This window comes from Heloderma suspectum, chromosome 2 (genome assembly GCF_057233095.1).
Source record: "Heloderma suspectum isolate Gila_16-S chromosome 2, 16-S_ref, whole genome shotgun sequence".
Taxonomy (NCBI): Eukaryota; Metazoa; Chordata; class Lepidosauria; order Squamata; family Helodermatidae; genus Heloderma; species Heloderma suspectum.
In genome coordinates, this window is record NC_139459.1 from 336,350,987 (window position 1) to 336,422,783 (window position 71,797).

At 45.6% G+C, this 71,797-nt stretch overlaps 2 protein-coding genes across 2 annotated transcripts in view; one reads left to right on the plus strand and one right to left on the minus strand.

Moving 5' to 3' along the window:
• The window catches only part of LOC146355070 (monoacylglycerol lipase ABHD6-like), an 18,866-nt gene extending 6,520 nt beyond the window's left edge, over positions 1-12,346 (plus strand). Inside the window, exons 4-8 of the mRNA XM_084829838.1 lie at positions 328-460; positions 1,266-1,384; positions 3,454-3,508; positions 4,242-4,342; positions 12,170-12,346. Coding sequence (XP_084685964.1) covers positions 328-460; positions 1,266-1,384; positions 3,454-3,508; positions 4,242-4,342; positions 12,170-12,346 — 585 coding nt within the window. The remainder of the gene's footprint in view (positions 1-327; positions 461-1,265; positions 1,385-3,453; positions 3,509-4,241; positions 4,343-12,169) is intronic.
• Positions 12,347-25,213: 12,867 nt separating this feature from the next.
• Positions 25,214-47,211, minus strand: LOC146355071 (monoacylglycerol lipase ABHD6-like). The gene is made up of 8 exons (XM_084832514.1): positions 47,090-47,211; positions 41,848-42,004; positions 36,681-36,794; positions 34,602-34,734; positions 33,263-33,423; positions 31,755-31,809; positions 27,570-27,670; positions 25,214-26,065 (listed from the first exon to the last, which is right to left on the minus strand). The coding sequence occupies exons 1-8, from the start codon at positions 47,209-47,211 to the stop codon at positions 25,892-25,894; spliced, it is 1,017 nt and encodes a 338-aa protein (XP_084688640.1). The 3' UTR covers positions 25,214-25,891.
• Between the last annotated feature and the right edge of the window lie 24,586 nt (positions 47,212-71,797).

Here is a 71,797-nt window from a genome sequence, read left to right on the forward strand (position 1 = left end):
GCCTCCCTTTCCCTTCTGCATTTCTCCCCGGCCATGTCTCGGCATGGGATATATTGGGACAGGCAGGTCTTCTGAGAGTCATCTAGGAGGAAGGAGTGTGCAGTGGCCCTTTGGCTGCCACCATGTCCATTCAGCCTGGGGCTTCCTGGACCAAGTAGTAGAGGCAGTAGTGGGTCTTTCTGCATGCCCTTCTCCCTCCTTTTTCTAACTCATCTCATGTCACCCAGAAATGATTGCAGACACCCAGGATGCTCTTGGACAATACTATCAATGAGTACTTAAGAGCTGAACTATACAACGCACATATCTTTTTCATTCATGCTTCAGTTTGCTGAGTGTGTTGGTCTGAACAGAAAGCCTTTCCACCTGGTAGGCACCTCCACGGGTGGAATGGTCGCTGCGGTTTATGCTGGTCTCTACCCTTCTGAGGTCTGCTGCTTGTCCCTCCTTTGCCCAGCTGGTGAGTGTCCACATTCAGTACTTTCAAGGTGACTCCTAAAGATGCTTAAGGGGACAATGCTGGCTGGGGAATGCTGGGAGTTGTAAGGCTTTTTTCTGTCTAAAGATGCATAGGATTGGACCCTAAGTGAATGAAGTAATGCCTGGTCCAGTTTCCGGGTCATAGGAACATAATAACTAAGCATGGGACTGGGATGAACAGGAAAGGGGGTGGTTATGCTATATTAAGCTATAATTTTATAGTACTTTTCAAGATGTGCATTAAAGGGAATGAAGGCTGATGCATGATTGCAAAGAAAGATCTTGAACTGGCTCTAACTCTGCCAGTTCCCAGCCCCTTATGCCACCCAATCCTGCAAGCTGTGGCCAGCCTCCTTTTCTCCCCTGCCCGCCCCCAGTCCCAACTTTGCTCTAGCATTGCCACTTCTCCTGGGGTGTGTCCAGATGTGCAGCTCCTAATGCTACCAGTCAAAATCGTTGCACAGCTACTCTATCATTTCCTCCTTAACAGGTCTTTGGGGTAAGAAAAACAAGGCAAAAGTGGTGGGAAATCACAGGAGGGTTACTAATGGAAGATGGCATTATTTGGATGCCCTGTAAAATTATATGTCTGAGACAGGATGATTTCATCGTAAAAGCTGTGTCTGGAAGAAGCCCTGGATCTCTCCTTTGCCTGCACCCAGTATGCATAACTTCTCCACTGCCCCGGCAACAAACATATTTGAGAAGCAGATCTGAATCCCATATTCTGGAATTGGTTTGCCACCATCTTTCTTTTCAGCCATGCATTCTGTCCCAACTCCTAGGTCTGAGGTATCCAATAGATCATCACATAACCAAGCGCTTGAAGAAGTGGCAGCAATCTGCAAACTCACATGACTTCCTCAAATATGGTTTATACCACCCCAGCCGGACAAATATGCAGGTGAAGACACACCACTCCAAAAATTGTAGTGCTTTGATCATAGCATCTCACATCTTTCCAAGACTCTCTCTGTCTCCACTCCCCTCTCTCTTTCTATGTATGTGGGTGTGCACCGAACTCTTGCTTGCAGGTATAGGCAAGAGAGGCACAGAATGATACTTGAGGAGGTGGTTTAGGTAATAGACCATGTACTGTATGTATGGGGATTTATTTATTTATGAAGCACCTACATTTGCTAGTGAGTTGCAGAATTAGAAACAATACAGTCCTTGCCCTTAAGACAGGACCTGTCCTCCCATGAAGCAGGCTGAGGCATCCACATCAGGCAGTGGAGTGGGAGAAGTGGCAAACTGTGCTGCTCCCACCCTCGCCCGTCCCTGCCAGGAGGGTTCGCCACCGCTCCTGCCCCTCCTTCTCCGGCAGGGGCTTTGGAGAGGCCCGCCAGCTGCTCTCACACCATGGCATTTGCTGCAGTGAGAGAGCAGCCTTTGGGGCTCTCTGGAGCAGCCGTTCACCCGTTGTTTCCCTCGGCGCATGCCCCCACTTCTCCTTCCAATTCCCACCACATCATCTCTGTGGAGAGTCATGCGGCTTGAAGAAATGGTTGTGCGGCTCTTGCAAAAGCTTGCAAGTCTTCCATTGCTGCTCCCCAGCAACTGGTTCCTTGAGGCATACTGCGTCTGAAACTGGAAGTCACTTTACTCTTTAGAGTAGCATAGTAATCAGGAATACTCAGGTAGCGAGAACCCAAAATAAAGCCACACAAGATGGACTTTTTAAAAAGATAAACTTTTACTGAGTACACGCTTCTAACAAAAACGAGAAGATCAGTAAAAGGACCAGACTAAGGCATTTTGTGACCTGAGTGAATGAAAATTATTCACCTGCCTCCAGTCCACAATACAGAATCCAACCAGACTGGCAGTTGAATCTTATTTCAACACTGATGACAGGATTGCATCCTCCACTGTATCTGAGGGCAGCAGTTTAGTTTAGTGGGCTCAGGACAGCCTGACTGACACGCACAGACTTGTCCTCCCAACCCCCAGCCTGAGCTGGCCACCTCACTTTTCCCAATGGTCAGGCTGGGCTTGATTTTAGTAACAGAGCAGAGAGCAGAGAAGGGATGCACCCTTTTCCCCCAGCCACCCACATGAGGAATAAGGTGATTTGGTATGATCCCTTGTGTGAATAAATATGTAGGATTTTTTTCTTTATTGTTTCTCTTCTTCTTTTTGCCACCTTTGTTGGGCTTCCAATCTATTTATTTAATTTTAGGAACCTTTCTGCCTGTGAGGGGTTAATATTCTTCTTTCATTTTACTCATTTAGCATAAAGCTTCGTACTGGTATCATTTTGCCTTATTAGTAGCACCTGATCACATTGGCAATTGGTTCTAATTGATATACAACATTTCATTTTAGATCAGGGATGAGCAGCCATTTTTCTGCTGAGGCCGCATTCCCTTGTGGGTACTCTGCCAGGGAGTGCATGTTGGCAGTGGGTGGGGCCAAAGCCAGCTATGAGTAGGGCCAGAGCCAAACGCGAGTGAGTCTCTTTCTGCCATTCCCTTTTCTCTCCCCTGCCCCCCCTTCCTCCCCATGCAGCAGGCTCCCAGGGAAGGGACAGATCTCTCTTGCCAGAGGTCTGAACTCATCATGGGCAGGGGGCTCTTGAAATCAGGCTGCATGCTGCAACTTGCCCAACCTGGTTTTAGATGCTTCTTGACTGGAGTTACTATAGTGTCTCTTGTATTTGGGAATAGCTGCTAGAAATGTTTAGTTCACTTTTTTGGTTTGTATGTTGGCATTTAGACATCTTGGTATAGATGGATTCCCAACTCATACTGGAAGAAAGCCAGATTAGAAGTCTTCTATTAAGTTACCATTTGTTCACTGGGCAATTGTGTTTTTATTGCACAGAACAAGAAATAAGGTAGAAGTGGGAATATCTAATATATTCCACTTACTGCCTTCAGAAAGGAACACTTTTGTATACACCTGCATGGCAGATGCCTAACTGCCTTGTACTTCCTGCAACTCTGACCCATCTTTGTTTTTCCACCCTAGCACTTAAAGGGATATCTTGAAGATCTAAGACCACATCAGTATTTCTTTGTAAAATGTAAGTGCAATAATAAGACTAGCATATGTGTCCGTTGCCATTTCACAGGAGCATACTCAGGTTTACCATCAAGTTTACATTGAACAGGGAGCTGCAGCCAGACACAGCTTTCTGACAAGTCACTTCACACATTAAAGCTTTAGGTGTACAACAGAAAATTACAATATCCTTTTTTTGAAGTGCAATGACCAGAACTGCATGCAGTATTCCAAGTGTGGTCGCATTATAGATTTGTATAAGGAAAGTATGATCTCGGCAGTTTTATTCTCAATTCCTTTCCTAATTATGCCTAAAACGGAATTTGCCTTTTTCACAGCAACTGCACACTGGGTTGACTTTTTCCACAATCTCATGATCCCTTTCCTAATCAGTCACTGCTAGCTCAGATCCCACCAGTGTATATGAGAAGTTGTTGTTTTGCCCGAGTGTGCATTGCTTTACATTTGCTTATATTGAAAAGCATTTGCCATTTTGATGACCATTTCCCCAGTTTGGAGAGGTCCTTTTGGAGCTCTTTGGTGTCCCTTTTTGTGTTAACCACCCTAAATAATTTGGTGTCATCTGCAAAGTTGGCCAGCTCATTGCTATTCCCTAACTTCAAATAATTTATGAACAAATTAAAAAGCACTGGTTATAATACAGATCTTTGGAGGACCCCATGGTTTACAGTCCTTGTGAGAATTGACCATCTGAATCTACTCTCTGCTTTCTGTTCTGTTTCTTTATTGGAAAGACTTTTTAGACATCTCCAGTCAAAAGTCCAGGTACAGCCTTCATGACAACATGAGCAAGATCAAAGCTCCCACACAGATCATTTGGGGGAAGTATGACAAGGTAAATTGTTCATGCTACATATTTTATAATTTCATAATTATAGAAACATAGCAAAAAAAGGAACCACTTGTAAATGGGAGCTGTTTGGGTTCAGTGGCATTTCATTTCCAGAGGCTGCTACTGCTGGGAAGTAAGACAGTGAAACTGCTGGCTCAGAATACACTCCCTGCTAGTTCTTGGAAGGCAGTATCATCAGCTATAAGAAAGAAATATCTGGAAACATACATCTGTTTCATTTATAGATTTGCAAGCTTAATTCAGCTATGAATTCTGTTGTTATACTTGCTAATCTTTAAATACAGGTGCAATTGTACACATGCCAACTATTGACAATGTATCCAATATATAATTCCATAAAATGTTGGTTTATAACTTAACATCACTCTCATCTTGAACCTGAAATGTAAGGAACTGTATTTCCAACATCCTGGTCTGGTCTAATAGAACATGAGATATGGCTGCAATTGGTTGACCACTGTGTGAACAGAATGCTGGACTACATGGACCTTTGGTCTGATCCAGAATGGCTCTTCTTATGTTCTTAGGCTCTCTTCATACCTGAGTTTTTTAGCAGGATCATTCTTCTTTAATCACTGGTTTTCATGGGAGCTTTAGATAACACTGCTGCTCTCCTGCTGCTATCTCACCATTTCCTTCCCTCTTCCCGTGTTATCTGAGAACGGGAAAACCCGGCATTTTCTGTGTTTGCAATTGAAATCGTTGTTTCCCCCCCGGTGTATTTCCCCTCCAGTGCTTTGTCCCACTTTGTGTGGGCGTGTACTAGGGGGTGTTGCTGGGCGATGTTGAACAACATTGTCATGACAACAAATTGGTGAGAAGTGGGGGGCAGGACACTGACCGCTTCCAGTGACCGTTTCTGCCTCTCTCCCATTCCACTATGGGCCCCGAGATCCCCTTGAACACAACAGTGCTTACATCTGAGTAAACCCATTGGCTGTAAAGCTTTCCTTTCCTGGGAGTAAGTGCCATTGAAATTTGTGTGGCTTGCTTCTGAGTAGGCATGCATAGGAGTGCACTGTAAGTCTACTTAGAGTAGCAGTCTTAAGGTCTCCTATTCTCTTCAGTGCATTTACTTTGAGCCTCCCCTTCCCATTGACTTCACTGACTGCTTCTTCTCCCTTTTGCTCACCAGATTGATGGGCTTTTTTCCTCTCAGGGTGGATGGGGGAGTCTCCCTTCTCAGCCACGTAGGAGATAGGCTTGACAGTTAGGATTTCAATGGGTATTAAAAGTACCTTTTCTCCTCCCCTGAATAAATTCATCATGCAGAGCTTGGAATGGTAATTTTAATAGTTTCCTTCTTGGGTGTGAAGTCCCACCTAGCCAGCCACTCTCTCTTCTCCTAGCCCACTTTGCAGGGTCGTTGGGAAGCCAGACTAAGGGGGAACAGCAACAACAGTGCCAGCGGGGGAGCCAGCTGGGTCTAATGAAGAAGGTGTCCCCCGTGAAGCGGTCACCTGGGGGGGAGGGCTGCTAGGGGTAGTTTGGTGCATTGACTGTATACAAGTCAATTTGAGAATTTCATACTTCTGTAGTTGGGAACCCAGAAATCGGTATACCCTTCAAACTCAGTAGTGCAAGCAATATACTGCATTTAATTCCATCACACACTGACATATTTAGCAGAGAAGGACTAGCAGCACCAGCAACCTCGGGGTAAGCCACCGAGAAGACTCCCTCTCCCTCGGAGGAAGGAGGGGACCAGCTCCCTCAGCCCCCTATTCAGGCCACTAGAAGGGCTTCCGACTTCCCTCCTGCTGCGGAGGAGTGGAGGGAAGGGGCAGAGCCATCAATCATGTTACAGGAACCAAAGATCAGGGGAGGGGAGGGGGCATGGAGCCAGCAGCCCCCTTCTGTTCTGATTGTTCCATGCAGCTCGGCCCAGCCATGAAAAGATATAATGCAGAGGGACGCACTATGAGAGATGCCTGTATACAGGGCCAGTCTAAATCCCGGAAAGGATCCAGAATCAAAAGGAATGGTTTGTAGTGGGATAAAATGCAAGGTGTGAAGAGAGCCTTAATGTGGAACAACTATCACTTCCTATTGAAGGATTGGTGTGGCACAATGCATTTATTATTTATTTAAATTATTTCTACTCTGCTTTTCAAACAAATTTTCCAAAGCAGCTTATATTATGAATATATATATATATATATATATCACATTAAAAACTAACTTTCCCATGAGAGTTCAGTTTTAAGAAGAGGCATGCAAGACAGGATGAATACCACTCTACGTATTCTGAGAATGATCTGGTTAAGTACTAATGGTAAATATAAATTTATAGTCCACCCAAAGAGCTGAGGATTCTTCTTTGTGATCTCTGTGCATCACACATATGGGCTCTGTGCCTGCACGGAGCCTCAATTTGGGCAACTTCTGTAGCTGAGGAGTTTTGGCAGGAGCCCTTCCCGCACTGTCCCAGTGTTCATATCCCAAGCGGGTTCCTGCTTATTCCCTCAGTTCTCTTTCGACTGCCATTGTGATAGCCTTGTGAGTGAACTTCTCTTGCATTCAGTTCATTCTGAAAGAGTTTCAAAACCTGATGTTTTATTCTATCTTTCTTCTTGTCTTTCTATCTCACCCTTGTGCATTTTTTAAATTTGTTTCTTTCGCTATCAAGTGATCACCCTTATGGTCATACAGCCCTTGAAGTGCCATTTAGAAAGTGTGTCCATTGTGGGGGAAGTCATGACAACCGACGGACATTCTCTTTGCCTCCTTTGCCTTGGAGAAGGCCATGTTGTCAAGCCTTTTCCTCATTGCCGAGCCTTTTCAAAGCAGGCAAGGTGAAATTATTATGAACATATGACAGCTGCTGTTCAGAAACAAGCGTTGGAAGCAGTGGAGAAGCCTAAGGGTATGGCAGAGAAGCAAACAGCTGAATCCAGCATCCAGACTTAGTGACTCTGCCTGACAGCAAGGAAGATTGGGTGACAGAGACCAAACTGATTCTGGTATCAATACAAAAGGTCCTCAATGCCGTGCATAAGCCTTCTATGCAGCATTCCTATGCAAGGAAATGGACTGCTTTTTCCTCTTTTGCTCACAATCAAGGTTTTCACCCAGTTCAATGTTCCTTGCATCAAATCCTCCAGTCTCTTCAGTCCCTTTTTGAGAAAGGACTCAAACTGTCTTCTTTAAGAGTTTATCTGTCTGCTGTCTCTGCTTTTCACCCTCCTGCTGAGGGCTTTTCAGTATTGTTGCATCCAACAACAAAGAGATTTGTAAAGGGCATCGGGAACCTGGTGCTGCCAGTCCGTTCTACTGTGCTGAGCTGGATCCTGTTGGCAGTACTTGAAGGCACTTTCATCCAAGCCCTTCAAGCCACTGGCAACTACAGACTTGGGCCTTCTCTCTTGGAAGGTGGCATTTTTGGTGGCTATTTTCAGCATGCCATGCCAGTGAACTCTGTATACTTAGAGTAGACCAGCCTTATCACACCTTTCATTGGAATAAAGTGATGCTCGGACCTGAACCTGTGTTCTTGCTGAACGTTGTGTCGAATTTCCATCTGAATCAGGACATTGTTTTCCCTGCTTTCTTTGCTTCTCCATCAACAGCATTGGAGTCAACGTTGCCCATGCTCTACATTCAACGTGCATTGGCCTTTTACAGGTTGAGGACTGAACAGTTTCAACGTTCACCTCGTCTCTTTCTGTGCTATGGTGGAAAGCACAAAGGCCAGACTCTGTGGACTCAGTGCTTTGTCTCCTGGGTCATCAAGACTATCAAGCTATCATATGAGCTGACTGGATTCAAACTGAATACCCCAGTCAGAGCTCACTCTATTCATGTGGTAGCAACATCAGTTGCATTAGACAGAGGGGTTGCCATTCCTGATGTGCCATGCGATACCTGGTCATAGAATCATAGAACAGTGGGGTCAGAAGGGGCCTATAAGACCATCGAGTCCAACCCTCTGCTCAATGCAGGAATCCAAGTCAAAGCATCCCTGACAGATGGCTGTCCAGCCTCATCTTGAATGCATCCAGTGTGGGAGAGCCCACCACCTCCCTAGGTAATTGGTTCCATTGTCGTATTGCTTTAACAGTCAGAAAGTTTTTCCTGATGTTCAGCCGGAGTCTGGCTTCCTGTCACTTGAGCCCATTATTCTGTGTCCTGCATTCTGGGATGATCGAGAAGAGATCCTGGCCTTCCTCTCTGTGACAACCTTTCAAGGACTTGAACAGTGCTATCACAGCTCCCCTCAGTCTTCTCTTCTCAAGGCTAGACATACCCAGTTCTTGAAACATTGGCAATTTGCTTTTCAAAAGTTTCATCCTCGTCTTCTCCTTGCCTGGGTGGCCACTGGCCAGTAGTAGACTCTGACCACCATGTTCCTTTTATTCTTTGCTCCATTTATTCTAACCCAGATGCTCTCGATGGGGCTACCAAGCTCATCTTCCTGTATTTCTGTGCAGAGATATGTATTTTTCAGATATAGTGCAACCCCACCTCCCCTTCTGTTCCTCCTGTTCTTTTTGAACAAGTTATATCCTTCAATTGCTGTATTCCAGTCATGAAAGTCATCTCACCAAGTCTCAGTTACACCTATCAAGTCATTTCCCTCCTGTATTAAGAGTTCAAGTTCATTCTGTTTGTTTCCCATACTCCGGGCATTAGTATATAGACATTGAAGACCATGTGCTTCATAGTCTGGCTTTATTCCTACATGTTATGAAGACTATTATTCAAATAGTCTATTCGAGTTGTTCTCTCCATTGCATGAGAAGGTGTTACTCCCAACTTTACATCTCCCTCTCCTGTAGTTTAAAGCCCTGCTGATGAAGTTCTTCATGCTGTGGCCAAACACATTCTTCCCAGCCCTTGTGAGGTGCAGCCCATCCCTTGCCAACAGCCCATCTTCCAGGAAGTATAGCCCGTGGTCCCAGAATCCAAATCTCTCATGTCAGCACTACCACCCGGAGTATTTTTCTTTCCCTTTCTATCCCTCTTCTAACTACTGGGAGGATGAGAAAACTACCTGGACCCCAGTGCTTGAGTTTCCTTCCCAAAGCTTCGAAGTCTGATGTGATTTCTTCGTAGCTCTGCTTGGAGGTATCATTTGTTCCCACATGGATGAGAAGAAAGGGATACCTGTCAGTGGGCTTTATGAGTGCAGGCAACCCTTCAGTCATGTCTCTAATCTGTCCTCCTGGGAGACAGCATACCTGGCGAGTCCACAGGTCTTCGTGGATGGTTGATGCCATCCACGTTCATTCGATATTACAGACTGGATCTCCGGGTTATAGCTGACTCTACTTTTGGTCATGCTGTCCTTTCTTCTGTGTTGTAATTAGGGATGTCAGAGAATTCCGCCACAGATCCCAGTGAGGCCGAATGCACTGGCATTTGGCCCCCTGAAATCCGTGGTGGAACAAAGCCCCCCGCCCCCCCCGCGAAATGGGCCCGGAACAGACCACCTACCTGCTGCCGTCCGCGCTGCATTACAAATGGCGGCCGCATCTGCGGCCGCCATTTGCTTCTTCCATATAGCTATGATAGGCTACATAAATACTTACGTAGCCTATCACGGCAAAGCTAAGGGAACGCAAATGGCGGCAGCTACGGCGGCCGCCATTTGCGTCCCTGTGAAGCCTGCCCAGCGGCCGGATGTCTGCTGAAGCGGCCGGATGTCTGCTTTTCATACCAGAAAAGTATGCTGACTGCTGGCAAATAACCAAAATAGCAATAGAAGCAAGAGGGGCAATTATCTATCCATGTTTTCACTCGGGTTGAACCACATGTGCAACTTCCTTGCTATATCTTGTATCACCGTGTGCTACTTCTTTGCAAAATGGTATTGGGAAGGAGTGATTATTGAATGAAGAAGGTGTTGACCTTTTCCCTCCTATGGGACATTCCCCCCCCCCCATTTTGCCCTGGGTAGAATTCCCTATCCATGTTTCACATGCACAAGAGAAGCAGCAGGATTTCAAGACACACAACCAAGGCAGAAAATTAGAGCTGTGCAGGGACCCCCTGACCAGCCATGGAGGCCATTTCAGGGCTTCCGAGGTGGACCCAACCCACTTTGGGCCACTTTGGGTTCAACCCAACCCACTTCAGGCTCCAGGGCCAAAGTGGGATTCGGGTGGCTGAAGCAGGCTATCCCCCCACTGCACCACGCAAGCCCCCGACGCCTTGCCTGGACCTTCAGGATGCATTTTGCCTGTACTATTGCTTAGATGTTGGCCTTACAGCTGCCATTTGCACAGGATTCATTTTCCAGAAATAGAGGAAGTTGCAATGGTGACTCCCTCGAAGAGGCCAACGGCTGCCAATGCACATCCTGAGGATCCAGGTAAGGCATGGGGGGCTGGAGCACCTGGGCCTCCAGATCATTCTGAAGCATGCTGAAGCACTTCAGAGTGACCCGACCCACTCAGGCCAATCCCGACCTGCTTCAGGTGAGACCTGAAGTGGCCCAAAGCATTCCACTTCAGCTTGGAATTTGGCTCCAGAGCCAAAGCGATGCACAGCCCTACAGAAAATGTCCCTGAAGAGGACAAGGCAAGACCAAAACCGAGAAAAAACGTAGCTGTTTTCAATTATAGGTAACTATTCATCCGGGACACACTTCCTGTCAGAATAGCTGAGCAGTGGAGCACGATGCCTATAGCGAGGCTGTATGAAGACTTCCTTGGGAAATTTCAAAGACATTTTGGATTGGGAAGATGTAAGAATTGGATATCCTGTGCTGCAACAGGGAATCTGAACAGATTGTTCTCTTCCAATTCTGAGTGTGCATCACTGAATGACTTCCAAGGGAGTGGCAAGCCAAAAAGATAACCAAGGAATAAAAAAGAGACGTCGTCGGTGAAAGACAAAACATTTTAGATTTCCTGTTATATAAAAATGAGTGTGGACCCACTCACATTCCTTAGCTCTATGCCCCATTTCCCTCCCATGACCCAACTTGCTTGCAGTCAGGGCTTGTCTTCAGTCCCTCCACTGAATGATGCTGAGGCCTCTGTCTGAACAGCAGACGTACATCAATTTAAGCATTCCATTGCTCCGGGGACTCCTGGGAACTCTAGTTGTGAGGAAGGGGAGCTAAGGATCGCTAAGAAAATAGCGGGCATGTAAAAATCCCCAGTTCCCGAGATTCTTTGGCGGGAAAGTCATGATTATTAACACTGTTATAAAAGAGACGTAACTTCAGAGTGTGGATATGCTCTCTATCCCTCAGTCCAGCTTTTCTAAATCTGCCCTGTCATTTGCCAAAGCACTGTCCACTACAGGAAGATTCCTCTCGATCCATCTGATACTACATTCATAGGGAAAGGGAAATTACAGCTGCTCAGTTAATAGGGTGGAAGAAATGTGTGCATTTTCAGGTGCATCTCTTTTCGTACCTGAAGTTTGGTAACGTGGATCTTGGGGCAGGGGAAAGGAACAGAGGAAGCTCTCTCAGTCCAAGTCAGACCATTGCACCACCTAGCTGAGTTTTGTCTGTTCTAGACTTCTCTAACATGGTGCTCTCCAGTATCCCCAGCCAGCACAGCCAATGGTCCTGCTAGCTGGGGATGATGGGAGTTGTAGCCCAACACATCTGGAGGGCACAAGGTTAGGGAAGGGTGATCAATTCCATATTGACTAGCAGCAGTTCTCCAGGGATTTAGACAATCCCCTGCAGATGTTGGGGATTCCCTCATCCCTGTTCTAACAGAACTGAGGTCTTTCACCCGAAAGTTTGTGTTCTTCTTGTTTCCAGTTCTCAGCACCCTCTTGGTTTTTCCATATTTCCTTAAAATATGTGGGCATCAGTGGGGAAAAAACTAATTCTTTTTTGTTCAGGTGATCGACCCTTCAGGAGCAGAAATTTTGGCAGACAGCATTCCTAACTCCCAAGTGCATATACTGGAAAGATGTGGACACTTCATAGCACTAGATAGGCCCAGAAAAGCCGCAAAACTTCTCTTGGAATTTTACACTTCGGTCTGTGGCACGGTGGAAAATAAGATGAGAGCATAAGCATCACTAAAGAATCAAGGAGTTGGGACTATTCTAGACACTTTTCTACTTTGAAAAGAAAAATATAGGGATGGTATTGTGGACATCTGTGCTGATTTCCCTCCTTTGTTACAAGTTTATTTTTAAAAGCTAGTCTTCCCTGCCGCTCATCCTCAAAACCTCAGATTGTATTTGGGATGTTTACGGTCAAGCTGATTTCTTTCTACTGCATATTTTAATTTGTAATTTGGCTGCATTGATGAAATTACCTATGAATTCAGGATTTAAGAAATATTAGTATTGTGATGAATAGCTAAGTGGATGACTTGGTGCTTTTATCCATTAGAAGAATATAACCTTGGAGCAATTAACTCATTCAAGCAAAGCATTATTTTAGTATGATCATTTCAAATTTGATACAAAACTACATAACTTTATGGATGCCCAGCATCAGCAGATGGCATTTTTAAAAATTTATTAATGGTATTTATATAGTGCTTAATATTAAACATCTCACATTTAAATACAGCATTCAAACACTATTAAAAACCATTTCAACTACAACAACAAAATATATTTAAAATACACTATTGAAAATAATTTAAAAACTACAATAACAATACAAAACAATACAAAAAGCATAAGATGGAGCAGTATATGATCAACTGCAGTTATTTACACAGCAGAGAAGACCTCGGTGAACCAGTGCATTTTCAGGAGGCGTTTGAAACGTACCACATTTTCTGCATCCTGAGCTGCACGAGGGACGGTTTTCCAGAGAGTGGGTGCCGCCACCGAGAAGGCCCACCTTAGAAATATTACATGACAACATTCTGTCAGTTGTGGACAAACCAGCAAGGCCTCCTCTGGAAAGCTTAACAGTCAGTCGGCTGGGTATATATAGGGGGATGCAGTGGCGGCTGGTGCCCACTGTGTCTGGTGGGGCAGATAGTGGGGCAATAGAGGCAGAGCCAAGAGGGTCACACAGCTGAGGATGCTTTGTTCCTGATGAATGTTATGATGGCTGACGGTTTGAGTGGGGGGAGGGAATGCAAGCTAGGGCTGGGAAAGGGGGGATGGAATGTATTATTCTTGGCAAGGGCCCACTTTTCCAAGATTAAAAACAAAGGGGGGAAAAGACTCATGCACAAACCCATTCCACATAGAGGCACACTGAGGCCAAGAGGCAAGTCACTGGACAAACACTGCAATTGCAAACGAGAGCTTGGGTCTGATCCCCACAATAACACAGTCATGCAGTGCTTTGAGCCCACATCTCTCTGCTCCACAGTAGGAACCCATTTCAAAGAAAGAGGAAAATAAGGACAGTTAACTGTAAAATAAAGGCTGAACAGCAATGTGTGTGTGGGGTGTGTGTAAGGGGGAGAAGCATACATCCACACAGTAACATAAAGAACCAGCCTTTTTAATCCATAGCAGCCAACAATGCTTTTATATTTTATATTGTTTTACTGTGTGGTTTTTGATTTTAATTTTTGTGAACTGCCCAGACAGCTTCAGCTATTGGGTGGTATAGAAACAAACAAACAAACTTCTAGATCACGCCTGCCCAAGCTATTACAACAGATGTTTAAATGACAACCAAAAAAGAAAAGAAAAAAACATTTTGGGAAATTACTAAAAAAATTAGACCAGAGTCCCCAATCTTTTTGAGCCCATGGGCACATTTGGAAATTTGGGGAACTTATGGGCACCACCACAAAATGGCAGCCATGGCTGGGTACAAAATGACTGCCATGTGGGGGGTGACTAATCGAAGGACAAATGACATACTGAAGAAATCAAGTACAATGCTGCAACAATTCTATGCATAGTTACAATTGAATACATCTCATTGAATTCAGTAGGATTTCTGAGTAGACCTACCTAAGATTACCTGGCATATCCTATCCACCTCTCCTCTCTCTCTCTCTCTCTCACTAGAGTAGCGAAATGCTAAAGGGGAGAGACAAGGTTCCTGCATATTTCATAGTTGTGTAGAAGAGGGGGTTTCAGCAGGTGTACCTTACATGACAAGCTACACCTGCTAAAATTCTTTCTTCTGCACAATTGCAGGAACCGTGTCCTCTTTTGCATCTGGCCACCATCTCACACACCCCGTCCCCTGCTTCCTGCCTTCATCTGTCCTGCTCCTTAAGACTTTACTCTTATGCATGCTTACATGGCAATAAGTCCCACTGACCTCAGTGAGACTTACTTCTGAGTAGACCTACATAGGATTGCTTTGCATATTCCATCAAACCTCTCCCTTCCCCTCTGCCTCCCCCCTCCTCCTAATCTCACTATACCTGCTGGGCAGTGAGGGAGAGAAAGGGAAGAAAAGGGGGGAGGGGGGACACAGGAGAATGAATGAAGACTAAATGGAGGGGGGAAATAGACAGAAAATAAATACAAAAATGGGTATCAGGAAGCAATTAAAAGGGGCATTGGACCAAAGGAAAGAAGAGAAATAGAAAGAAATAAGGAACTCTCCCAATGAAAACGTGATAGAGCAAAACAGGGAAAGGAAGGTGCTGCACACAAAAGAAAAGCCTCCCTCATGCTTCTACTTAGGATGAGGCCTGCAAAACCCACAACATTCTGATGCTGGTTCTGGGCCATAGTTAACATTCGCAAAAAAACAGCCCGAAACAACAACTTCCAAGTGAGCCAACACAACCAAATTCACCAGTCACACATAACTACATGGGAAGCATGCAGTGACCCACAAAATGTCCACAGAACCCAGATTTGGACTCCAGTTCCGGGCAATAGCCCATATCCTCGAAAAACAGCCTGGAACGGCCACTTCCAAGTGAGCCGAATCACCCGAATTCACTTTATGACTGTATGGGAGGGATACAATGAGCCACAGAACTACCACAAAAACCACATTCTGATATCCATTCCAGGCAATAGTCCACATTTTTGAAAAAGTCCCAGAATGGCACCTTCCACATGAGCCAAAGCAACCAAATTCACCCACCACACATAACTGGATGGGGATGACATGATGAGCCATAAACCTCCACAAAAACAATGTTCCAGTGACCAGACTTACAGTCTAGTCTTTTACTTTTATGGGGGATTTGTGCAAATGTGCATTTGCACCTGTGTGCATGCATGCGCACTACTGTGCAATTGTAAATGAATGACATTCTTGTAGAAAAGATCCAGTTCCATCAATGAGTAGACAACAAAACAAAGGATGCCTGATGAGCCGCAAAACACAGACAGAATGGATTAAGAAAATTCATGCATCCCTACCCATGCCTAGTGATGGATGGGCTCACCACAGTCTGACCTCCCTGACGCTCACCAAACCACTGCCATCTGCCCTGGCAAGTGCCCAGCAAGTGCGCAGCGGCTGCCCGTCCCCTGTAATGTTGTGTAAATGGCCCCTTTACAGCCACCATTTACACAACATAGCTTCCACAGAAAAACCTGAGCCAACATTTTTTCGCAACATGGCAGCTTGGCGAGGGGATGGGCAGGTGCTTGCAGACTGCACGGTGCTCGATGAACAGGCCCCGCAAGCGCGTGGTGGCTCAGCATGCGGGGTCCAGGATGCCAAGTGGGGGAGAGTCCACTGGACTCCACCCCCGCTCCCAGACTCCCTCGACATCCCTACCCATGCCTCCCATTTACATTGCCACAAGGGCATGCAGTTGCAATATAAATTGCACACATAGGGAATAGGGTTAATGCTCCTATCCACCGGTCTAGGGTCCTGATCCATATGAGGTCCCATGAGCTTACTTTTGAGTAAAAAAAGAAAAGAAAACCTAGCTACATCTTTACAGTAACACAGAGTTTGACCCTCAGATAATTTGGGCAGGGTGGGGATGGAATGCACAGATGGGGAAAGCAGAAGGATCAGTACCCCACACCACCTTTCTGAAAGCAGGAATGCAGTACAAGGCCCCCATCCTTGCTCTTACTTTCTGTGTGGTGGGGAAAGGACATGCAAGGATTGTATCTCACGCTCATGCATTCACACTCTATGTACGCCCATTTCACTTCACTTCGTGCACCCACACTTTTCCTTGGTCAGCAAAGTTGCCCCATCTTCTCCTGGTCCTATATTGCTTTATGAAGCCTCTAGCGTTACTGCTAGGAGAGGTCTCCCTCTCATGGTTTAACCCATCCTGCCAGCTACTGATGTAACTAACAAACAGGCCTGGCTCAGCTCACAGCAGGATTCCTTTAGCAACAGAGTGAGGCTCAGCTGCTTCATACGGTCTTCACCTGACTGGTGCCTACATTATGGACTTTCCAGCACGTCAGCTGAAGACCTCTTTATTCTCCCAGGCCTTTTAAGGATGTTTTAAGCACTTTTAGTATTTAATTCTCCTGCTAGTTTTAATTTGGTTTCATGTGCTGAGATGGTTTTATTATTTGCTGCTGGTTTGATCTTAGTCTTATTCTTGGCTGTTTTTTTTTTAATGTCTGTATTTTATGTCTGCCTGTTACTCCATAACACAAATGTTAGTTTTTCAATAGCCATTCAGGAATGTAATACATCCTTATGACCACTCAGAAGGAAATGATTCTTTGCCGTTGTCATTAAGGGCACAGTCCTATGGCTGCTAGACGACCATACAATTTTTCATTTTCTGGGAACCGACCTTGGAGCCAGTGCTCCTGTTGCAGAACTCAGAGTCAGAGAGACCACGGAGTGAAGGAAAAAGAGATTCTTTATTTAACACGCGGGCTTAAGGCTGGAATCATTTCCAAAGAGCCAAAAGCCCCGATTTACATTAGCACATTGTTTTTATAGATATTGTGACACATAGGAAACGGCTCCTCCTCTCTCTCCCATGTGGGGTTGCAGTCCTCAACATTTCTTCTCCTAGCACCATTGTTTATAATACAAGAACTGGGTTATAGGGCAGCCGTGATAAGCAGAGAACAGAAGAGAACAGCAGAGAACAAGATATACAATTGTATGACCTTTGACAAGATAAGGAATTCCTGTGTCTCGTCAGCTTGCAACAATATATTTAAGGGAGAAAGAGCTCAGCAAGAACATGAAGCATGAGACTGCATGAGGCTACTTAGTCTGACCCCCGATATGGGTGCTACACTCCAAGGTCAGTTCCCAGAAAACCGCCTCCCTGCCCCCTCCCCGCCACCTTGTAGGCAGCACGGTTCATCCCCAGCTCTGCGCTTGGAAGAGCAGCATGGAACGGGGGGGGGGGGGAAGGGGGCATTCCTGGGGTCAGGGAAGGGACAGCAGAAGTGCCGTTATGATGCTGGCCTCTGCGCTCCGAGGCACCCCGGCTAGACAGCCAAAATCAGCCGTCTAGTCACAAATGCAGGGCAGCTGGAACATGGAGGAGATCCCCTATGCACTCCACCCACCCTGCATTGGATAGCTGGTTGCCTCTGAGCTCGGAGGCAGCCAACTATCCTATAGGACTGCGCCCTTACTATCATTTGTTTTAGTATGTCTCAGGGGTTCTTTTGTTTGGTAATCTTCTTCCACCTAATTAGAGGCTGTGGGGTTTAATTTCGCCTGTTTGGACAACGTGCCCTCTCCATCTGTATCTGAAAAAACACCCTCCTTCCTATGATCTGGCAACATTTCAAGGGAATCGTGAAACACAACTAGAGGCTCCAGGTGACCAATAAGATACGTCCTTCCCACTTCTCCAAGCGGTGATACATTCCAGGCACTGTGCTTACCTGAGTTTGGGTTCCTCTGGAAGAAATTATCACTGGAGAATTAAAATGTTTTGTAATATTTGGGTTTATTTGCAAATATACAAGTTGAGTGGAGGCAGGGGCACAACAACCTAAGCCATCCTAAACCAGCAAATCCACTGTCCCACATCAGGCCCTATGAGAAAGCTGCCTGTATCCCCGGAGGTGCCTACAGCTCTCAGCTCAGCTCTATATGTCTGTGTCTCCTTGTCTGTTCCAAAATACTTTGGCCACACAGTTCCCAAGATCCACCCTTAGCTGTGGTGGGTGGAGAGACAGAAGGAGTGAGCTACCTGTTCCAAAATAACAGTTCCCAGGGGGGTAGCCGTGGTGGTCTGTTTTCGCAAAAGCAACAAAGTGTCTTGTGTCAGCTTAAAACACATGTATTCTAGCATAAGCTTCCACGGACACTATCCACTTCATCAGATGCAATCAGATTCATCCAATGAAGTGGACACGGTTTGAAGTCTTCTCTGTACACATCTCCTATTGAGGGGGAGATCTTCAGCCATTAGCAAACATCACCAATAATTCTGGGTCATTACACTCTTTTGTTCATACCACAGAGTTATTCACAGGAAGCAGACAGCAAACGCAGAACAAGCTTGGCTGTGTGAGAGATACTCATTATTACAAGTATTTGCCCTAGAAGTCTTTTACACTCTAGTATGGGCACCTTGCGAGACTCTTGGACTCACCTGCATAATCTTTTAATATTCACCCTAAAACAATGAAGTTATTGGTCTCTACATCTCTCATAAGCTACAGCTTTCATTAAAAAGCAGATGATTAAAATATATTATTATATAAAGTTTGAATAAGTATGATTCTTACAAAGGCATTTATGCTGATATGTGGTGACTTTTCACTGACCTCTGAACCTGTCATTGTTAAAGTAAGATGGGAAAAACAAGGTGGAACCATTTTCCCATCTGAAGTCAGGAAAAGCTACATGTGTCTCAGATATGACGTTTGAAGGAAGCTTACTAGCGCTGTGCACTGCTCTGGTATGAATCCGAAGCAGGTTGGAGAGATCTGAAGCGCTTTGGATCATTTTGGACAATTTTGAAGCCCACACAGCCAGTCTGAGCAAATGTAACAACTTGCCAGAGAAGACAGGGGGAGGAGTTGGGAGGCAGGAACCGAGCCTTGGAAAGTGATATCTCTAGGTGCTAACAGGGCTGAACATTTAACTCAGCAGTTTGTTTCCTTGCTTTGTACTGTTTGTTCTTTGGCTCCCTGCCCTTCTCAATTACTATTCGTTCCCTTCCCATTTTTCAACTCTCTATATTCTTATAAAAAAACAAAGAATACCAAAAAAAACCCAACAACAACCCCTTTTCTCTTCTGTTAGGCTTTAGTGTTATTTCCCCTCCCCTCCCCCCTTAGCTTGTCCATAGTTTCTTTCTTTCTTTCTTTCTTTCTTTCTTTCTTTCTTTCTGTATCTGCTTTTCTTTTGGTTGTGTGTGCGCACGCTGTGTGAGTGCACCATACACATTACTGGGCACAAGCAAACAGCGTGTGGCCAAAGCAGTACCAATATATACTGTGGAGCAAAGCAGTACACAATACGCATAATACGAAACATCATCACTTTTGCTGATTTTCCAAGACACTTTGCCTGTCGCTTGTTTCCCCTTGTGTACATCAAACGACCATAAGAAGAATATGATCAGGCTAGGCGCTATGTACTTTTTAAAATGTTTGCTTCATCTTACCCTTACTGCAGAAAGAGCTGCTAAAATGTCCAAGGTGCTGGAACAACTCCTCTATAAAAGGCTTCAGTTTAGACAAAAGCGAATAAGGGGGAGATTTATAGAATTATATGGAGAAGAGAAAGTGCAGCAGTGTAATTAATAAATAAGCCCCAGTGACTTATTTAATCAGTGTGACTTTCCAGGTAATGTGTATTGTAATTTGCAGCCAAAGAGATGTTTAACTGTTCTTTCTTCCCTTAATGAGAGCCTTAGGTCAGTGGCAGATTCAGGTACCAACAAAAGGAAAATACTTCTGCACTTCAAAAGAACCTACACCAGAGATTACAGATAGTGGCCTCCTAACTGTCACCTTAAACACCTTTTGACTAGGATCTCTAATCCCCTGTGTGGCTGACAGTTTTTTACCTTTTGTTTTAGTTTCTGAGAAAAGGAAATTTTATGCATAGCTAATGCAAAAACTGCTGGGCCAAACTGTCTAAAGTTTGGCAGGTTCAGTCAACTCCATTGGGTGTGCCAGGTGCCCAAATTTCATGCACTTCTGCGGACACACTGAAGAATTATGAAGCTCTTTGTTTTGAGAGATTTCCTTGAAAAAAGCACATATCATATCATATCATATCATAGAATCATAGAATAGTAGGGTTGGAAGGGGCCTACAAGGCCATCGAGTCCAACCCCCTGCTCAATGCAGGAATCCAAGTCAGAGCATCCCTGACAAATGGCTGTCCAGCCTCGTCTTGAAGGCCTCCAGTGTGGGAGAGCCCACCACCTCCCCAGGTAATTGGTTCCATTGTCGTATTGCTCTGACACTCAGGAAGTTTTTCCTGATGTTCAGTCGGAATCTGCCTTCCTGTAACTTGAGCCCATTATTCCGTGTCCTGCACTCTGGGATGATCAAGAACAGATCCTGGCCTTCTTCTCTGTGACAACCTTTCAAGTACTTGAGGAGTGCTATCATATCTCCCCTCAGTATTCTCTTCTCAAGGCTAAACATGCCCAGTTCTTTCAGTCTCTCTTCATAGGGCTTTGTTTCCGGTCCCCTGATCATCTTTGTTGCCCTCCTCTGAACCCTCTCCAGGTTGTCTGCATCCTTCTTAAAGTGTGGTGCCCAGAACTGGACACAGTACTCCAGATGAGGCCTAACCAGTGCTGAGTAGAGGGGAACTAGTACTTCCCGGGATTTGGAAGCGATGCTTCTATGAATGCAGCCCAAAATAGCATTTGCCTTTTTTGCAGCCACATCACATTGTTGGCTCATATTCAGCTTGTGATCAACAATTCCAAGATCCTTCTCGCTTGTAGTGTGGTTGAGCCACATATCCCCCATCTTGTAACTGTGCATTTGGTTTCTTTTTCCTAGGTGCAGAACTTGGCATTTATCCCTAGTAAATGACATTCTGTTGTTTTCTGCCCAGCGCTCCAGTCTATCCAGATCACTTTGAATTTGGTTTCTGTCTTCCAAAGTATTAGCTATCCCACCCAATTTGGTGTCATCTGCAAATTGGATCAGCATTCCCTGCACCTCCTCCTCCAAGTCATTCATACAAATGTTGAAGAGCACTGGGCCCAGGACTGAGCCCTGCGGTACCCCACTCTTTACCTCTCCCCAGTTTGAGAAGGTCTCATTGATAAGCACTCTTTGAGTCCGATTCTGTAGCCAACTGTGGCTCCACCGTATCGTTGTTTCATCTAGCCCACTTTGAGCTAGTTTGCTCATCAGGAGATCATGGGGCACTTTGTCGAAAGCTTTGCTGAAGTCGAGGTATATGATGTCTACAGCATTCCCACGGTCTACAAGGGAGGTTACTTGATCAAAAAAAGAGATCAGATTTGTCTGGCAGGACTTGTTTTTGACAAATCCATGTTGGCTTCGAGTAATCACGGCATTGTTGTCAAGGTGCTTCCAGATGGATTCCTTTATCATCTGCTCCAGAATTTTCCCAGGGATTGATGTCAGACTGACTGGTCTGTAGTTCCCAGGTTCCTCCTTTTTGCCCTTTTTGAAGATAGGGACAACATTAGCCCTCCTCCAGTCATCTGGCACTTCCCCCGTCCTCCATGATTTCTCAAAGAGAATAGACAGCGGTTCTGAGAGTTCTTCTGCCAGTTCCTTTAGGACTCTAGGATGCAGTTCATCTGGCCCTGGAGATCTGAACTCATTCAAAGTAATTAGGTGTTCCTTGACCATATGCCTATCGATCTCAAGCTGCAATCCTGCCCCTTCAGCCTGTACTTCGCCTTTGCCAGGGGGGTCATAGACCCTCTTTTGGGAGAAGACTGAGCCAAAGTAGGAATTGAGCACCTCTGCCTTTTCTTTGTCATCTGTTATCATTTTGCCATCCTTATTTAATAGCTGAACAACCATTTCTTTCCTCTGTCTTTTACTATGCACGTAGCTGAAGAAAGCCTTTTTGTTGTTTTTAGCATCCCTTGCTAACCTCAGCTCATTCTCAGCTTTAGCCTTGCTGACACCATCCCTGCAATTCTGTGCTACCTGCCTGTACTCTTCCTTTGTTACTTGGCCTTCTTTCCACTTCCTATATGTGTCCTTTTTTGTTTTCATTTCATCGCTAAGCTTTTTGTGAAGCCACATTGGCTTCTTCTGTTGTCTTCCACCTTTTCTTCTTGTTGGAATTGTTTGTGATTGTGCCTTGAGAATTTCCTTTTTTAAAAGCTCCCACCCATCTTGGACTCCTTTTCTCATTAGCGTCGCTTGCCATGGGACCTTACTGATCATTGTTCTGAGTTTATTAAAATCAGCTTTCCTAAAATCCAGGGTACACGTTTGACTACACTCTGGTTTTGCTTCCCTTAGAACCAAGAACTCAAGTACAACATGGTCGCTTTCCCCCAGAGTTCATGTAACTGCTACTTTATCCACTAAGTCATACTTTATCCACTACATTTTACCTGCACCTAGCACATAAACTACTGGGACATACTGTCTGAAGTTTGGCAGGTACAGTCATCTTTACTGGGGCTGCCAGATGCCCAAAAGTCATGCACTTCTGTGGAAGCACTGAAGAATTATAGCTCTTTGCTTTGAGAGATTTCTTTGAAAAAAGCAAATGTTACCTGTACCTAGCACAAAATCTACTGGACCAAACTGTCTGAAATTCGCCAGGTTCAGTCACTTCCACTGGGGCTTCCAGTTCCCCAAATTTCATTATTTATCATAAAGGCTGAAAAAGTTGTGATCATTTCTATTTTCCAATGCAAGTCAATGAGAAAACATAGCATCCAAATAATTCAGATATCCGAATCTTGATTCAGATCCGAATCTGAAGTGAATTGGATCCGAATCAGTCCAAAGAGAATCAGTGTTGATTCAGAAGATCCGAATCAGCCTCTGAAGTGAAGGGGGGTGCGTGCACAGCCTACTGCTTACACATAGTATTTTTCTTCTGTTCTGCTTATTACACAAATGAGTAAAGAGGACATGAGATATTTTGGGAAGTAAATACAACTGAAAAACACTTCAGATTTGAGGTAGGAAGACAACAGAGCTGCAGAAAAATCATAGCTGGGAATTTCAGAAAGAATAATAACTATTCGTTAAGGAGTGCTGAGCTAAAGTTCTGTTCTGGGTAGAAACACCATAAGCAGTTCATACTCAATCATATAAATAGGAGAGACAGAGCTGAGGCAAGTGAGGACAAAGCACCTGTCCTGATTGGTAGGACAAAACAGCTGTCCACATCTTGACTCTCTACTTCTTTTGCTACAGCTCAGAAACATCAGGTGAGTACGATACGTCACTTTTTAAAGAAAGGCATGCTCCTGAGACAATTCTGTGAACGCTTTTTGAAATATGTTTGCTCATAACAACCAGTTTGTATTTTTTGAATGTGGCTTGTGCTCTTATATCATATTTTGACAAATGTGAAGATTGCATAAGATTTTAAAGTAAAATATAAAAAGAGACAACTGATCTCAGAGTCCTGCATAAGAGAATCTGTGTTTATACCAGAAGTCAGTAAAGCTGCATTCCTGGTGACATTTTGTTCTTGGGAAATGGACTGAGAAGGTGTATGCCCTGACGGTGGGCTGCCAAGGTTTGGAGGTGCCACGGAAGTGATAAGCCAGATCCAGGTTTACTTAAAAGGATACTTTTTTGAGTACTTACAGCACACAGGCGTACCCATTATAGGGATGGACGAAAGTCCCTTACCTGGTCCTGCAGCTTGCTTCTCGGTGGGGGGGAGGCGCTCCGTTCCTCCCCCCGAAATTCTGGGCGGGGGGGAGGCGCCCCATCCCTCCCCGCCGAAATTCTGGCCGGGGGGGAAGCGCCTCGTCCCTCCGGCCATGAATCCTCTGGTCCTGCCGGGTCGCAAATGGCGGCAGCCGTAGCCGCCGCCGTTTGCATCCCTGCAGTCAGCCGTGATAGGCTACGTAAATGTTTACGTAGCCTATCATGGCTGACTTTGGGGGGGGGGAAAGTGCGTACGCAAATGGCGGCGCCCATGGGCACCGCCATTTGCATTCCTTATTTGGGCACATGTAGTCTACGTAGACATTTACGTAGACTATGGCGAAAATAAGAAACGCAAATGGCGGCGCCCATAGGAGCCGCCATTTGCGTACGCGCTTCCCCCCCCAAAAAAAAAGTCAGCTGTGATAGGCTACGTAAACATTTACATAGCCTATCACAGTGTTTTTTGAAAATCTAGCCATGATAGGCTATGTAAATCTTTACGTTGCCTATCACGTTTGTTGTTGTTTTTTTACACTTGGAAATGGCAGCGGCAGCTGGTCAGAAAACCGGCTGCCGCCGCCGCCACACCACCGCCGCACCACCGCCGCCAGGGACATTCGACCAAGGTAAGTCCCATCCCGGCGGGGTGGCGGACCGTTTCTCCACCAATTTCGGGGGGCCGAATGCGTTGGCATTCCGACTCCCGGAGATTCGTGGAGAAATTCTCCGACATCCCTAGTACCCAATGGTTGGATCAGACAGCTTCTCTTAACCCAGAGCCAAGGGCTAAAATGGATCTTATACCGTACATGTTAGCAGTGTGGCAGCATGAGAGAAGCAAGCATTAAGTGGCGTTCATCTGCAACTTTCCCAGCACAGACTAACAGTGCTTGTTCAGAAGGAAAACAATCCAAACTTTCCCATCACAGACACATGTAAACACAGCCTCACTTCTCAGGTGCTTCCCAGGCCCTGATAAGATAAATGATTCAGAGCTTGTTAGCATGGAATGTGCTGAGGCGGTGATATCGACCTTTGAGTCATCCCACAAGCTCAGAGGCCCACTAGCAAGGAAATTTCACTTAACAATGAACCAAAGCAAAGAGTATTATGGATCTCTAGGCCCCTCTAAAACCACTGGTGACTTGGTTACAGTCCTGGGGCCATCACAGAGGGGCACCTGCTGGTTCAGGACCTGCTAAATACTGAACTCTCATCTCATAAAATTGCTAGAGAAGGACAAATTCATCACATCATAATACCAAGTGTAGGTTTTTCCACTTTTATCCATTTAGAAACAGGTTTTAATTATAAGGGCAGGAATAGAGAGACCCCAAGGAACTTGGTTTTTCAACCAATGTTAAACAGATAGACCAGAATATGACTTGGATTCCTGTAAAGCAGGGGTGAAAGGCAATTCTATAGTGGGGATGGCTTCAAACTGCCTTCCTCCAGGCCCTCCATCAGCCAGATGATGTCTTGTTTTAATCAAAAATCACCACTTTTGTTGCTGCCACAGTGGCAAACAGGGGGACAAGGGTGGGAGGCACAAAACCAGCCAAGTGGGTATAAAAGAAACCCCTGCTGATCTACAGTCTACATGAATGTACTGTTTTATATGTAACGGTTCAAGATCAAGTGAATATAAAAACTGCCCATTAATGTAAATGGTAAATCGCAGGAAGTTGCTGCTGTTGTTGTGTTTGTTGTTCCATTACAGGAATAAGATCTTGGACCAACCTCACCAGAAGAGTAGTCAGTTACCAGCATGGCCTAATTATTACACGTTATGATGTAGCGAAAGCAAGAAATCAGGCTGAACATAAACATCTATGCAGGGAAACGTGATTACTTCTTGAGCAAACCATTGCAGGCATGCACAACGCCATTTCCAGTCTTCTTCTCTTCTGATTAGATGTTCAGTATGCAAATGACTTGATTCTTGACTTAAGCCAGTTTCTTATTCTTCATGTAACAAACTGAATTGTAGAAGTCCAAGAGGAGCTCTGTGGTTTTCAAGGGCCAATCCAAGGGTATGAAGTGTCCACATTTCTCCAGCATGTGTACTTGGGAATTCGGAATACCTTTGGCTAAAAGTTCTGCCCCAGATGGATCCAACACCTGAACAGCAAAGAATGGAAATAAGTTTCTGGCTTCTACAACCTTTTAAAGGCTGTAGAAAGGGCACAGAGTGTGCTGAAGAGCAAGAACAAGGAATCAAAGAGTGGAATGCAAGCCTTCTGGCGAAAGATGTCTAGATCAAAGTTCAATCTGAAGAGTGGAAGGAGTGTGTTTTGTTTTACTTGCAATTATAAACTCAGCCAGAAGGCTGAAGTCACTCACATATTCTTGGTAAGAGATTTACACATCTGTAATTCCATACATTCTGGTACTGAAATCTATGCTTCAGCAAAACGACTGACTGCAAATGCAAAGCCTTAATTGTGAATACCTGGAATTTTGAATGGCCATTTCAAAGGTGGGAAATCTGGGAAAATATTTTGTAATTTGTGGGACCTCTGCAGTCTGGCTCCATAGAGGCATAACCAATGGTCTCTGGGGCTCACAGTTGGTACCAACTAGTCCTTTTTAATATTTTGGCCAGCTAATGCAAAGAGAAAACTCCCTGGAAAAGACCCTGATGCTGGGAAAGATTGATGGCAAAAGGAGAAGGGGACTGCAGAGGATGAGATGGCTAGACAGCATCACTGATGCAATGAATATGAATTTGAGCACACTCCGGGAGAGAGCGGAGGACAGGAAGGCCTGGCGGGCTATGGTCCATGGGGTCATGAAGAGCTGGACACGACTTAACGACTGAACAACAACAAGGCCTTTTTAAACTATCATATTTCAGGGGAAACTATAGATACGTGTTCCCCATTTGTTACAGAGTCCAGACAACTTCACAGTTGTGCAAGAAGGCTTCTGCTATGGATTTTAAAATATATTTTATTGTTCTGTTGTTGAACACAGCACTCTTTTGAACTTTGTAAACATTTGTGCTAAAACAATGGAAAACTGTGGTTTAGCCCTTTGTGGTATTTCATTGACAGTTTCTACAGTGAACAGTGCTTTAACTGAAAGTATCACCTTTCTAAATCACCAGTTCACTTTAAGAAAATAACAAAATCTATAAATTGAATTAAAACAATGCAGGACAGAAAAACAGCAAGAAGCATCATGCCACATTAAAGAGAATATTGCATATGGCGGGATATTGGGTGCTTCCAAATGAGGCTTTTATTGCACAGTTGCCCTGCCTCATTCATGCAATTTTACAGGAAGCCCAGTCAACGTGATTGTCTTCTACTTGTAACCCTCCCATGTTTTTCCACTGCTGCTTCAATTTTTTTTTATCACAGATAATCCATTAAGGAAGAACAGAATAGCTGCAGAATGAATAGTTCACACATCATACCAAACCATGTTTAACAAACCATCAGCTGTTGAGAAGATGAGCGGGAGGAAGTATATGTGCTGGTTCCCACCTGACTGATCTCACTGTGATAACCAACCCAGGGACCCTTCATCCCTGGATCATTTATTATGATGCCCAAATCCTGACCTCTGGGTTGTTCATCTGCCGAAACAGCAATCATAACTGTATGAAAAGTATACTTACATTATCATTTTCCCCCCAGATGATCTGTGTGGGAGCTCTGATTTTGCTCATGTTGTCATGAAGCTGATACCTGGACTCCCCACTGAAGAGGTCAAAAAAGCCTTTCCAATGAAAAAAGCAGATTTACAGACACTTTTGGAATTACTATATAAAACCTTCATTCTCAGAGCCAAAAGATGTGCCATATGGCACCTCTCCACCCCAACCTCCTCCCACCCACCCCTGTTTATCACACAAGGGAGCCCCCACTCAACAAGTCTTTGTTTATGTCCCCCTCCCTCATGGTGAGGGGGGGTGTAGTCAGTTTCTGGACCATCCTGTCTACTCCTGCTCCATCACCTCTGATTTATTTATTTAAATATTTATAAACCACTGTTCTGAACTAAGTCCACCCAATGGACTTTTCTCTCCCCCCATCCCCCCTCACTCACACACACTGCTCTTCCTGCAAAAAAACTGGGTGGCAAACAGATGGGTCCCAGGTAGGGATGGACAAATCTGTCCATTTTGGTTTTTCCCAGATTCTCATTTTCCCAGCTTTATTTTATCCCACCTCCACATCAGTTTGTGATATTAAAAAAATACAATACTCCTATAAAAACAGTTGCATAAAATTCCATGTGCGTTTCTCATATTCAGCAAAACTGCATGTGCTAAAGGATGGTGCTGGGCGGTGTTGAGTAACATTGTCATGACAACAAATTGGCAGGGGGAGGTCACGGACCGTGCTTCCAGTGACCATTAAGTCTCATTGACATCAGTAGGGCTTACTTTTGAGTAGACAAGCGCAGACGTGAAATGTAAAGTGGTTAACCATCCCAAATGCTTCTCCAAGATCCCCCTGAACACAGCAATGTTTACTTCTGAGTAAACTCATTGGCTGTAAGGCTGTACTTATTTTTTAAAGGTCACAGGGACGTCTTCTCTTTCTCCACAAACCTCATGCTTTACTGCTACAATCCTCAAACTGTTCAGAGGTCACTGTCAGTTCTAACTGCAACAGGAAGAACATCTCCCTGTTTTGCTGGAGTTGATGGAGGTTTGCTGAACTGACTTGTAGATCATATTGTGAAGTGGAACTCAGGCTGTGGCTTCATAAATACTCCTGACCCTTTCCTTTCCTGGGAGTAAGTGTCACTGAAATCTGTGTGGCTTGCTTCTGAGTAGGCGTGCATAGGAGTGCACTGTAAGTCTACTTAGAGTAGCAGTCTTAAGGTCTCCCATCCCCTTCAGTGCGTTTACTTTGAGCCTCCCCCTCCCATTGACTTCACTGACTGCTTCTTCTCCCTTTTGCTCACCAGATTGATGGGCTTTTTTCCTCCCAGGGTGGATGGGGGAGTCTCCCTTCTCAGCCACACAGGAGAAAGGCTTAACAGCTAGGATTCCAATGGGTATTAAAAGTGCCTTTTCTCCTCCCCTGAATAAATTCATCATGCAGAGCTTGGAATGGTCATTTTTAACAGTTTCCTTCTTGGGCGTGGAGTTGTTTTAGATAAGGCAGTAATGCTGTGGTGGTTTTCCATAATACTCTGTTTCACCTACAGCAAGCCACCGCAATCACTGCCACAAGGTCTTCTGAGTGGCAACCATCTAGGACGGCATGGAAGAAGGTGGGGCAGACATCTGCACAGGGTTGGAATGTACATGCATACAGCCATTGAATGGACTTTCACTCATGCCTGTGAAAACATCCGTATGATTGGGAAGCCAGCCAGCCACTATCTCTTTTCCTAGTCCACCCTACGGGTCGTTGGGAAACCAGAATAAGGGGGAAGAGCAAAAACAGGACAGGGGTAAGCCACTGAGAAAACTCTCTCTCCCTCACCACAAAGTCAGAAGAAGGAGGGGAGCAGGGGGCCTCTTCCCATACCCCACTACCCCAGTCACTAGAAGGGCTTCTGACTTCCCTCCTGCTGCAGAGGAGCGGAGGAATGGACAGAGCCATCAACCATGTTACAGGAACCAATGATCAGTGGAAGGGAGGGGGCTTCTGTCCTGATTTTTCCGTGCAGCTCTGCCCAGCCATGAAAAGGTATAGAGCGGAGGGAAGCGCTATGATGGATGCCTGTATACAGGGCCAGTCTAAATCCCGGAAAGGATCCAGAATCAAAAGGACCAGTCTGTAGTGGAATAAAATGTCAGGTGTGAAGAGAGCCCTAGTCTCAGGCAGCCTCTCGTCCATGTAGCTTACAAGGGTAGCCCTGCTAAGCTTCACTAGCAGAACCTTCAGATAACTCTCTGGAACATTTTCCTACAACCCCCTGGATTGTACTTTCATCAGCCCACCTAGGATACATTTATTTAAGCCCTGATTTGATTTTTAAAAAACCTTTATGACAATTCAAGAATTAAAAGCCCCCCAGCCCCAAAAGCCTTGTGAAACAATCATGACTGTAATGAAAAGTTAATTCAATGTTGTACAAATCTTCACTTTTCCAAAGCATGTAACTATTAATGTTAACTCTTCAAAATCCTGAACCTTCTCACTGTGCTTTTCATGTACCTCTGGAAACCGAAGACAGGCATGAATCTTGAAAATATATCAGCATTTTCTTAACTCTTAGAGGAAATTATGTTCATTAATAATGCACTGTAATTCATCTACCACTATTGTCTCAACATAAGATGCTGATATCAGAGCTTGTCAATGTTATGCATTGTTTCACATCCTAAACCTGGGACACCCAACACATTGTTCAGGGGCACCATTGTACCCACAGACACTTCCCTTGGTGCCTGCCGGGCTCCCTGCCTCTCCTGAGCATTTTTTGGACTTTCAGAATGGTTGTATTTCGTTCTTTACTGGGAAGCTGGCATGCTGCAAAACAAAGACCCAAACTTTTACAAGGATGCCTTCAGGGATCATGTGGGCCCCAGAGGGATTCTTGGAAAATAAATATGGTGGGTGGCTGCAGCCCAGTGCTTCATTCTGAAGCATCCGAGCTGCTCAGAAAAAGAAAAAGGCACACTGGTGTGGTAAGGAGCATCCAGGTGGGGGGGGGGGCTAGAAGAGGTGGTGAGGAGTGAGGGGTGTGTGTTTTGCCGGGGGCAGGGGGGTTGCTTGCTTGTTTTGGAGTGCTGTGTGTTTTACCTGGTGTTTTGTGCTGTGTGTTTATGTATTGCCTGGTATTTCTGTGTGTGTGGTTTGCCTGGGGGTGGGTTGGTGTGGGTATGTGGTATGGGTGGGTGTTTTCCTTATGGCCCTCCCCACACATGGCAGCTATTTTGCCAGAGTGCCCACAACATTCTCTCAACATTCTCTCAAAACAGTGGTGTGCCCACGAACCCAAAAATGTTGGGGACCCCGTCCTAAAGGGTATAATCGAGTTTAGGATCTATTTGTAATCTTCATCTAAACCTATTTGTCTAAAATTATCTCTAGGCCACCTTTAATGGTGGAACCCTTTCAAGGTGGAGTACTAGACAGAACCCACCAAAGTGGATACCATTAAAAAAATCCTTAAAAACATATTCAATAAAATCCATAAAACAGAGATGACCAATTCAAATGAATAAAAACAAAACTTACCAGTAAAAGACAATAGCCCAGACTTAAGGAAAGGCCAGTGAAGGCAAGTGGGTCTTCAGAGCTTTCCTGAAGACCCACACAGATGGGGACTGAAGAACCCCTGATAGGTGATTCAAGAAAATCCTACATTTTCCAAATGGGCAGCTTGTCCCTGACCTCACTGTGTTGAGGCTGCCATTAAAGAGCCCAGAATATGAACAGAGGGGCTGGTAAAAGGTGTGGCTCTGTCTTCTAGTCTTCTCCCACCGATTCCTCCCCACCTCTCACTCTCTGTGGGTGACAAACTACCTCACGCCCTTCCATTCCTAAGAATCGCACTGCTGCTCCATTTTGTTTCTGGACAGTAGCTGTGATTGGTGTTGCTCACCTCAGCATTCCCACACGTTCATTCTTGAACCTTTGCTTCCAGTGCTGTTAAGCACAATCATCTTTGCCTCTTTCCTTAATGGGGCACATTGGTTGATGTTAGACGTGCAAACAGAAGCACAGCATGACGTTGGTCAAGGAAGCACAGTAATGGAAGCACAGCTTGGGGGGTTTCAGCTAGAAGGGGGTGAAACACGCTGGGATTCTCTGTGATAGGTCAGCTTGCATCCATAAGCTTAGCAGCCCTTAATAACTGAAACAAGCCATACCATTTTCACTACTGCACTTACATTTTTCATAAAATTTGGTGCTCTGTTGCCGCCGTTTGAGAAATGCCTTTATGATCTAGGAAAAAAGGGTGCAAGGCGATTAGGGTCAGGGCATGCACTGTATGGGTTTCTTATCTGGAACCAGTACACAGTGGCTAAGAGATATAAGCCATATTCCATGAGTAGTACAGATGGATGGAGAAAGGGGAGCAGAACTATGGCGCTGCCCGCCCCCCCCCCCGCCAATCATGCATAATGCTAGTCTCCCACCCTGAACATCTACGCATTCAACCCAAATGGCTGCAAAGGGGGGCCAACTGATATTCAGCTCCACACCCGAAGGTGCTCCACGTGCTGGGAACCGTGTGTGGTTGGAAGCCCTGATTGCAGGAGTGCTTGTAAAGGGAGGGGAGATTTAACTCTCTCTCTCCAATCTGTGTGTGTGCATGTGTGTGTGTGCATGTGTGTGTGTTTGTGTTGGGGTGGGGGGATTCATATAACTTCCGGGCCAAGACAGCTCAGCATGAGAGGTTCCCACTGTATAATTTTGTGGTCAATAAGCTGTGCTTGGACCAGCATGTGGGACAACAGACAGGCTTTAAGAACAAGATGCTGGATCAGACCAAAGGCCTCTCAAGTCCAGCATTCTGTTCCCACCATGGCCAATCAGATGCTTACAGAAAACTAACAAGCAAGACAGGAGTGCAACAGCACCCTCCTGCCCATGTGCCCCGGCAACTGTTATATATATATATATACAGAGGCACACAGAGGCATACAGTGACTAGTAGCCATTGGTAGTCTTCTCCTCCATGAAAGTAGAGCTGCTTTGCTTTTTGTTTCCATGTACACTCAAAACTGAAACAGAAAAGGGCTCACAGGAGATGCCAAAACATTGTTTGTGGATAATTCTTGATCTAGATGATGTGTCTTAATGACAATGGAGGAATGTCAGATGTGAATAATTGTGCAGAGGATCCTTTCCATATGACGGGGATTGGAGGACTAAGATGCAACTCCAATTAAAACTTGGAAAAAAACTCCATTGGACACAGAGGGACTCACCTCTGTGTAAAGAAGCGTAAGATTGTGCTGTATTTGTGGCTCACTGGATAGAATGATGTGAGGCGAGACTTCAGTTCCACAATCAGACACAGATCGTGTTAGATGACCTTGAGTAAGTCACTTTTGGTCTAACCCAGCCTTCCCCAACCTGGTGCTCTCCAGATGTTTTGGACTTCAACTCCCATCAGCCCCCACTAGCATGGACAATGGTCAGGAACACTTGGAGTTGTAGTCCAAAACATCTGGAGGGCACCAGGTAGGGGAAGGCTTGTCTAACCCTAACTCACAAGAAAAGCTCACATAAGAAACATAAAACACTTTGCATAATGACAGGAGCTACAGAAACAAAAATTGTTAACAACAGGAGGAGGGGGTGGTTATGTTTAGGTCTGTTCCTTTTGGCTTTGTATTACAATGAAATAATTGGGCAGAAGCACTATAGTCTTTGCCGTGTCAATTTTCACCTGTTTGGGTATTATGATGGGGCAGTATACACCGAGTTTGAACAGCTCTTTTCCTTGCTGCACGTTCAAAGGAATGAGAGGGTTGTTGTTGGCAAGCCTGTGGCTTTTCTCCAGTTCCTTCAAGTGAGTGACAAACTCATTATCCTTTGGATACCTCACACCTGAGGATTGGGAGAGAACACACAGGTTAAGAGGAGCTGAGGAAGAGGAGAAGGACACAGTTCAGGATTCTGCACCCAGTTCAGGGAGGGGGGAGGCATTCTACCCATGCTGTAAACAGGCAAAGATGAGAGTGAACATGGGCATGGTGGATGAGTACAAATGGTTGCCAATTTTTTTTGCTGGAGGGGTCCTCTACACAGGGGGTGGGGGGTGTTTTGTTTGTGTGTGCTATCGTTGGATTAGTTTACCAGGAAAAGCTTTACCTGTTGGATATCTGTTTTTCTCATGGTTATTAAAAACACAGATATCCTGCCCCTCAAATGCTGGCAACCTGATAAGTGCCAGGGAAAGGAAAAAGTGGAGAGTAGTCATGCTTAGGACTGTGCTTGTCTTTGATGTGTGTGTGCGCGCGCGCGCGTGCGTGCATTTGTATGTATGAAGAACTGGCCTCTCTCTGGGGGGCTTGCATACCTTAAGCCAGCTTCCTTCCTTCTCGTTAATTTTTATCCCTCATTAGGGATGTTATGAGGGTGAGTTATGAGGGTGAGTTTTGTGTCATAAAATGGCAGTTCAGTATCATAATAGCCACCCACTTCCCTGTTTATCCCAGGCAGCATGCACCCTAGAGCAGGGGTGCACAGTCCACAGGCCGTGGGCCACATGTGGCTCTCAGCCACTCCTGCTGCAGCCCTGCCCACTTTTCCCTGCAGCCCAGCTGATCAGCTGGAGTGCCGAGGGGGATGGGGAGGGATGCTGTTCCAGGGCTGCTACCAACAGCAGAGAAATAGCCACCTTGCTGGAGATTAGGAGAGGCAACCATTGTACCCCCGCTGGCACGATCACTGTTTTCCCACCTCTCCCAGTGGCAGAATAACCCCAAAATCTCAGCAAGCAGGGATTGCTGAGCAACCATCCCAGCAACCATCTCTGCGCACTGTGATGTGTGTGTGTGGGGGGGGGGGTGTAGAGTGTGTGAGCATACACTGACTGTGTGTATACATATACACTGTCTGAGTGTGTGCTTACACATGCAGCCCACATCTGACACTGGATGTGGAGTCCAGGGCTAAAAGGGTTGTGCACCCCTGATGGAGAGCCTGGACCAGACGTCTTGGCCTCTTTATTCAGCGTTAAGCATCTTTAGGGGCCCCCTGGGAATAACTGAATTTAGGCTCACCAGCTGGGCAAAGGAGAGACAAGGAGCAGATGTCAGACGGATAGAGAGCGGCATAAACCCCAGCGACCATTCCGCCCATGGAGATGCCGACCAGGTGGAAAGGCTTTCTGTTCAGACCAGTGCACTCAGCAAACTGAAACAAGAAGCGTGAATGAAAAGATGTTGTGTACTGCCTATTACAGCCTTAAGTACTAGAGTGGGGAATTTTCCAAGAAAGACTCTCTGAAGCAACTGAGATGGTCAGGGCAGGGGGAGTGACATTAATGAGACAAACTGGACTTTCCTGCAACACCCATGAAGATGGAGGGGGTTCCCAGGATAGGTTGCGGCCCCACAGTCCCCCTCGCACGATATTAATCGCATGAGGGGATAACGTCTAAATAGGACTTAGAAGTTCTTGGATACCTTTCATCTCGAAGATCCTGAAGCAAGTGGTTTTAGGAAGAATGCCTCCATTTTGAGTCACAAATCAGCTGTCATAACTGTGGTTAACTGAAATGGTGTGAATGGCCTATTAAGAGGAAGCCAGTGGCTCATTTCTGCAATAGTGTGAGAGCACTGTGCATTACGGTGGCCATTAGCAATGGATAAATTACACTTGGCTCACCTTGATTTACATTCCTTTTTTTTTGCAAGCTTTCCTTTTGAGCAGTTGTGTGAAAAGCTCAAAGAAAATGAGGCATAAACATCTCCTGTCTTTACAAGAAATAACTTACATTTGAAAAGGGGAGTGATTTCTAGAGACCCTGGAAATGACACACCTGCACATTCTCAGGAACATAATTTCCTGCTGGGAATCATCGGATTTGTAGTTTCCTCTGCTTCCTAAAAATCCCTTGCTCTCTGACAGGACAGTTAAGGAGTTAAGGATCTTTCTATCTTTTGCACTCTCCCTATCACTAGAGGTAGGAGGGCAGGTTCTTAAGACATAGAATCATAGGGTTGGAAGGGGCCTACAAGACCATCGAGTCCAACCCCCTGCTCAGTGCAGGAAGCCTGATTCCCAGGTGGTCTCCCATCCAAGTACTAACCTGGTGAAGGACTGGCAGTGAGGGTTAGCCAGAAGCTGGAAAGTGGGGGAAGGTGTGAAGAGGGGATCCTGCTCTATGCCTGTAGAACCCCCTTCCCCAGTAAGGATGCTGAAACCTATGCGATCATGGTTCAATATCAAAGGAGGAACCTATCCCCACAGAAAAGGCTCTCATCTCCAGATGTTCCCCTAATGCATGGATGGAGACACAGCAGCAGGGTGCATCACTGTCCAGGCCAGCCCTACTATTAGGCAGAGTGAGGTGGCTGCCTCAGGCAACAGATTTTGGATGTCATGAAAGGGTAGCAAATTGTTAGTTGCTATTGTATTTTTACTGCCAGGGATGGGGAGAGGTACTTATGGAACAATCTGCATAGGGATGTCCATTGCTGTGGAATCTGTCCCTTTTTTGAGCTCGACAGACTCCTGGCGAGCACTTGATCGGCTTGCATTTGCAGGCCAAGCTGCTGGGCTTTTCCTGAATCCAGGAGCTTTTCCAGTTTTTTGTTTTCTATTTACGTAAATAGAAATGTGCACAAATTGCGGGGCTGCAAATTTCAACCTCAAATGCAAATTCCACCTGCAAATGCAAGTTCTGGTCTCAAATTGTGTAATTTATAATTTATGCAAATCAGAGGCAAAATGTGCATAAATCATGTCAATTGTGCTGTGCTATTTGCACACATTTCTAGGTATGTAAATTTTAAACACTGGAAAAATCCAGGAGGTGGCCGAACAGGATGTAGATCGACTCGGGCCACCTCGTGGGGAAACAAGCCAAAGTCCAGGGGGCCAAGCTGATGAAAGTTCAGCGAGCTCCACCCTCCAGACAGTTTCCTACAGCTTCCCTATTTCTGCCTCATGTTCCAAAATGACCTGGCTGACATGCGGTACTGTGCACCTTGACATGAATGGGTGGGGAGGGGGACCATTTGCTCCTCTGCCTCAGTCAGCAAATTGACGCGGGCCCGCCTGCTAGCTTCCCACTCTAAATGACGGCAACTGTGTGATTTTGAATGCCTAAACAGGACTCCGGATGAAGGACTTACCTGGTGCAGCCTTTTAGCCTGATCAATTGCAGTATAGCTGTCTCCTGGCAAACAAGTGGTTTCTCCGTGCCCAGGCAGGTCAATGCAGATCAAGTTGATGTCCTGGGGAAAAGCCTTAGGGAGCAGGGGGAGAAACACCAGGAATGAGGCATTCTGAAAGGAAGTTGGTTCCAAAGTTGGCTTTTCAAACATTGTCTACACCAGTGCCACTCCCTCCATATATGAGTTTTTAAAAATCATTTCACGTCGTTACTGTGATTGTGTGCACATTTGCATCTTTAAATCATCCTCACTAACACAGACCTCTTAACTCCTTGTTGATGAGATTTTGCACACATTCGTAAAGAAAGAGCTCAGTCATTGTGTGCAGATCTGGCCCAATCCAAAAAAGAAACAACACAAAGCCCATTCTCAGCATCAAAAAGACTACGAACCTTATTACATAGAGGTAAGGCATACAGAGAGATGGTACAGAGTTCAAGGCTTCCGAACAATTGGAGACAGCACTTTCCCTACACTTCTGGAAGCCCTCAGGCATGGTGCCAGCAAAGGCCCCCTCCTCCTCCTCCTCCTCCTCCTCTCTGCTTTTGCCACACCCTGCCATTGCCTTCCCGCCCCCTCCTACCCCGCCCCCGTGGTCAGAGCCATGGCTGCTCACCCATCTCATCGCCAACTACCCCCTCCTGCCTGCTGCTACTGCCGCCACTGCCCACCCTCTCCCACCTCCTGCCACCCACTTCCCCCAGTCTGCTCATCCCCGCTCTCCCCTCCACTCACCCACACCACCGTCGCCCATCCCCACCTCTCGCTACCACCCTCCATCAAATGCATGGCTATGCTGGGGTCCTTCCTCAGAGCCAGGCATGGTGGAGATTGGAGAGGTGTCCCAGAAGATTGCCTGTGCTGTGGGAGATCTCCTGGGACACCTCTTGTCCACAGCAGCCACCTGTACTCTGTTGGTTCTGGCTAAAAGGAGGATGGGCAGCTACTCCAGAGGACAGCCAGCTGCTCCCAAGGAGAGGTGTCCTGGCTGATCTGTCATGGCACAAGTGGGACACTCCTCAGAGCCAGACATGTGGGCCTGGACAGCTCTCTGAAGAGCCATGCTGGCCACTTTCTCCTGCTGATGCAGCTCTCCAAAGGATAGGTGGTGGTGGTGGAGGGTCTTAGGGGCTGGTAGGATGGGCCCTTCTGAGGACCGTGGGCCCTCACCAACTGACTGGCCTTGCTGACCCCAGGTGCTGGGCTTGCATGGAGACAACCAAGAATTAAGAATTAATTAAGAATATTTAATTAATAAGTGTATTAAGAATTAAGAGCATCACCCCCCACTTTTCATTACATTCAACCAAACTTAAAATCTCACTTTCAAATATGTAAACTAATAAATCGGGGACTTAGGCGGCAGAGCCAAGCACCTGACTTCCTGTACCTTCAAGGAAGCACATAGACTGAAGGAGATGCTGGCCTGATCTTTCCTATACCACCACACCACCAATATAATGGCCAGAGAAGGCGTTGCAGCTCATCCACACCCAGGCCATGTGACCTGAGGAACCAGCGGGGCCTAGCAGGCTCTATTGAATTGTTCCAGGCTTGTTTCCTTAGCCTCATATGATGCCTGAATGCCAGCCTTTCCATGACTACCTCTTCAGTAGATCGCAAACCCCCTGCTGGGAGGGGAAGAAGTTGTCAGTGATCCTTGGGCTGTATTAAAAACTGTTCACTTAAGAGAGATCCTGGAAGAGTCCAAATAAAACAGTGCCAGACTGGGAGAAGAGCAGGGAGAAGCCCACCATTCCAAAGGAAATTTTCACATTCTGTAACCGCGATGCATTGCACTTCTGAGACAAATGAGGAAAAGCCTCCTTTGCAAACTCAGGTGCCTGTTATGGAGAGACCTTGAGCTTATGTTTCTCTGTTTTGCTTGAGGATATGCAGCTGTGTGACTTGTCAAATGTAGCAGTTGCAGGCATGTCTCTTTTCCACAGGAACCCAAAGAACACATGGCTATAACCAGCCAACGGACAGTAAAACAATTACTGTTTTAAGCCATGAGGGCTAGAAACATTCTTGTCTGCTGAGGCTATGGTTAAGTACAAGTCAGGAGGAGGTACTGACCTGTTGTTGTTGTTGTTCAGTCGTTCAGTCGTGTCCGACTCTTCGTGACCCCATGGACCATAGCACGCCAGGCCTTCCTGTCCTCCGCTCTCTCCCAGAGTGTGCTCAAGTTCATATTTATTGCATTGGTGATGCTATCTAGCCATCTCATCCTCTGTCGTCCCCTTCTCCTTTTGCCTTCAGTCTTTCCCAGCATCAGGGTCTTTTCCAGAGAGTTTTCTCTTCGAATTAGGTGGCCAAAATATTGGAGCTTCAGCTTCAGTATCTGTCCTTCCAATGAGCACTCAGGGTTGATTTCCTTTAGGATTGACTGATTTGACCTCCTTGCAGTCTAGGGGACTCGTAAGAGTCTTCTCCAGCACCACAGTTCGAAAGCATCAATTCTTCGGCGCTCAGCCTTCCTTATAGTCCAGCTCTCACAGCCATACATTACTACTGGGAAAACCATAGCTTTGATTAGACGGAACTTTGTCGGCAAGGTGATGTCTCTGGCTAGGGATGGCGGAGAATTTCTCCCCGAATCTTCAGGGGGCCGAGCGCCAACACATTCGGCCCCCCGAAATCGGCGGTGAAATTCTCCGCCACCCCCCGGGATGGGACTTACCTTTGCCGAATGTCCCTCCCGGCGGCGGCTCCCGGCGGCGGGTCCCGGCAGCAGTTCGGCCGGCTTTCGGCGGGGGCGGCAGCCGGTCTTTCGACCAGCTGCCACCGCCGCCATTACACCTGAAGTAAAACAAAAACAAAACCCCCGTAATAGGCTACATAACGATCAACGTAGCCTATCACGGCTAGATCTCCAAAGTCAGCCATGATAGGCTACGTTAATCGTTATGTAGCCTATCACAGCTGACTTTGAAAAAAAAAAAAAGCGCGTACACAAATGGCGGCCCCGATGGGGCACCGCCATTTGCATTCCTTATTTGGTCCCTGTAGTCTACGTAAAGATTTACGTAGACTACGGAGAAAATAAGGGCAACGCAAATAGCGAATTTGTTTTTTTTTTACTTTCGTAGTTCGTGGTCGGGGAGACGGGGCGCGTCTCCCCAGCCTGAATTTCGGGCGGGCGAGGTGGGGCGCCCCCCCCAGCCTGAATTTCTGCTGGGTGAGGCGGGGCACCTCCCCCCCCCAGCCTGAATTTCGGGGGGAGAAGCGAAGCGCCTCCCCCCCACCACGAAGCAAAGCTGCGAAAAGGTAAGTGACTTTCGTACATCCCTAGTCTCTGCTTCTTACTATGCTGTCTAGGTTTGCCACAGCTTTCCTCCCAAGGAGCAAGCGTCTTTTAATTTCATGGCTACAGTCACCGTCTGCAGTGATCTTGGAGCCCAAGAAAGTAAAATCTGTCACTGCTTCCATTTCTTCCCCTTCTATATGCCAGGAAGTGATGGGGACAGATGCCATGATCTTCGTTTTTGTAATGTTGAGTTTCAAACCAGCTTTTGCACTCTCCTCTTTCACCCTCAACAAGAGGCTCTTGAGATCCTCTTCGCTTTCTGCCATTAGGGTGGTATCGTCCGCGTATCTGAGGTTGTTGATAATTCTCCCGGCAATCTTAATTCCGACCTGTGATTCATCCAACCCGGCATTTCTCATGATGTACTCTGCATATAAGTTAAATAAGCAGGGTGATAATATGCAGCCTTGTCGTACTCCTTTCCCAATTTTGAACCAATCGGTTGTTCCATGTCCGGTTCTTACTGTTGCTTCTTGACCCTCGTACAGGTTTCTCAGGAGACAGGTAAGGTGGTCTGGTACTCCCATCACTTTAAGAATTTGCCACAGTTTGTTGTGATCCACACAATCAAAGGCTTTAGCGTAGTCAATGAAGCAGAAAGAGACGTTTTTCTGGAATTCTCTTGCTTTCTCCATGATGCAGCGACTGTTGGCGATTTGATCTCTAGTTTCTCTGCCTCTTCGAAACCCCGCTTGTACTTCCGGTAGTTCTCGGTTCGCATACTGCTGAAGCCTATTTGGGGAATATGGCCGATGGGGAGCACTTACTGAAGCCCTTACATGAATACTAGGAGCTGGCAGAGAGGCGCGAGCGCGCGGTCCTTCCTTTTGCATTCCACGTACCGTACCCCCTGTGCCTGGAAACACTCCTCTCTCTGCCTGGGAAGAAAGCGGCTGCGACCACCTTGCTGCTTGGTTGGGGAGCGTGTTTTGCGAGCTCAAATCACGGTTGCTACAGGCCGCCAGTGTTGCCCACCTTGCTCTCCCTACTCTGCCGCCGTTTCCCTCCTGAGCTTTGGGTAGTTTGTGACCTGAATCGGGGGGGGGGGGGGTCGTCCTCTGTATGGCTGTGCGCGCGCGCGCGCACGTGTGTGGGTCTTCTCATGAGGTTCTTGAAATGAGGGATAACGCGATTTCATTTTATTCTTTAAATGCTCTCTATTTAAATACCCTCTATTAGCAGCCTTGTCTGACGGGCAAAAACAGTGGAAATGCAAACTCTTTGCAATAGTGGAAATGCATACAGTGGAAATGCAAATTCTAATGATGGGTTTCTAATGATGCAAACAAGAGTTTCGAATGTTGCAAGCCGGAAAGGGAGATCTCTCACGTTTTAAGAGGTTGCAAGCGAGTCCCATCCCTGCTTGCAAAGAACTTCAGAACGAGCCCCATTTCTGCTTGCAGCAAGTCGACAGCAGCAGCTCCTGGAATGGCCACGTGACATCTGCTATTCCAGGAACTGCTACTGAGCTGAAAGCTGACTGCAAGTAACCCCGTTATGCCGCGAGTGCCGAGGAGACGTTTTAAAAGTAAAAAAAGCTAGGAAGTCTCCAGAGCCACCTCGTACACGAAATAAGGTCGACGGAACCCCTGCTTCCCCACTCAAAAATTCTCCCCCTCCCTGTGAAAGAGGCAGAAAAAAACAATGCCTCTTTTGCAGAGAGGGAAGAATTTCACAAAATTAGGAGGCAGGGTCCAGCACAGCACCAGTCTGACCAGCTGCTGAAATTCATCTGTTCCTGCCCATTAGCACATCAACATTGTTCCTTAGTAGCAACAACAGTGTTGGGTAACTAATAGAGGAAACAAAACATACTAGAATTGTAGGTAGCCACATGTCCTTGGTGAGTGAGAACCCGTGAAGCATCAGGATGGATGGGTCAAGGCCAGGCTTCCCTCGGGAGAAGTAGCAGAATCTGTAGCCCTCATGCTCAGCATATCTCACCTTCATACCATTTATCTGATATGCAAACCTAAGGTGAAGAAATGTCAAGAGAAAGAAAGAAAGAAAGAAAGAAAGAAAGAAAGAAAGAAAGCCCTTCCACTGTCATTTCTTCTTTGTTTTTACATATGTAGCACTTATAAATAACAGAGCTGCATTAGAACCCTGCTCCTGAACGAGTCAACTTAGTACAGTTCTAATTACTAGGAAAGAAACATGCCAGAATCACAAATAACTTCCAAATGTCACATAGTCATTCATTCCTCCTACTTTCCCCAGTCTGGCACCCTCCAGATGTGTTGACTATAACACAGTCAGGTTGGGAAATGCTGCCTTATTCATCCAGAGCCATTTGTCTTCCCCTAGCAGGCAGAATAGTTCAGATGGGGGATACAGGGCTGTAGGAGTGAGAAGGGAAAGAGATTGACACTGTAAGCTATCCAGCTCTGTATCTGTGTGAACCCTTTTCTCTTATGTGTCTGAAATTTGGTAGGTCTGATCCCTTGAAGAGATCGTAGAACTCCAGACAATTTCATGTCTATTGGATGGAAAACAGCAGAAGATCAGCTGAGTCTTCCATTCAAAGCAGTGGGAATTGTAACCCAAGGAAATAATTAAAAATGAATGTGATTTTATCAAAGAGTACCCACTCCAGTATTCTTGCCAAGAAAACCGCATGGAACGTATCACAAGGCTAAAAGATATGATGCCGGAAGATGAGCCCCTCAGGTCGGAAGGTGTCCAGTATACTACTGGGGAAGAGCAGAGGGTATTTCCAAGTAGCGCCAGAAAGAGTGAAGCGGCTGGGCCAAAGCCGAAAGGACACTCAGCTGTGGATGTGTCTGGTGGCGAAAAGAAAGTCCGATGCTGTAAAGAACAATATTGTTTAGGAACCTGGAATGTAAGGTCAATGAATCAAGGTAAGCTGGAAGTGGTCAAGCATGAGATGGCAAGACTGAACATCGACATCTTGGGAATCAGCGAACTAAAATGGACAGGCATGGGCGAATTTAATTCAGGTGACCATCATATCTACTACTGTGGGCAAGAATCCCTTAGAAGAAATGGAGTAGCACTCATAGTCAACAAAAGGGTGGGAAAAGCAGTACTGGGGTACAATCTCAAAAACGATAGAATGATCTCAGTACGAATCCAAGGCAAACCATTCAACATCACAGTAATTCAAGTCTATGCCCCAACCGCTGATGCTGAAGAAGCTGAGGTTGATCGGTTCTATGAACACCTACAACACCTTCTATAACTAACACCAAAAAAAGATGTCCTCTTCATCACAGGGGATTGGAATGCTAAAGTAGGAAATCAAGAAATCACCAGGATAACAGGCAAGCATGGCCTTGGTGTACAAAATGAAGCAGGACAAAGGCTAATAGAGTTTTGCCAAGAGAACACACTGATGGTAGCAAACACTCTTTTCCAACAGCACAAGAGGCGACTCTACACATGGAGATGGTCAATATCGAAATCAGACTAATTATGTACTTTGCAGCCAAAGATGGAGAAGCTCTATACAGTCAGTAAAAACAAGACCTCGAGCTGACTGTGGCTCAGATCATGAGCTGCTTCTTGCAAAATTTCAGCTTAAATTGAAGAACGTAGGAAAAACCACTAAACCATTCAGGTATGACCTAAATCATATCCCTTATGAATATACAGTGGAGGTGAGGAATAGATTTTAGGGATTTGACCTGATAGACAGAGTGCCTGAGGAACTATGGACGGAGGTCCATAACATTGTTCAGGAGGCAGCAACTCAATCCATCCCAAAGAAAAAGAAATGCAAGAAAGCCAAGTGGCTGTCTGATGAGGCTTTACAAGTAGCTGAGGAAAAAAGGGAAGCGAAAAGCAAGGGGGAATGGGGAAGATATATCCAACTGAATGCAGAGTTCCAGAGAACAGCAAGGAGAGACAAGAAGGCCTTCTTAAATGAACAATGCAAAGAAATCGAGGAAAACAACAGAATGGGAAAGACTAGAGATCTCTTCAAGAAAATCGGAGATCTCAAGGGAACGTTTTGTGCAAAGATGGGCATGATAATGGACAAGGAAGGCAGGGACCTAACAGAAGCAGATGAGATTAAGAAGAGGTGGAAAGAATACACAGAAGAACTATACAGGAAAGATCTGAATGTCCCTGATAGCCATGATAGTGCGGTCACTGAACTTGAGCTGGACATCCTAGAGAGTGAAGTCAAGTGGGCCTTCGGAAGCATTACTAAAAACAAAGCTAGCGGAGACGGCAGTATTCCAGCTGAGCTATTTAAAATCCTAAAAGATGATGCTGTTAAAGTGCTGCACTCAATATGCCAACAAATTTGGAACACTCAACAGTGGCCACAAGACTGGAAAAGGTCAGTTTACATTCCATTTCCAAAGAAGGGCAACGCCAAAGAGTGTTCAAACTACCGCACAATTGTGCTCCTTTCACATGCCAGCAAGGTGATGCTCAAAATCCTACAAGCTAGGCTTCAGCAGTATGCGAACCGAGAACTACCAGAAGTACAAGCTGGGTTTCGAAGAGGCAGAGGAACTAGAGATCAAATCGCCAACATTCGCTGGATCATGGAGAAAGCAAGAGAATTCCAGAAAAACGTCTCTTTCTGCTTCATTGACTATGCTAAAGCCTTTGATTGTGTGGATCACAACAAACTGTGGCAAATTCTTAAAGTGATGGGAGTACCAGACCACCTTACCTGTCTCCTGAGAAACCTGTACGAGGTCAAGAAGCAACAGTAAGAACCAGACATGGAACAACCGAGTGGTTCCAAATTGGGAAAGGAGTACGACAAGGCTGCATATTGTCACCCTGCTTATTTAACTTATATGCAGAGTACATCATGAGAAACGCCGGGTTGGATGAATCACAGGTCGGAATTAAGATAGCTGGGAGAATTGTCAACAACCTCCGATATGCAGACGATACCACCCTAATGGCAGAAAGTGAAGAGGATCTCAAGAGCCTCTTGTTGATGGTGAAAGAGGAGAGTGTAATAGCTGGTTTGAAACTCAACATTACAAAAACAAAGATCATGGCATCTGGCCCCATCACATCCTGGCATATAGAAGGGGAAGAAATGGAAGCAGTGACAGATTTTACTTTCTTGGGCTCCAAGATCACCACAGACGGTGACTGTAGCCATGAAATTAAAAGATGCTTGCTCCTTGGGAGGAAAGCTATGGCCAACCTAGACAGCATAGTAAGAAGCAGAGACATCACCTTGCCGACAAAGGTCTGTCTAATCAAAGCTATGGTTTTCCCAGTAGTAATGTATGGCTGTGAGAGCTGGCTTATAAGGAAGGCTGAGCGCCAAAGAATTGATGCTTTCGAACTGTGGTGCTGGAGAAGACTCTTATGAGTCCCCTGGACTGCAAGGAGGTCAAATCAGTCATTCCTAAAGGAAATCGACCCTGAGTGCTCATTGGAAGGACAGATACTGAAGCTGAAGCTCCAATATTTTGGCCACCTAATTCGAAGAGAAAACTCCCTGGAAAAGACCCTGATGCTGGGAAAGACTGAAGGCAAAAGGAGAAGGGGACGGCAGAGGATGAGATGGCTGGATAGCATCACCCATGCAGTGAATATGGACTTGAGCACGCTCCGGGAGAGAGCGGAGGACAGGAAGGCCTGGCGTGCTATGGTCCATGGGGTCACGAAGAGTCGGACATGACTGAACGACTGAACAACAACAAGACACTGTTTACTTGGACTTCCAAAAGGCTCTTGACCAAGCCTCTCAGCAAAGACTCCTGAGCAAACATAGCAGTCATGAGATAAGAGGAGAGGTCCTTTTAAGAATCAGTAACTGGCTAAATAACAGAAAGCAGAGCGTAAGAATAAATGGTAAATTCTGCCAATGGAGGGATGTAAATAATGGGGTCCCACAGGGATCTGAATTGGGAGTCCCATGGGCAGCTGGTTGGCTACTTTGTGAACAGAATGCTGGACTAGATGGGTCTCTGATCTGATTCAGCACGGCTCTTCTTATGTCCTTATGAGTAACTAAACAAAATAAGTTTAAGTAATAAAAATGAATGGATAAAACAGAATGCATCTGTTTTTCTTGCCCAGTCCCATTTAGGAACCTCTTCCACAAAAGAAGAATAGACAATCTGCATGCGCCTCCAGGAGGAAGTTCCTCTCAAAGGAGCATAATAGGTGAAAGGAAGGAAAGCGTGGGAGCATTGAATAAAACCTTCTATAGACAAATCCATGGGCCCAAAATTCTGTCCCAGACTTTGTGGTATTTCCACCCACTCAGCTATGGCCTGTAGTATCTAGCTAGGTCTGAAGTGATCCATGCATTGTTTAATGTTGTGAACCTGTAATATATTTATTTGTTACTGAGAACTGCATCTCTTGTTCCAAAGAGTTCCCAGAAGAGTTCACACATTCCATTACTTGCCTGGCCCTTCTATTGCCTGATCTTCCTCAGTGGCTGTTTGTTGACTGACTTCCTGGATTCCAATCTTGCACCCACAGTTGATTTCAAACTTCCCTATCATGCTTGCTCGGAAACTGGGGCTCCAAAAATGCAGGGTGGGGGGCTTTTTAGTGAAACTTTTCACTTCCCATGAAATGGCCCTGCATGTTCAGCTTTTGGGGGTGGGGTGGGCGATACTCAAACAGCAGGGAAACAATCCACGTCTCCTGTACATAACCCACACCCTCCCTTGCAAAGAGGGACAGGACAAAGCTTTGCGTAGCACTGGGTCTCACCTCCCTTAAAGTGTAGTTCCTATTTTCTACAGCAGCCTTCCCTAACCTGGTGCCTTCCAGATGCTTTGGGTCGCAACTCCCATCACAGCACACTTCCTGACAATGGCAGGAAGGAAAACTGCAGCCATGCAGCTCAGACAGATCAGGTGACCTGAGGGGCCAGCATCGCTGGAAGGACTGCTCGCTGCCTACTCTTGCTGCTAAACCAGCTCCAGTTTGCCAGTTCTGGAACATGACCCCCAGCATATTTTCAACCATGTCATCTGCCTCTGGTCCTTTGGATCCCAGGCCCCTAGAACCTGATCACTCACCCGGTTGGATCACACCATTTGTCTCTGACCCCACTAGGTCCTGACAGTCTTTCCAGAAAGTCTTCACTTACCATATTGCAAGTGTAATCAACGCTGAAGGCCACAGGAAATAGATGGTGACTAAGGTAATCAATAAGATGCCTATGAAGATGCCTATACGCATCAGAAATATATTGAATAAAGTGACGTCCATACTGGCCAGTTATATTCTATGCTGCCTGTATATAACAACAACAACAACAACAAGTTAATTACAAGCATACAAAAAAGGATTAGACAATAGTAGAGTGGAGTAAGGCCAGATCTCAAGATCAAAGGAAAAGAAGCATATAATTTCATTTATTACATTTATATCCAGCCTTTCTGCCAAGGCACACGAGGTGGCTTACAGTATAAAAAAAGTAAACAAAATATATAAGATACAGTGTTATGTAGCTTTTTGACATACTCCGGCAGCTTAGCCAGGCAGGTTATTTTTCAAAGACAGTGATCCAGTTCAGGAACGCAACAGATGCTTTATTTGTTCTTCTCATACACAAACTAGGCTTCACTTCTTGAAACTCCTCCCCTCCTGGCCTTCTTACTCCCAGAGCTCTTTTGGGTCTTGTGGCCTGGCCTCTGCACAGACAGCTCTCCCATGAGGGGCTGTCTTTAAAGATAGGTGAAGCATACACTAACCGGGTTCATACGATCAGCAGGTACTTAACAAGCCATGGTGGGTTGTTAACTACACTGAGCTTGGCAGTCATATGCCAGTGGATTTGCATAATTACCCTCAGCAGTGTGGTTTATCACGTCATGAGAACCTGGCCAGGGCGGTTAACAAGCCATGGTCAACAAGCAACCCAGAACCCAGGCACAAACAAATGCCCTGCATGTGACTGGCACGCCCAGTATAGTTAACAAGCCAGCATGGCTTGTTAATTGCCTGCCGATTGTGTGAACCCAGTCAGGGTATGCTTCATGTATCTTTAAGGACAGCCACTAGAGTCAGAGCAGCCTGGGGCAAGGTCTATACATGCTTATTGTTGGTGAATAAATACGATATACAGGGTCTTGAGCAGGAATGGAACAGGGAACTGGCTTGCCCAGTTTTGCCCAATCAATGAATCGTTGCTTTAGCATCCATATCTGAAGTGTCCATGGATCTCAGGTTATGCCTTATTCAGCAAAAACTCTTGCTCCATATCTATTGGATGCCACAATGGCTGTGTTCGGATGTCACTTTAAGCCTTAGTGGCTTATAAGCTTCTCGCAGTAGCCACTGCGCCCATCACACGATTGAGCAAATAAGTTACTGTTCGTACCTTATTCCCCCCGCCCCTTCCTCCCCCTCAGTCCTCCAGCCCAGATCCCAGGGGGCCTTGCAGCAGACCCACTTGTCTGCCGCCAAGTCCCCCTTCCCAGCTCCAATCACAATGGCGATCAGGTTGGGTCCCCCTTTTCTTTTATTTCCCCAAATGGGGCTTGGGGGGGGGAAATCAGGAAATCGGGGGTAGGGTGGTAAAATTCACACACACACGCACACACACACACACCTGCCAAGGGCTGTGGGGGCAACACAGTCCCTGGTGGGGGATTGGATTTTACCCTGGGGAATGCTGGCTGGGAAATGCTGGGAGTTGTAGGACTTTTTTCTGTCTAAACATGCATAGGATTGCGCCCTGAAATATTCTAAGTGCTGGTAGGAGATAAAATCAAAAGAAGCTTGTATCAATATTGTTATATTAGAAAATGGCTTTTATAACTTAGGGTTCAGCTGTTGCTAGACCAGTTGTACCAGTTGAGGAAAATTGCTGATATGCTGCAATAAATTAAATAATGGAAGCTATAAGCCCAGAGGACCTACTCCTAAAGGAAGTAACCTAACGTAACTCTGTATGTTTGACAGCCCTGCATTTCCCCTTTTCCAATCAGCCTTACCAGGAGCAGGTAATCCCATTTAATCTGTGCATTAGGTAGATTTAATGATCAACTTAAGGTGGACATGACCATTTGTTGGATACTTCTTTTTGATTTGCAGCCTGTGTACCCACTTAAATTAACTTGAAATGGTACATACCACTCTCTTATTTAAAATCACATGTATGTATGGTACATATCTGACTAAGGAGAAAAAGAGGTGTAAAGCCTTAAAGTTTTAGTGGGCACATGCTTCATGCGATAAAGATGGGAAGATCAATCAGTATGGTGACTTCAGACTTTTAAAAATAAAACATTCCATCCTATACATGTCTTGTTGTTGTTGTTCAGTCGTTCAGTTGTGTCCAACTCTTTGTGACCCCATGGACCATAGCACACCAGGCCTTCCTGTCCTGCGCTCTCTCCCAGAGCGTGCTCAAGTTCATATTCGTTGCATCGGTGATGCTATCTAGCCATCTCATCCTCTGCCGTCCCCTTCTCCTTTTGCCTTCAATCTTTTCTTTCCCAGCATCAGGGTCTTTTCCAGTGAGTTTTCTCTTCGCATTAGGTGGCCAAAATATTGGAGCTTCAGCTTCAGTATCTGTCCTTGCAATGAGCACTCAGGGTTGATTTCCTTTAGGATGGACTGATTTGACCTCCTTGCAGTCCAGGGGACTCATAAGAGTCTTCTCCAGCACCACAGTTTGAAAGCATCAATTCTTTGGGGCTCAGTCTTCCTTACAGCTCTCCTGCTCTCACAGCCATACATTACTACTGGGAAAACCATAGCTTTGATTATACGAACCTTTGTCGGCAAGGTGATGTCTCTGCTTCTTACTATGCTGTCTAGGTTGGCCATAGCTTTCCTCCCAAGGAGCAAGCATCTTTTAATTTCATGGCTACAGTCACCGTCTGTGGTGATCTTAGAGCCCAAGAAAATAAAATCTGTCACTGCTTCCATTTCTTCCCCTTCTATATGCCAGGAAGTGATGGGGCCAGATGCCAGGATCTTAGTTTTTTATGTTAGTATAAATTATCATCTAAGCCTACATTTATTTATTTCAAAAATTTATAGCTCAACTTCCAGTATAACAATGTGCAGGCTATGCCTAATACCAGTTACAACTCCATATCATTTATAAAGTATAGCAACTTATAATACAGAACCTATGTCTTATACCCTTATAACATGTGATTGAACTAGAGCCTATGTTATGGGGAAGCGCTGTAGCTCAGTGGTCCAGCCCTTGCGTTTGCATGCAGAACATCCCAGGTTCAATGCCTGATATCTCCATCCCGGAAGCAATAGGAATCACCCCTGTCTGAAAACCTCGAGAGCCTCTGCTAGTCAATGTAGACAATATTAAGCTGGTTGGACCAATGGCCTGACTGGGTGTGTGTATCTAAGGCAGCTTCATCTGTTCCTAGACAAGCAACAGGAGACCCAAAGGGCTTTGAAAAACAAAAACTGAAATTGAGGTGGCCACTTACAAATCACTAAAAAAGAAGAAATGCATCACAAAAAGAGCACACAAATATGCATCAAATGTGTATATGTTAATTTATATGTATAGATGCAAATTTTGAAATAATTATAATTCCAATAGAAATACTGTACAACCCACCATAGTGCACAAGAACGTGCAGATGACTTTGACCAGGTGACCTGTGTCTGTCTCTTCAGGCTGCTATCCAGGTGCTAGGTGTTGATGGGTGACAGTTTTTATGGCTTCTTATCATTAAACCAGAATAGAACAGAGCAGCCTCTCAAATGGAGGATGGTCCTCTGGCAGACCTTCAAGTAGAGGGCTGTCCTTTGCAGGCCCATCTCTAGGTATTTTGGTGCCCTAGGCAAGGTGGTATTTTGGCACCCTGGTGGACTTGCTGCCACCACCACCATGGCTCCCTCTCTTCTCTCCCCTGCCCAGCCCCCATTGCTGCCACGCTTCCTTCTGATCCACCCTCCTCTTCTTTTTCAGCTAGCGTCGTCATCCTCCTCCTTCTCCTTTTCCTCCTCCTCCTGGTTTTTACTCTCCCTGCCGCCTGCCTTCCCTGTTGAGGGTTCCTTTCTTAAAGTGAGGCATTCTGGGTGAGATGGCTCTGGGGATCACCCATGCAGTGGCAGCACAGGTGATCTCCATAGCTACCTCACCCAGAATGCATCGCTTTAAGGAAGGACCACTCAATGTGTGGCATTTGGGCCAGGCCAGCTCTCCACTGCTCTCCAGAGGGCCTAGCTGATCTCTTGCTCCGGGAGATAGCAACAGCCCTTTCCTCACATCTTCTCTTCCCCGGTGCTTTTCTTCTCAGCTGAGCCCTCATGCTGGAAATGGAATCAGCAGGGAGGAGAACATTTCGGGAAAGAGCTGTGTGCTGGGAGGAAGGCTGTTAAAATTGGGCCATGCCCTGCCCCTCCCTTTTTGGCATGACTGTGGTGGTTCCATGATTATTATCATCACTGCTACTCCCGCATGTCATTTGTGCTTCAGTTCAACCCTCTGTTTTTGGCACCATGTCCCAGCTAAATGCCAAAGTTCTAAGTCAATCAGTTGACTGCTTCTTCTTCTTCTTTCATCTCTGTCCTGTCTTCCTCCTGCTGCTTTTCCTCTTTAGCTCTTTTTCCAAATGACTCCTCTTTCCCAAAGTCACTTGAAGTTCCTCTTCCTCCTCATCAAGTTGGCCTTTCCATTGGCTCAGGCAAAGGCTCTGTTCCACTGCCCAGATAGAGGCAATGAATAGGTCTCCATGCTGAAATGTAAGCCGTGAAACAGTACTGGAAGTATGTGTGTCTCATCTTCGTCCAGCTGAAGTCATGGCAGAGGTTTGATTAGTTCTTTTAATATTTGTTCTAGTGCTTTACCTGTCAACTGATGTTGGGGTCAGGGGCTCTGTAGCTGCCCACCTCATTTCTATTCCTGTTTCTCAATAAAGTTGAAATATTAGCTGCTGTCACTCAGGGGACTCTTAATTTTAAAAGAAAATCAAAGTTCCTTACCTGTAATGATTGCTGCTGTTTGACTGATGCCACATACATTGATCCTCATGGCTGATTACATGCTTATATATGATGAAGGTGTAATGAGGACATCCTATGGGAAAATGACCAAACTTCGTGACTGAAGCCTCTTCAATATAATAATTATCTCTATTAGAGATATTTGTGACACTGTAACAATTATCGTTGTAAGTGGGGACAATGTGTTTTATCCTACCTGCTGATTAAGTGCAGTGGGCTGTGACAATGGACTGGATGAAGGCTCATAAAACGTAGCTTTTCCAAACAAGGCCAAGATGCTGTTAGTGGGTGGTTCTTCTGACCGGATGGAAGGTGCTCATCCTGTTTTGGATGGGGCCTCATTCCTCTGAAGGGGCAGATTCGTCGGGGATTCTCCTGGAGTCATCATTGCCACTTGTGACTCAGGTAACCTCAGGAGCACAGAGGGCCTTCTACCAACATCGGTTGGTGGCTCACCTATGTCCCCATATGGACAGGGATAACCAGGCTTCAGGTGTCGATGCTTTGGCAACCACCAAGTTAGATTACTTCAGTGGATGGCTGGGAAGCTGCAGCTTGTGCAATACGCGGTGGCCAGATCAACAGCAGGGGACAGAAGGTCTGAACATATAGTACTGTTCTGGTCTGCTTGCACTGGCTGCTGGTCTATTTCTGAGCCCGATTCAAAGTGCTGGTTTTGATCTACAAAGCCTTACATGGTTCAGGACCACAATACCTAACAGAGTGCCTCTCCTGCTATGAACCTACATAAGATCCTTAACAGATCTTGAGATTTTCATTGTTGATTGCTTTAAATCGTTTTATACTTTTGTATGTGAATAGTTTTATATAATGTTATTATATTGTATTTTCAGGGTTTTAATTGCCCAGAGAACTTTGTCTATTGGGCAGTATAGCAATGTAATAAATAAAATGAAGTCTTCCCGGTACTTGGCCAATACAGTTTCAGAAGCATATTCCCATGTGCACTTTGATCACTGCACCCCCACTAAACGAGATGGATGTATTCTTTGGTGTTCATGTAGATTCCCATCTGGAGGCCAAGCTGCCCATGGCAAGAAGTGTTTGGATGCCAGTGTCAACGTTTAAGCCAAAGGGATGAATGTATTCACTATTAGAGATGAAGGAATAATTATTGGAATATAGGGAAAGAAGTTTTAGAAGTAGTTCAACAGCTACTATTGAATATAGGTTTCAATGGAAAAGGTAAGAGAAGTATTGAATCTATTTATGTATTTATTTAATTTCTATACCGCCCAATAGCCGAAGCTCTCTGGGTGGTTCACAAAAAATAATTAATTAATTAAAAATGAATTGAACTGAGAATGCATGGTTTCTAATTGACTGTATTGATATTTTCCCTCTTTTTGAATTGTATTTGCCATTTTGTGTTAAATGATGCTGTGAATTCAATGTTAAAAACACATACACACAACAATCCAAACCCAAACAAAACTGAGGAAAAGGCCAGAAGCACTGAATGGTCTAAAATGCCTGGCTGAATGAAAAGGTCTTCTTCACCTGGTGCCAAAAGGCTGGGTGGAGAGGACTTTCCAACCAAAGGACATCGCAACGGACAAGGCCCTATCCTGGGACAACATCCACCTCGCCCTTGAAGGTGGCGGTAGGGCCCCAGAGAAGGGACTTCAAGGACAACCTTAATGCTTGAGCAGGGTGGGGAACCAGAATGGTGTGGAGGCTGGAGGACCCCCACCAGGCTCTCCACGGCCCAGGTGGCATCCGGGAGGGGGCATGGTCACACACCATGACATGCTGTGGTCCCCTGTGAAGTAATGGTTGGAGCTCCTCCACCAGGTGGCTTGGCTGGGGACATCCTCCACATGATGCCTCAGCAGGTGTGGCTTAGCCTGGCCTGTGCCTTCCCCACTGGGAAGGACATGAACCAGGCACTGAGTGTGCTGCTCCCACTTCCTAATAGGGGAATCCCCGCTGTTAGCTTCGATCCCCATTCAGAGATCACAGCAGGGATTCTGCTTTCCCTAACCTCCGGCGGGGGGGGGGGGGCTTGGGGAGGGAGGCCAGGCCTCTTCAGGCAGGATGGGAAACCACTGCAGTTTCCATTTGACCTGTGGGCTGGAGGTTCCCCATGCCTGATGTAAGAGAAGGCGACCTTAATGTACCCATGCCCCAAGCTGTTCAAGGGAATTAGAAGGAAAAAGAGATACAAAGCAGGAAATACCATTTCCTTTTACTTTTAACTTCATTGTGTGGAGAGGGGATTACATTTCGGGGTGGGGTAAGGAATACAGAAGAAGAATATGCTGGAAATTATAACTGGCTGAAGTTCTAAATTCCCAAATTGTGGAGAAGGCCTCCCTGGAATAAACAAGACATTTGGGGAAAGGAGTGAAGTTCTTGATAGGAAAAGCATCATGAAGCACATAGAAGTTTTCCTTCCACCCAGCCAAGGAAGAGGCAAAACAGATCTCTCCCCAGTCATAGCGAGCTCAGTGATTCTGTCAATTTGCTTTCAAATGTTATGGTGTCCTTGTGAAATACCAGGTTGGTCCACATTAAAACAACCATGATCTCCTCTTGGATGAGAAGCTCAACCCGTTGTTTATTGCCAAGACCAGGCTGGACATGCTAGGGACAGTGGATCTCAGTGCAACACCAACATAAGCTTGTGTTTTGATGAGTGTGAGTTGCTGTGGCCTACGGAGATTTGAATTTCATTTCCAGGGTACTTGTCCAATCTGGCCCTAGACTTGAATATTTGTATCTGGTGTTGGGCTCCAGGAACAGTGTAGGGATCCTGTTAGTGTACAAACCATCCCACCACCTGACAATCTCCCTTCCTGAACTGACAGAGATGGTCTTATGCTTGATTTTGAGGACTTCTAGGTTGATTGTCCTGGAGGGCCTCAACATCCATGCTAAGGCTGCCTTGTTCAGGGTCCCTCCGGACTTCATGGCCACCCTGACAATCATAGGGCCAGCATGCCACAGAATCATAGAATAGTAAGGTTGGAAGGGGCCTATAAGACCATCATCATGTGGAGGAATCCAAGTCAGAGCATCCCTGACAGATGGCTGTCCAGCCTCATCTTGAATGCCTCCAGTACGGGAGAGCCCACTACCTCCCTAGGTCATTGGTTTCATTGTATTGCTCTAACAGTCAGGAAGTTTTTCCTGATGTTCAGCCAGAATCTGGCTTCCTGTAACTTGAGCCCATTATTCCGTGTCCTGCACTCTGGAATGATCGAGAAGAGATCCTGGCCTTCCTCTCTGTGACAGCCTTTCAAGTACTTGAAGAGCGCTATCCTATCTCCCCTCAGTCTTCTCTTCTCAAAGCCAAGCATACCCAGTTCTTTCAGTCTCTCCTCATGGGGCCCTATTTCCAGTCCCCTGATCACAGTCATCAGCCCAACACAAGTGACAGGTCTCATACCGGACCTCGTATTCTCGATTGACCAGGATGGTAGTCATTTGGTGGAGGGAGGGGGGTTATTAATTCCCTTGTTATGTTCAGACTGCTTCCTGGTGCATTTTAGGGAGACAGTTACTCTTCTCTGCACGGGGAGGTGATGGAGCAAGATGACTGGTGCTGGAGGCTTGTGGGATCTAATGGCTTCCCGGATGTTCTGAGGGAAGTATCTGCTGACATGTCTGGTACTCCTCTTGGAGCCCTTGTCTTCCTGTGGAATACTTAGATGACTCAGGCTGTTGACCAAATGGAAGCAAGAGCTTATTATCGAGTCTACTCTGTGGTGGTGGAGAAGAAACAATATCTCTCCACTGCTATCACATCCTCAGTGTGTCATCAGTGGAGCTTTTCCAGGTAGTTTGGGATCTGCTCCACGGGGAGTGGTTCAGGAAGGCCTAGAAGGCCACTGTGCTATGTTTGGCAAAGTGCATTCAGGCTAAAATCTCTTCACATCTGCCTCGACTGAAATGCCACAAGTACATCAGCTCAGTCAGAAGATGTGTCCAAGGAACCCTCTGGTTTGTTTTTGCAGATTGGACTTCAGTTGCTGCACCCTGAGGTTATAGACAAGGGGCCTGGAGGAGTGTGGTCTCCCTCACTTCTGCTCAACCCTTGCCCTTCATGGTGAATTAGATGGGGATTGACAGGCTGTATCCAGCAGCCAATCAAATAGCAGCAGTTCTGGCAACCTTAAAACAGGAAGTGGTGTGGGTTTTTTGTTTTTTTTAATGAGAGTCTTCTGTGTCTATAACAGCTATCACCCAGTTGTAAATATCTCCTTCTTGGGCAAGGTGCTGGAGTGTGTGGGAGGCCATGAAATTCTTCCTGCCACAAAAGCGCTATTTTGGTTTAGCACTTTAATTTTTTTAAAGAAGTTAGAGGCTGCCTGGAGCACAATGGGAGTTACCCATATGTTTGTGCTGGGAAAGGAGGGGAACCAAAGGGATGAGAAACCAGCCCCCTTTCTAACCAGATGCTGCACAGGATCGGATGATTGAAGGTGGAAGTAGTTACTTCCGAATGCTAATAAACCGAACAATGGAGAATCACAGCTTTGAGGAAGTGCTTTACAGCCTTTAGGGAACTGGTGCTTTAAAATGTGCTATTTCAATGTGGGGTGGAGCTCTGTACATTCTGATGTGCACATTCAAGGGACAAGCCTCATTGACCACAATGGGAGTTACTTCTGAGACGACATGACTTGGTTTGTGCAGGGACGGGAAACACACAGGAAACATCCCTTGCCCGGGGTCATGGTAAAAGGCACACCCCTGGGCAGGCTAGCATACCCAAGCTAAATGTGGGGATGGGGTCATAAAGCAACTATACCAAGGAGAACCTGACTTAAGGAAAAGAATCGACTTTAAGCAGTCTCAGGAAATCCAAGTTTTCCCTGATAAGCACCAGGGTGGCTGCTGGATGGCCACAATGTCATGTATCTCTGTTGTTGTTTATTCGTTCAGTTGCTTCCAACTCTTCGTGACTTCATGGACCAGTCCATGGCAGAACTTCCTGTCGGCCGTCGCCACCCCCAGCTCCCCCAAGGTCAAGTCCGTCACCTCCAGAATATCATCCATCCATCTTGCCCTTGGTCGCCCCCTCTTCCTTTTGCCATCCACTTTCCCTAGCATCAGCATCTTCTCCAGGGTATCCTGGAGAATGTCTTCTCATTATGTGGCCAAAGTACTTCAGTTTTGCCTTTAATGTCATGCCCTGAAGTGAGCAGTCTGGTTTTATTTCCTGGTGTATGGACTGGTATGGAACCTTGCAGTCCAAGACACTCAGAATTTTCCTCCAACACCACAGTTCAAAAGCATCTATCTTCCTTCGCTCAGCTTTCCCTATGGTCCAGCTCTCGCAGCCATAGGTTACTACCGGGAATACCATTGCTTGAACTATGCGGACCTTTGTTGTCAGTGTGATGTCTCTGCTCTTCACTATTTTATCAAGATTTGTCATTGCTCTCCTCCCAAGAAATAAACGTCTTCTGATTTCCGGGCTGCAGTCAGCATCTGCAGTAATCTTTGCGCCTAGAAAGACAAAGTCTGTCACTGCCTCCATGTTTTCTCCCTCTATTTGCCAGTTATCAATCAAGCTGGATGCCATAATCTTGGGTATTTTGAGGTTTAACTGCAACCCAGCTTTTGCACTTTCTTCTTTCACCTTCATCATAAGGTTCCTCAGCTCCTCCTTGCTTTCAGCCATCAAAGTGGTATAATCTGCATATCTGAGATTGTTAATGTTTCTTCCAGCGATTTTAAATCCAGCCTTGGCTTCATCAAGCCCAGCACATTGCATGATGTGTTCTGCGTACAGGTTGAATAGGTAGGGTGAGAGTACACAACCCTGCCATACTCCTTTCCCATTCTTAAACCAGTCGGTCGCTCCGTGGTCTGTTCTTACCGTTGCTACTTGGTCGTTATACCGATTCCTCAGGAGGTGGACAAGATGATTTGGTATCCCCATACCACCAAGAACTTGCCACAATTTGTTATGATCCACACAGTCAAAGGCTTTAGAATAGTCAATAAAACAGAAATAGATGTTTTTCTGACATTCCCTGACTTTCTCCATTATCCAGCGGATATTGGCAATTTGGTCTCCAGTTCCTCTGCCTTTTCTAAACCCAGCTTGTACATCCGGCAATTCTCGTTCCATGAATTGCTTAAGTCTACCTTGCAAGATCTTGAGCATTACCTTACTGGCATGTGAAATAAGTGCCACTGTTCGATAGTTTGAATTTTCTTTAGTGTTTCCCTTTTTTGGTAAGGGGATATAAGTTGATTTTTTCCAATCTGGTGGCCATCCTTCTGTTTTCCAAATTTGCTGGCATATGGCATGCATCACCTTGACAGCATCGTCTTGCAAGATTTTAAACAGTTCAGCTGGGTTACCATCATCTCTTGCTGCCTTGTTATTAGCAATGCTTCTTAAGGCCATCAACCTCACTCTTCAGGATGTCTGGCTCTAGCTCACTGACCACACCATCAAATCTATCCCCGATATTATTATCCTTCCTATACAGATCTTCCGTATATTCTTGCCACCTTTTCTTGATCTCTTCTGCTTCTGTTAGGTCCTTGCCATCTTTCTTTTTGATCACACCCATTTTTGCCTGGAATTTATGTCCAATGTTTCTGATTTTCTGGAAGAGGTCTCATGTCCTTCCTATTCTATTATCTTCTTCCACTTCCACAAATTGCTTGTTGAAAAATAATTCCTTATCTCTTCTGGCTAACCTCTGGAATTGTGCATTTAATTGGGCATATCTCCCCCTATCACTGTTGCCTTTTGCTTTCCTTCTTTCTTGGGCTGCTTCCAGAGTCTCAGCAGACAGCCATCTTGCCTTCTTGATTTTCTTTTTCTTTGGGATATCTTTTGTTGCCGCCTCCTGAACAATGTTGCAAACTTCTGTCCATAGTTCTTCTGGGACTCTATCTACTAAATCTAGTCCCTTAAATCTATTCTTCACCTCTACTGCATATTCATTAGGAATATTAGTGAGCTCATATCTAACTGCTCTGTGGGTCTTCCCTATTCTCTTGAGTCTGATTCTAAATTGTGCAATAAGAAGTTCGTGATCTGAACTACAGTCAGCTCCAGGTCTTGTTTTTACCAACTGCATAGATGTCCGCCACCTTTGGCTACAAAGGATGTAGTCAATCTGATTTCAGTGTCGACCATCTGGAGAAGTCCATGTATAAAGTCGTCTCTTAGGTTGTTGCAAGAGAGTGTTTGTTATGCACAGTGAGTTGTCTTAGCAAAATTCTATCAGCCTATGTCTCACTTCATTTTGTTCTCCCAGACCATGTTTGCCTGTAATTCCAGGTGTTGTTTGACTACTCACCTTAGCATTCCAGTCTCCTGTAATGAAAATAACATCTCTTTTTGGCATACTATCCAGTAGGTGCTGCAGATCCTCATAGAACTGATCTACTTCTGCTTCTTCAGCATCTGTGGTTGGGGCGTATATTTGGATCACTGTGATGTTAAATGGCTTACCCTGAATTCGAATTGAGATCATTCTGTCATTTTTTGGATTGCCAAGCACTGCTTTAGCCACTTTATTATTATGAAGGCTACTCCATTTCTTCTGTGGTCCTCTTGTCCACAGTAGTAGATCTGGTGGTCATCTGATGTGAAGTGGCCCATTCCATTCCATTTCAATTCACTGACACCCAAAATGTCTATATTTAATCTTGTCATCTCCCCAATAACCACATCCAATTTGCTCTGGCTCATAGATCTTACATTCCAGGTATTTATTTATTTATTTATTGCATTTATATCCCGCCTTTTTTCCGTTGATCTTTAGAACATCGGATTCTTTGTTCACCACCAGCACCGTCAGCCACTAGCTGCCCTTTCGGCTTTGAGCTAGCTGCATCATCACATCTGGGGCTAGTTGAACTTATCCTCTGTTCCTCCCCAGTAGCATTTTGACCATCTTCTGACCTGGGAGTCCCATCTTCAGATGATATACCGACATATCTCTGGTTGTACTGATCCATTTAGTTTTCATGGCAAGAATACTGGGGTGGGTTGCTGTTTCCTTCCCCAGGGATCGTATTTAGTCTGACCTCTCTGCCATGACCTTCCCGTCTTGGGTGTCCCTTCATGGTTTAGCTCATGGCGTCATTGAGGTTCTCAAGCTCCAGCACCACAACAAGGTAACGATCTCCTTTGCTGGAGATGTATCTCTAATGACCTCCAAACACAGCCAGCTTGGAGTAAATCGCTCATGGAGACACCCCCCTGGACAGCTTAGACAGATTTGTATGACTGATTTTTTCTCTTTTCTATCAATGTATTCTTACAGATTGACATCCAATAGGAGCAGTTATTAATATTCTCTTCTTTGAACTCCAGGCCCCCTTCCCCCTTTCCTTCCTTACTGTCCACACTCTGTGTTATTTAACCAGAAAAGGAAAAAACAGTTACAGACTTTGTAAAATGAAAGTTCATGGAAGGAAACCTTCCCACCTTCTCTCACTGCACCTCAACATCTCCCACACCCCTTTTTTCAGGACCCCACTCCCCAACCCTTCAAAGAGACTTTTCAGAAGAGGTGCCAGTGACTGCAGTGGGGAGTAGGGAAGGGATACATTCCTTCCATTAACTTCCTTAAGCTTTTAGGAAGGCCCTGAAAACTTAAGTTGCTTTCTCTGGCATTCTCCTGAGTATGTTTCAGCAAACTGTTCTGGGTTTTAGGCAGAAATTTTAGATTTCATTTTAGTACCATCTGGGCTAAATGTTTTACTGCTGATGTTTGTTGATGTTATTAATTTTTGCAGTTTTATCACTGTATAAGATTTTATCATGTGGGATTTTATTTATCCCATTCCCTCTTTTCCCCCATTTGCTGTAGGACTGCTTTCACAGTAAGTACCCTCCTTTTCCCATTCATAATAGCAGTACCTCTGTTTCATTCACAATAGTGGAGTAGCCCATTTATATGTAGTGCTCAATAAAGAATACACAGAGCAGAAGGTGAGCCAGTAGCAGGAGCCTGCAAACACTATTTCGTAGTCGCATTATCGCGATAACACCTGCAACTTCGCAGTCGTGCAATACACCTACAACTAAGGAATACACAGAGGGGAAGGAGAAGTGGTGGCCAGTACAGCAAGGGAGCATGGACAGGGCTGGAAACAAGCCTCCCCAACCATAGAATTGTGCTGGGTTGCCCCTTCCAAGTAATGCAGCAGTTTGCTTTTGCCATTCAGAAATAGCAGCCTCTGATTCATTCATGTCTCCCCTCAGAATAGTCCCCTCTGTGTGTGATTTTCCTGCGTGTTTGTGGGCAGGAGGAGGAGGCTTAGTTCTGGTCAGAGAAGCAGAGGCAGCGGCAACAGTAACCACCGCTGCTGACTCCAGAGTACTGGCAGAGAGAGGATATTCCAGCCCTTTCCCTCCATGCAGGCCCTAAGTGCCTCCTGTCTGCCCACCCATCAGTCTGTCCCCAGGCTTCAATATTGCTGGTTCACGGTCGGTGGATGTGAGGGGGAGAGGTGTATGGTAAATTATCTGACATTACTCATCTCTTCCATTAAACTTCCCTGAGCAACGCAGCATGGAGAGGGGCGGGAGCGAGCCTCTCTCATTGGTTGAGCAGCATCTATGGGGTTAGAATCATAGAATCATAGAATTGTAGGATTGGAAGGGGCCTATAAGGCCATTGAGTCCAACTCCCTGCTAAGTGCAGGAATCCAAGTCAGAGCATCCCTGACAGATGGCTGTCCAGCCTCGTCTTGAATGCCTCCAGTGTGGGAGAGCCCTCAACCTCCCTAGGGAATTGGTTCCATTGTCATATTGCTCTAACAGTCAGGAAGTTTTTCCTGATGTTCAGCCAGAATCTGGCTTCCTGTCACTTGAGCCCATTATTCTGTGTCCTGCACTCTGGGATGATCGAGAAGAGATCCTGGCCTTCCTCTCTGTGACAACCTTTCAAGTACTTGAAGAGTGCTATCATATGTCCCCTCAGTCTTCTCTTCTCAAGGCTAAACATGCCCAGTTCTTTCAGTCTCTCTTCATAGGGCTTTGTTTCCAGTCCCCTGATCATCTTTGTTGCCCTCCTCTGAACCCTCTCCAGTTTGTCTGCATCCTTCTTAAAGTGTGGTGCCCAGAACTGGACACAGTACTCCAGATGAGGCCTAACCAGTGCTGAGTAGAGGGGAACTAGTACTTCCCGGGATTTGGAAGCGATGCTTCTATTAATTTGCAGCCCAAAAGAGCATTTGCCTTTTTTGCAGCCACATCAAATTGTTGGCTCATATTCAGCTTGTGTTCGACAGCAATTCCAAGATCCTTCTCACTAGTAGTGTTGTTGAGCCACATATCCCCCATCTTGTAACTGTGCATTTGGTTTCTTTTTCCTAGGTGTAGAACTTGGCATTTATCCCTATTAAATGTCATTCTATTGTTTTCTGCCCAGCGCTCCAGTCTATCCAGATCACTTTGAATTTGGTTTCTGTCTTCCAAAGTATTAGCTATCCCACCCAATTTTGTGTCACCTGCAAATTTGATCAGCATTCCCTGCACCTCCTCCTCCAAGTCATTAATACAAATGTTGAAGAGCACTGGGCCCAGGACTGAGCCCTGCGGTACCCCGCTCGTTACCTCTCCCCAGTTTGAGAAGGTCCCATTGATAAGCACTCTTTGAGTCCGATTCTATAGCCAACTGTGGATCCACTGGATCGTTGTTTCATCTAGCCCACTTTGAGCTAGTTTGCTCATCAGGATATCATGGGGCACTTTGTTGAAAGCTTTGCTGAAGTCGAGGTATATGATGTCTACAGTATTGCCACAGTCCACAAGGGAGGTTATTTGATCAAAAAAGATCAGATTCGTCTGGCAGGATTTGTTCTTGACAAATCCATGTTGGCTTCGAGCAATCACTGCATTGTTGTCAAGGTGCTTACAGATGGATTGCTTTATCATCTGGTCCAGAATTTTCCCAGGGATTGATGTCAGACTGACTGGTCTGTAGTTCCCAGGTTCCTCCTTTTTGCCCTTTTTGAAGATAGGGACAACGTTAGCCCTCCTCCAGTCATCTGGCACGTCTCCTGTCCTCCATGATTTCTCAAAGAGAGTAGACAGCGGTTCTGAAAGTTCTTCTGCCAGTTCCTTTATTACTCTAGGATGCAGTTCATCTGGCCCTGGAGATTTGAACTCATTCAAAGTCATTAGGTGTTTCTTGACCATATGCCTATCAATCTCAAGCTGCAGTCCTGCCCCTTCAGCATGTACTTCGCCTTTGCCAGGGGGGTCATAGACCCTCTTTTGGGAGAAGACTGAGCCAAAGTAGGAATTGAGCATTTCTGCCTGTTCTTTGTCCTCTGTTATCATTTTGCCATCCTTATTTAATAGCTGAACAACCATTTCTTTCCTCTGTCTTTTACTATGCACGTAGCTGAAGAAAGCCTTTTTGTTGTTTTTAGCATCCCTCACTAACCTCAGCTCATTCTCAGCTTTAGCCTTCCTGACGCCATCCCTGCAATTCTGTGCTACCTGCCTGTACTCTTCCTTTGTTGCCTGGCCTTTCTCCCACTTCCTATATGTGTCCTTTTTTGTTTTCAGGTCATCTCTCAGCTTTTTGTGACGCCACATTGGCTTCTTCTGTTGTCTTCCACCTTTTCTTCTTGTTGGAATTGTTTGTAATGGTGCCTTGAGAATTTCCTTTTTTAAAATCTCCCACCTATCTTGGACTCCTTTTCTCATTAGAGTCGCTTGTCATGGGACCTTACTGATCATTGTTCTGAGTTTATTAAAATCAGCTTTCCTAAAATCCAGGGTACGTGTTTGACTACACTCGACTTTTGCTTTCCTTAGAACCAGGAACTCAAGTATAACATGGTCGCTTTCCCCCAGAGTTGCTGTAACTGCTACTTTATCCACTAAGTCATCTCTGTTGGTTAGGATCAAGTCAAGTGTAGTAAAAATGTAACCTAAAAGCCATTGTATGTGTCTTAAGCAGCACGTAGTATTGTAAGAGCTGCGCATGCCTGGAATGAGCAGACAGTAACCCTAAGGTAAGGTTGCCAAGCAAACTGCTAGCAACCAATCAAAGTGACATGCTGGCTAAGGAATGCAAGCTGAGGTGATAAAACTGTAACGCAGGGGTTGCCCAGGGTCGACTCTGCTTTTGAGCGTGAGCTCCTTTGTCGAACTGTTTGCAAACAATAAAATTGAGTTGGACCCAGCCTGAAGTTGACTCTCCTCTTTGGGGCAAATTGGACTAGCCTCCAGGGGGCGAAACTAGCATTTTGTGCAACACAAGGACAGCCGATCCTCTAGTTCTTTCCTCTACTTTCTGTAGGAGGAAGTTATCTGCCACACAATTCAGGGATTTCCAGGAGGGGCCATGTTTTGCAGAATTTGTCTCCCAACAAATATCGGGGAAATTGAAGTCCCCCATTACTACTACATCATGCTTCCTTGAAACATTGGCTATTTGCTTTTCAAAAGTTTCATCCTCATCTTCTCCTTGATTGGGTGGCCGGTAGTAGACTCCGACCACCAGGTTCCTTTTATTCTTTGCTCCATTTATTTTAACCCAGATGCTTTCGATGGGGCTACCAAGCTCATCCTCCTGTATTTCTGTGCAGATATATGCATTTTTCACATATAGTGCAACCCCACCTCCCTTTCTGTTCCTCCTGTTCTTTTTGAACAAGTTATATCCTTCAGTTGCTGTATTCCAGTCATGAAAGTCATCCCACCAAGTCTCATTTACACCTATCAAGTCATAATTTCCCTCCTGTATTAAGAGTTCAAGTTCATTCTGTTTGTTTCCCATACTCTGGACATTGGTATATAGACATACAAGACCATGTGCTTCATAATCTGGCTTTATTCCTACATTGGGCGCTATTAGAGCTGTTCTCTCCGTTGCGGTGCATGAGCCTTCATCCATTGTTACCCCCAACTTTACATCTCCCTTCCCCGTTGGATTCAGTTTAAAGCCCTGCTGATGAAGTTCTTCATGCTGTGGCCAAACACATTCTTCCCAGCCTTTGTGAGGTGCAACCCGTCCCTTGCCAACAGCCCATCTTCCAGGAAGTATAGCCCGTGGTCCCAGAATCCAAATCTCTCGTGCCAGCACCACCTTTGTAGCCAGTCATTCACTCGGAGTATTTTTCTTTCCCTTTCTATCCCTCTTCTAACTAGTGGAAGGATGGTTGAGAAAACTATCTGGGCCCCAAAGTTCTTGAGTTTCCTTCCCAAAGCTTCAAAGTCTGATGTGATTTCTTCGTAGCTCCGCTTGGCAGTATCATGTGTTCCCACATGGATGAGAAGAAAGGGATAGCTGTCAGTGGGCTTTATGAGTGCAGGCAACCTTTCAGTCACGCCTCTAATCCTTCTTCCCGGGAGACAGCATACCTGGCAAGTCCACGGGTCTTCGCGACATACTTGGGTTTCGATCCCACGCAGCAAGGAGTCTCCCACTACTACCACTCTTCTCTTCTTCTTGTTGTAGGCCTGGGTTTCATCGCCTCTGCTTGACTGACCTTCAGCCTCTTGCTCACTCTCATGCAGGTTCCCCTGTAATTCTTCCTCTGCAGGCTGTCCTCCAGTCTCATCCTCAAGTACCTGGAATCAGTTCCATAGCTCCACTGATTCCACTGGTGCAGAGTGGTGTCTAGTTCTTCTTCTCCTAACTGTCACCCTTTTCCAAGGAGTTTCCTCTACTGCATGTTTCCTCACCTCAGCATTTCCCACTTCTGCCTCATCTTGTTGTTGTTCTTCAAGCTTCTGGTCTGCCCTTTGCTGCTGTAGTTCCCCCATTCTGTCCAAGAACTCTTTGTGTTCTCTTATTCCCCGGCAGGTCGACAGTCACCACTCCAGTCCTCTTACTTTTTCATCCAGCAGTGTGATCAACTTGCACTTGTTGCTGGTGTAGGCCATGTTGTTCTCAGGCAAGAAAACAAACATTGCACACACCTTGCAGGTCACCACCATTGGAGAGTCTTGTCCTTCCATAGCCTCTTTCCCGTTTTGTGTCTAGCTTTATGATTGTTCTAGACTAGCCTGTGCCTGGTCCTTTACTCACTAGATGTTAAAAGCAGAGTTGCACTGGTGTGGAAGTGTGTGTTACAAAAAAATATTTTTTAAAAAAATGTTAGGGGCCTCCCCCTTGACCTCCCCTGCCGAACTCCCCTGGCCAACTCCTGTTTGCTCCCCCTGTTTGCTCACTCTGGTTGCTCACTCTCTGGGAGCTTGGTTGCTTCTGTAGTCCCTGGAGCAGCTGGAGCAGCTTGCTCTGCTCTGCTCTGCTCAGCTAGGAGGCGGGAAACAGACTGAAGCTTCCCACCCACTCAGCTGCTGGGAGTACTCAGGCCACACACCCCCAATTCAGTTGGAGCTCTCAGAAGCATCTGGTGAGCTCACAGCCACTCAGAAGGATAAAGGGCAGCCCCCTGGGCTTCCTGCAGCCCACTTACCTCTTAGCCTCTGTCTCCTTTGTCTCCTTTGTCTCTTCTACCACTGCAACTCCCCTGGCCAACTCCTGTTTGCTCCCCCTGTTCGCTCACTCTGGTCGCTCGCTCTCTGGAAGCTTGCTTGCTTCTGTAGTCCCTGGACCAGCTGGAGCAGCTTCCTCTGCTCTGCTCTGCTCTGCTCTGCTCAGCTGGGAGGCGGGAAACAGGGTTGATGATGTTCACTTCTACTAGTGGGACTCTGCCCATCCAATGGCAAAGTAAGGCAGATTAAAGTGCTGTTCAACCTGTGAAAAGCCAATTTTAAGGTAGTGTTTACTCCACATTTTTTGCTTTGTGTGCCCCTGATGAACTAAAGCCGATCTCATGAAAATCCGCATTAAACATGAAAGCACTTCACATTTGGTTGTCGTGTAGATCTGGCCTAGCTGAACCTTTTGCAGGAGAGCATTCCATAATTGGGGGCCACAAGTGAGAAGGCCCTCTCTCTTGTAACCACCCACCTAACTTCCTTTGGCACATTGTATTGCATAAGCCACCTTGAGAGGGTTTTTGCCCTAAAAGGAAGCCTAGAAATATTTTAAATAACTATTGGACTTGTAAGATGACAGAAAATCAGCTATCAAGGGAGAAACGATTAGCTCTCTAACATATTAAGAGCTCTTTATCAATTTAATTTGTGTACCTATATTCTTCTGTCAAGTGATGAAAGGCATAAGCCTGCAACAGTGGGTGGGGAGGATTCAAAACCAGGATAAGAAAGTAAGGGAGGGGCAGGAAATAATGAAAATTAATTCACATTTTAATAATTGAAAGCCTTAGAGTCAAAGGAAAGGTTAGAGCTCCACATGCCTGCAAGTCCTAGAAACCTAGAAACTAACCCTCTCATGTCAGGTAGGTAGATGAGAACATAAGAAGAGCCATGTTGGATTGGACCAAGGGTCTACCTATTCCAGCATTCTTTTTTACACAGTAGCCAACTAGCTGCCTATGGGAAGGCCACAGGGAGGAAAGGAGTGCAATAGCACACACCCACTTTTATTCTCCAGCAACTGCTATACATAAGCATTCTGCCTGTTATGCTGGAAGTAGCATATAGCCATCATTACTAGAAGCCATGTATACCTTTATCCTCCATGCATTTGTCTATTCAAGTTGGTGGCCATCACTGCATCTCATGGTAGCAAATTCCATAGTTTATGTGCTATGTGAGAAGTCCTTCCTTTTATCTGTCCGGAATCTCCCACCATCCCATTTCATGGGTTGGCCCTGAGTTCTAGTATTATAGGAGAGGGAGAAAGACTTCTCCCTATCCACTGTCTCCACACCATGCATAATTTTGTACACCTCTGTCATGTCTCCCCTTAGTCACCTATTTTCTAAGCTATACAGTCCTCGCTGTTGTAATCCTTCTTGGGATGTCTGTTGTGGGGAAATCTGTCCCTTTTGGGGCCCATCGGATCCCTGCAATGCCCCCAACTTGGCTCACATTTTCAAATCAAGCCATGGATTAGTTCCCCAAACCCAGGAACTTTATTGGGGGGTGGGTGTTTCTGCAAGTCATGATTTGCACAAAATCGTGGCCGTAAATAGCATGATCTGTGCAAAAATTGAGGGCGTACATAGGCTAATTTGCACAAATTAGACCATTTACACCTGCAATTTTCTGTAATTTGCACAATTTACGACCACCATTTAGCACAAATCACAATTTGCCCAAATAAAAAAATACCCCCAAACCCGTGAGCTGCCCCTACTCATCATGCGCCACGTTGAGCTAGCTTGTGGATGCACAAGCCAGAGTCCAGGGGCCGAGCTGGTGAAAAGTCGCCGAGCTCCAACCCCCAAATAGATTGCTCTGAAATCCCTAAGCCCTTCCTTGTAGGGGATTTGCTTCAGCCCCTGGATGATTTTGGTTGCCCTTTTCTGCACCTTTTTCAACTCTGCAACATCCTTTTTGAGGTGCAGTGACTAGAACTGTACACAATATTGGAAGTGCAGCACCATAGATTATTATAAGCCTTAGAGGCAGTACGATATTGCCAGTTTAGTTTTCAATTCCTTTTCTAATTATGCCCAGAGTGGAGCTACTGTGAAAAATTTGTCTTTTCACAGCATCTGCACCCTGGGTCGACTTCTTCATTGAACTGTCTGCCACAAACCCATCATCTTTTTCTTGATCAGTCAGTGCCACCTTGGATCCCATCTGTGTATATGTGAACTTCGGATTTTCCTCCCTTAATGTGCATCACTTTACACTTTAAATTGAGCTGCTTTTGGCATTTTAATGCCTATTCTCCCAGTTTAGAGAGATTCTTGTGGAGGTCTTCACAATCCCTTTTTGTTTTAACCATCCGAATAATTTGGTGTCCTCAGCAAACATGACCACCTCACTGCTCACTCCTAATTCCAGATCGTTTATAAACAACTTTAAAAATACCAGTCCCAAAATAGATCATTCTGGAACCCCACTGTTTACGTCCCTCCATTGGGAGCATTGGCCATTTATACTCTATGCTTTTTGTTCTTTAACCAGTTACCAATCTTCTTCTCTTATTCCATGATTGCTATGTTTGCCCTGTAGTCTTTGATGAAGAACTGTCAGAAGCCTTTTGGAAGTCCAAGTAAACCATGTCTACTGGGATCACCCTGTCCACATGTTTACTGACACTTTCAAAGGACTCTAAGGGTGCAATCCTATGTACTTTATTTTTGTCTAAAAATCCTCTTTTTTATCTAAACATGCATAGGATTGTGCCTTAAGGCTACTATACACATGTACCCAGGAGTAGGTCCTTTGAATTCAATGGGACTTAATTCTAAGAAGACATGTATAGGATTGCACCATAGTGAGACAGGACATACCTTTGCAGATGCCATGTTGCTTCATTTTCAGCAAGACTTGCCCTTCTATATGCTTGCTAATTTTATCTTTAATATTGCTTTCCACCAATTTACCCAGGACAGACATTAAGCTAACATGTTCAGATCCCCTTAGGATACCTTTTTAAAAATTGATGTTACATTTGCTATTCTCCATTCCTCTAGTTCAGAACCCGATCTTAGGGATATGTTATATATTTTTGTTAGAAGAACACCAATTTCACATTTGAGTTCTTTAAGAATTCTAGGATGGGTATCATCTGGGCCCAGAGATTTGTTAGCTTTCAATTTGTCAGTAAGATCAAGAACTTCACCTTTTGTCACCACTGTATGTCTCAGTTCCTCAAACTCGCTTCCCAAAAATATCAATTCAAGCATGGGTATCTGCCCTACGTCTTCTGCAGTGAAGACAGATTGTTGTTGTTTATTCGCTCAGTCGCTTCTGACTCTTTGTGACTTCATGGACCAGCCCATGCCAGAGCTTCCTGTCAACCACTGCCAACCCCAGCTCCCCCAAGGTCGAGTCCGTCGACTCCAGAATATCATCCATCCATCTTGCCCTTGGTCGCCCCCTCTTCCTTTTGCCATCCACTTTCCCTAGCATCAGCATCTTCTCCAGGGTATCCTGGAGAATGTCTTCTCATTATGTGGCCAAAGTACTTCAGTTTTGCCTTTAATGTCATGCCCTGAAGTGAGCAGTCTGCCTTTATTTCCTGGAGTATGGACTGGTTTGATCTTCTTGCAGTCCAAGACACTCAGAATTTTCCTCCAACACCACAGTTCAAAAGCATCTATCTTCCTTCGCTCAGCCTTCCTTATGGTCCAGCTCTCGCAGCCATAGATTACTACGGGGAATACCATTGCTTTAACTATGCGGACCTTTGTTGTTAGTGTGATGTCTCTGCTCTTAACTATTTTATCAAGATTTGTCATTGCTCTCCTCCCAAGAAGTAAACGTCTTCTGATTTCCTGGCCGCAGTCAGCGTCTGCTGTAATCTTTGCACCTAGAAAGACAAAGTCTGTCACTGCCTCCATGTTTTCTCCCTCTATTTGCCAGTTATCAATCCAGCTAGTTGCCATAATCTTGGTTTTTTTGAGATTTAACTGCAACCCAGCTTTTGCACTTTCTTCTTTCACCTTCATCATAAGGTTCCTCAGCTCCTCCTTGCTTTCAGCCATCAAAGTGGTATCATCTGCATATCTGAGATTGTTAATGTTTCTTCCAGCGATTATAACTCCAGCCTTGGATTCATCAAGCCCAGCATGTCGCATGATGTGTTCTGCGTACAGGTTGAATAAGTAGGGTGAGAGTATACAACCCTGATGTACTCCTTTCCCAATCTTAAATCAGTCCGTTGTTCCGTGGTCTGACTGTTCTTACCATTGCTACTTGGTCATTATACAGATTCCTCAGGAGGCAGACAAGATGATTTGGTATCCCCGTACCACTAAGAACTTACCACAATTTGTTATGATCCACACAGTCAAAGGCTTTAGAACAGTCAATAAAACAGAAATAGATGTTTTTCTGAAACTCCCTGGCTTTCTCCATTATCCAGCGGATATTGGCAATTTGGTCTCTAGTTCCTCTGCCTTTTCTAAACCCAGCTTGTACATCTGGCAATCACTGCCTTGTTGTGACGAAGGGGCTTGCGTAACTCAATGAAGCCATAAGCTATGCCGTGCAGGGCCGCCCAAGATGGACAGGTCATGGCGGAGAGTTCTGACAAAACGTGGTCCACTGGAGAAGGAAATGGCAACCCACTCCAGTATTCTTGCCAAGAAAACCCCATGGAACGTATCACAAGGCTAAAAGATATGACACCGGAAGATGAGCCCCTCAGGTCGGAAGGTGTCCAATATATTACTGGGGAAGAGCAGAGGGAATTTCCAAGTAGCACCAGAAAGAGTGAAGTGGCTGGGCCAAAGCCGAAAGGACATTCAGCTGTGGATGTGTCTGGTGGTGAAAAGAAAATCCGATGCTGTAAAGAACAATATTGTTTAGGAACCTGGAATGTCAGATCAATGAATCAAGGTAAGCTGGAGGTGGTCAAACATGAGATGGCAAGATTGAACATCGACATCTTGGGAATCAGTGAACTAAAATGGACAAGCATAGGCGAATTTAATTCAGGTGACCATCATATCTACTACTGTGGGCAAGAATCCCTTAAAAGAAATGGAGTAGCACTCACAGTCATAGGGTGGGAAAAGCAGTACCGGGGTTGTTGTTGTTCAGTTGTTCAGTCGTGTCCGACTCTTCGTGACCCCATGGACCATAGCATGCCAGGCCTTCCTGTCCTGCGCTCTCTCCCGGAGTGTGCTCAAGTTCATATTCATTGCATCGGTGATGCTATCTAGCCATCTCATCCTCTGCCGTCCCCTTCTCCTTTTGCCTTCAGTCTTTCCCAGCATCAGGGTCTATTCCAGAGAGTTTTCTCTTCGCATTAGGTGGCCAAAATATTGGAGCTTCAGCTTCAGTATCTGTCCTTCCAATGAGCACTCAGGGTTGATTTCCTTTAGGATGGACTGATTTGACCTCCTTGCAGTCCAGGGACTCGTAAGAGTCTTCTCCAGCACCACAGTTCAAAAG

What these genes read in the sequence shown, in the direction of transcription:
- LOC146355071 (XM_084832514.1), bottom strand. Translation starts at nt 47,211, where the DNA reads ATGGACGTCACTTTATTCAATATATTTCTGATGCGTATAGGCATCTTC. An exon ending in TGTGGCTACCTACAATTCTA is followed by an intron (nt 36,795 to 41,847) that starts GTATGTTTTGTT and finishes CTGCTCCCTAAG; the next exon opens with GCTTTTCCCCAGGACATCAA. An exon ending in TCTGGGGGGAAAATGATAAT is followed by an intron (nt 26,066 to 27,569) that starts GTAAGTATACTT and finishes TTTGCTGTTCAG; the next exon opens with GTGTTGGATCCATCTGGGGC.